The sequence below is a fragment of the Pristiophorus japonicus genome, chromosome 15 (assembly GCF_044704955.1).
Source record: "Pristiophorus japonicus isolate sPriJap1 chromosome 15, sPriJap1.hap1, whole genome shotgun sequence".
Lineage (NCBI taxonomy): Eukaryota > Metazoa > Chordata > Chondrichthyes > Pristiophoridae > Pristiophorus > Pristiophorus japonicus.
The window spans coordinates 136,610,853-136,682,941 of NC_091991.1; positions in this window are offsets into that span (position 1 = coordinate 136,610,853).

A 72,089-nucleotide genomic window follows, 5' to 3' on the forward strand; every position below is an offset into this window, starting at 1 on the left:
TGGGACTCGTTTTGTGACTTGCGCTTGCCCTCAACTATGTCGGTCAGGACTGGATGGATGAGGGCCAACCGAGTTTTGAGTGTCCGTTTCATGAGTAGCTCTGCAGGCAGGACCCCCTTGAGTGAGTGCGGGCAGGATCTATAGCCCAGCAGGAGGCGCGATATGCGAAATTGTAGGGAGAGTCCTTGAATCCTGAGCTACCTTGCTTAATGATTTGGACTGCCCGTTCCGCCAGGCCATTGGAGGCCAGCTTGAACGGCACAGTCCTGACGTGGTTGATGCCATTGCCCGACATAAACTCCTGGAATTCATAGCTCGTGAAACACGGGCCATTATCACTAACCAGGATGTCCGGCAAGCCATGGGTTGCAAAAATCGCACGTAGGCTTTCTACGGTGGTGGATGACATGCATGAATTCAGGATGATGCACTCGATCCATTTCGATCCATTTCGAGTACGCATCTACTACAATGAGGAACATCTTCCCCATGAACGGGCCCGCATAGTCAACGTGAATGTGTGACCATGGCTTGGTGGGCCAGGGCCACGGGCTGAGCGGGGCCTCCCTGGGGGCATTACCCAGCTGGGCACAGGTCGTGCACCTGCTAACACAGTGTTCCAGGTCTAATCAATTCCAGGCCACCAAACGTGTGACCGGGCAAGGGCCTTCATCATCACAATGCCTGGGTGCTCGCTGTGGAGTTCCCTGAAGAATGCCTCTCTGCCCTACTAGGGCATGACTGCCCGGCTGCCCCATAGTAGGCAGTCGGCTTGGATGGAGAGCTCATCCATCCGCCTGTGGAACGGTCTGACCTCCTCAGGGCATGCTCCATGTGCGGGCACCCAATCCCCAGTCGGGACACATTTCTTAATCAAGGATCAGAGGGGATCTCTGTTTGTCCAGATTTTGATCTGGCGGGCTGTGATGGGGGAGCCTGCACTGTCAAAGGCATCGACAGCCATGACCATCTCAGCGCTTTGCTCAGCTGCCCCCTCGGTGGTGGCCAGTGGGAGCCTGCTGAGTGCGTCACCGCAGTTTTCAGTGCCGGGCCGGTGCTGGATGGAGTAGTCATAAGCAGCTAGCGTGAGAGCCCACCGCTGTATGCGAGCTGATGCGTTGGCATTGACAGCCTTGCTGTCTGACAACAGGCATGTGAATGGCCTGTGGTCCGTCTCTAATTCAAACTTCCTACCGAAGAGGTACTGATGCATTTTTTTTTACACCATAGACACATGCAAGCGCTTCCTTCTCAACCATCCCATATCCCCATTCTGCTTGAGAGAGCGACCTGGAGGCATAAGCCACAGGTTGTAGCTGCCCCTCAGCATTACCCTGCTGCAACACGCACCCAACCCCATAGGGCGATGCATCACATGTCAGAACTAAACGTTTACAGGGGTCGTACAGTAGACTGGCGAATGATACTTAAAGGGTTGACGGTGGATAGACAATGACAAACATTTAAAGATCACATGGATGAACTTCAACAATTGTACATCCCTCTCTGGAGTAAAAAATAAAACGGGGAAGGTGGCTCAACCGTGGCTAGCAAGGCAAATTAAGGATAGTGTTAAATCCAAGGAAGAGATATATAAATTGGCCAGAAAAAGCAACAAACCTGAGGACTGGGAGACATTTAGAATTCAGCAGAGGAGGACAAAGGGTTTAATTAAAAGGGGGAAAATGGAGTATGAGAAGAAGCTTGCCGGGAACATAAAAACTGACTGCTAAAGCTTCTATAGATATGTGAAGAGAAAAAGATTAGTGAAGACAAACGTAGGTCCCTTACAGTCGGATTCAGGTGAATTTATAATGGGGAACAAAGAAATGGCAGACCAATTGAACAAATACTTTGGTTCTATCTTCACGAAGGAAGACACAAATAACCTTCCGGAAATACTAGGGGACCGAGGGTCTAGTGAGAAGGAGGAACTGAAGGATATCCTTATTAGGCGGGAAATTGTGTTAGGGAAATTGATGGGATTGTAGGCCGATAAATCCCCGGGGCCTGATAGCCTGCATCCTAGAGTACGTAAGGAAGTGGCCCTAGAAATAACGGATGCATTGGTGATCATTTTCCAACAGTCTATCGACTCTGGATCAGTTCCTAAGGACTGGTGGGTAGCTGGTGTAACACCACTTTTTAAAAGCGAGGGAGAGAGAAAGCGGATAATTATAGACCGGTTAGCCTGACATCAGTAGTGGGGGAAATGTTGGAATCAATTATTAAGGATGAAATAGCAGCGCATTTGGAAAGCAGTGATAGGATCGGTCCAAATCAGCATGGATTTATGAAGGGGAAATCATGCTTGACAAATCTTCTGGAATTCTTTGAGGATGTAACGTGTAGAGTGGACAGGGAGAACTAGTGGATGTGGTGTATTTGGACTTTCAAAAGGCTTTTGTCAAGGTCCCACACAAGAGATTGGTGTGCAAAATCAAAGCACATGGTATTGGAGGTAATATACTGGCATGGATAGAGAATTGGTTGGCAAACAGGAAGCAGAGAGTTGGGATAGACTGGTCCTATTCAGAATGGCAGGCAGTGACTAGTGGAGTGCCGCAGGGCTCAGTGCTGGGACCCCAGCTCTTTACAATATACATCAATTATTTGGATGAAGGAATTGAGTGTAATATTTCCATGTTTGCGGATGACACTAAACTGGGTGGCGGTGTGAGCTGTGAGGGGGGCGCTAGGAGGCTGCAGGGTGACTTGGACAGGTTAGGTGAGTGGGAAAATGCATGGCAGATGCAGTATAATGTGGATAAATGTGAGGTTATTCACTTTGGGGGCAAAAACGCGAAGACAGAATATTATCTGAATGGCGGCAGATTAGGAAAAGGGGAGGTGCAACGAGACCTGGGTGTCATGGTTCATCAGTCATTGAAAGTTGGCATACAGGTACAGCAGGCGGTGAAGAAGGAAAATGGTATGTTGGCCTTCATAGCTAGGGGATTTGAGTATGGGAGCAGGGAGGTCTTACTGCAGTTGTACAGGGCCTTGGTGAGGCCTCACCTGGAATATTGTGTTCAGTTTTGGTCTCTTAATCTGAGGAAGGATGTTCTTACTATTGAGGGAGTGCAGCAAAGGTTCGCCAGACTGATTCTTGGGATGGCAGGACTGACATAAGAGGAGAGACTGGATCAACTGGGCCTTTATACATTGGAGTTTGGAAGGATGAGAGGGGATCTCATAGAAACATATAAAATTCTGATGGGACGGGACAGGTTAGATGCGGGTACAATGTTCCCGATGTTGAGGAAGTCCAGAACCAGGGGACACAGTCTTAGCATAAGGGGTAGGCCATTTAGGACTGAGATGAGGAGAAACTTCTTCACTCAGAGAGTTGTTAACCTGTGGAATTCTCTACCGCAGAGAGTTGTTGATGCCAGTTCATTGGATATATTCAAGAGGGAGTTAGATATGGCCCTTACGGCAAGGGGATCAAGGGATATTGAACATAAGAACATAAGAACATAAGAATTAGGAACAGGAGTAGGCCATCTAGCCCCTCGAGCCTGCTCCGCCATTCAACAAGATCATGGCTGATCTGGCCATGGACTCAGCTCCACTTACCCGCCCGCTCCCCGTAATCCTTAATTCCCTTATTGGTTAAAAATCTATCTATCTGTGATTTGAATACATTCAATGAGCTAGCCTCAACTGCTTCCTTGGGCAGAGAATTTCACAGATTCACAACCCTCTGGGAGAAGAAATTCCTTCTCAACTCGGTTTTAAATTGGCTCCCCCGTATTTTGAGGCTGTGTCCCCTAGTTCTAGTCTCCCCGACCAGTGGAAACAACCACTCTGCCTCGATCTTGTCTATCCCTTTCATTATTTTAAATGTTTCTATAAGATCACCCCTCATCCTTCTGAACTCCAAGGAGTAAAGACCCAGTCTGCTCAATCTATCATCATAAGGTAACCCTCTCATCTCCGGAATCAGCCGAGTGAATCATCTCTGTACCCCCTCCAAAGCTAGTATATCTTTCCTTAAGTAAGGTGACCAAAACTGCACGCAGTACTCCAGGTGCGGCCTCACTAATACCCTGTACAGTTGCAGTAGGACCTCCCTGCTTTTATACTCCATCCCTCTCGCAATGAAGACCAACATTCCATTCGCCTTCCTGATTACCTGCTGCACCTGCAAACTAACTTTTTGGGATTCATGCACAAGGACCCCCAGGTCCCTCAGCACCGCAGCATGTTGTAATTTCTCCCCATTCAAATAATATTCCCTTTTACTGTTTTTTTTCCAAGGTGGATGACCTCACACTTTCCGACATTGTATTCCATCTGCCAAATCTTAGCCCATTCGCTTAACCTATCTAAATCTCTTTGCAGCCTCTCTGTGTCCTCTACACAACCCGCTTTCCCACTAATCTTTGTGTCATCTGCAAATTTTGTTACACTACACTCCGTCCCCTCTTCCAGGTCATCTCTGTATATTGTAAACAGTTGTGGTTCCAGCACCGATCCCTGTGGCACACCACTAACCACCGATTTCCAACCCGAAAAGGACCCATTTATCCCGACTCGCAGCTTTCTGTTAGCCAGCCAATTCTCGATCCATGCTAATACATTTCCTCTGACTCCGCGTACCTTTATCTTCTGCAGTAACCTTTTGTGTGGCACCTTATCGAATGCCTTTTGGAAATCTAAATACACCACATCCATCAGTACACCTCTATCCACCATGCTCGTTATATCCTCAAAGAATTTCAGTAAATTAGTTAAAGAATGATTTCCCCTTCATGAATCCATGTTGCGTCTGCTTGATTGCACTATTCCTATCTAGATGTCCCACTATTTCTTTCTTACTGATAGCTTCAAGCATTTTCCCCACTACAGATGTTAAACTAACCGGCCTATAGTTACCTGCCTTTTGTCTGCCCCCTTTTTTAAACAGAGGCATTACATTAGCTGCTTTCCAATCTGATGGTACCTCCCCAGAGTCCAGAGAATTTTGGTAGATTATAACGAATGCATCCGCTATAAATTCCGCCATCTCTTTTAATACCCTGGGATGCATTTCATCCAGACCAGGGGACTTGTCTACCTTGAGTCCCATTAGCCTATCCAGCACTACCCGACTAGTAATAATGATTATCTCAAGGTCCTCCCTTCCCACATTCCCATGACCAGCAATTTTTGGCATGGTTTTTGTGTCTTCCACTGTGAAGACCGAAGCAAAATAATTGTTTAAGGTCTCAGCCATTTCCACATTTCCCATTATTAAATCCCCCTTCTCATCTTCTAAGGGACCAACATTTACTTTAGTCACTCTTTTCTATTTTATATATCGGTAAAAGCTTTTACTATCTGTTTTTATGTTTTGCGCAAGTTTACTTTCGTAATCTATCTTTCCTTTCTTTATTGCTTTCTTAGTCATTCTTTGCTGTCGTTTAAAATTTTCCCAATCTTCTAGTTTCCCACTAACCTTGGCCACCTTATACGCATTGGTTTTTAATTTGATACTCTCCCTTATTTCCTTGGTTATCCACAGCTGGTTATCCCTTCTCTTACCGCCCTTCTTTTTCACTGGAATATATTTTTGTTGAGCACTATGAAAGAGCTCCTTAAAAGTCCTCCACTGTTCCTCAATTGTGCCACCGTTTAGTCTGTGTTCCCAGTCTACTTTAGCCAACTCTGCCCTCATCCAACTGTAGTCCCCTTTGTTTAAGCATAGTACGCTCATTTGAGACACTACTTCCTCACCCTCAATCTGTATTACAAATTCAACCATACTGTGATCACTCATTCTGAGAGGATCTTTTACTCAGAGATCGTTTATTATTCCTGTCTCATTACACAGGACCAGATCTAAGATAGCTTTCTCCGTTGTAGGTTCTGTAACATACTGTTCTAAGAAATAATCCCGTATGCATTCTATGAATTCCTCCTCAAGGCTACCCCGTGCGATTTGATTTGACCAATCGATATGTAGGTTAAAATCCCCCATGATTACTGCCGTTCCTTTTTCACATGCCTCCATTATTCCCTTGATTATTGCCTGCCCCATCATGAAGTTATTATTTGGGGGCCTATAAACTACGCCCACCAGTGATTTTTTTCCCCTTACTATCTCTAATCTCCACCCACAATGTTTCAACATTTTGTTCATTAGAACCAATATCTTCTCTCACAACTGCACTGATACCATCCTTTATTAACAGAGCTACCCCACCTCCTTTCCCTTCTTGTCTATCTTTCCGAATTGTCAGATACCCCTGTATGTTTAATTCCCAGTCTTGGCTCCCCTGCAACCACGTTTCTGTAATGGCCACCAAATCATACCCATTTGTAATGATTTGTACCATCAACTCATTTACTTTATTTCGAATGCTGCGTGCGTTTAGGTAGAGTGTTTTAATACTAGTTTTTAAACCATGATGTTTAGTTTTGACCCCTCCTGCAGCCCCTTTATATTCATACATATTGTCCCTTCCTGTCACCGTGTGGTTTACACTTACACCAGTGCTACTCTGCTCTGTTGCCTCCTGCCTTTTGCATTCTTTCTTGGGGTCTTGTTCATCTGAATTCTCACCCTCTCTAACCAGCTCAGAGCCCTCTCCTGGGTTCCAAATACTCCTTGCATTGAGGCACCGAGCTTTCATGCTTGCCTTTTTATTGCACTTTGACCCTTTAGAATTTTGCTGTTCAGTGGCCCTTTTTGTTTTTTGCCTTGGGTTTCTCTGCCCTCCATTTTTACTCATCTCCTTTCTGTCTTTTGCTTTTGTCTCCATTTTGTTTCCCTCTGTCTCCCTGCATTGGTTCCCATCCCCCTGCCATATTAGTTTAACTCCTCCCTAACAGCACTAGCAAACACTCCCCCTTGGACATTGGTTCCGGTGGAGAGAAAGCAGGAAAGGGGTACTGAGGGAATGATTAGCCATGATCTTATTGAATGGTGGTGCAGGCTCGAAGCGCCGAATGGCCTACTCCTGCACCTGTTTTCTATGTTTCTATGTCTATAGTGCACTGCCAGCAGTGTGATTGCCCCTTTTTGTTCTTCAGTTCAACCTATAAGGCTTCATTTGATGAACCTTCCAACATATCATCCCTCCTCACAGCTGTAATTGTTTCCTTCGCCAATATTGCGACCCCCACCCGCCACTTTCTGGATGTTTGGGCACCTATTTCCAGAAGGCATTCGATAAGGTGCTACATAAGGGGTTACTGCACAAGATAACAGCTCAGAGGGTTGGGGGTAATATATTAGCATGGATAGAGGATTGGCTAACTAACAGAAAACAGAGAGTCGGCATAATTGGGTCATTTTCCGGTTGGCAAACAGTAACTAGTCGGGTGCCGCAGGGATCAGTGCTGGCTCCTCAACTATTTACAATCTATATTAATGACTTGGATGAAGGGACCAAGTGTAATGTAGCCAAGTTTGCTGATGATACAAAGATGGGTGGGAAAGCAAATTGTGAGGAGGACACAAAAAATCTGAAAAGGGATATAGACAGGCTAATTGAGTGGGCAAAAATTTGGCAGATGGAGTATAATGTGGGGAAATGTGAGGTTATGCACTTTGGCAGAAATAATAGAAAAGCAAAGTATAATTTAAACGGAGAAAAATTGCAAAGTGCTGCAGTACAGAGAGACCTGGGAGTCCTTGTGCATGAAATACAAAAAGTTAGTATGCAGGTACAGCAAGTAATCAGGAAGGCAAATGGAATGTTGGCCTTTATTGCAAGGGGGATAGAGTATAAAAGCAGAGAACTGCTACAATTGTACAGGGTATTGGTGAGGCCACACCTAGAGTACTGCGTACAGTTTTGGTCTCCGTATTTAAGGAAGGATATATTTGCATTGGAGGCTGTTCAGAGAAGGTTCACTAGGTTGATTCCGGAGATGAGGGGTTTGACTTATGATGATAGGTTGCGTAGTTTGGGCCTCTACACATTGGAGTTCAGAAGAATGAGAGGGGATCTTATTGAAACTTATAAGAAAATGAGGGGGCTCGACAAGGTGGATGCAGAGAGGATACTTCCACTCATGGGGGAAACTAACACTAGAGGATGTAGTTTTAGAATAAGGGGCTGCCCATTTAAAACTGAGATGAGGAGAAATTTCTTTTCTCAGAGGGTTGTAAATTTATGGAATTCTCTGCCCCAGAGAGCTGTGGAGGCTGGGTCATTGAATATATTTAAGGCCGAGATAGACAGATTTGTGAGCGACAAGGGATTAAAGGGTTATGGGGAGCGGGCAGGGAAGTGGAGCGGAGTCCGTGATCAGATCAGCCAAGATCTTATTGAAGGCTCGAGGGGCCAAGTGGCCTACTGCTGCCCCTATTTCTTAGGTTCTATGATGGCCTTGAGTGATCACTTCATGGTTATCAGTTTACCATTGGTTTGCTGGTGTTTAATGTCCATGGATCTGCAGCTACAGTGCCAGTGGGTCTGCTTTGCTCCAGTGATTGCATTGTAAGCTGTTGTGATCTCTTTCCACGCAGCAGGTGCCTCCACAGCCGCTAGAGTTTTGGTTTTGGAACAAAACATTTGCCAACAACTGTTTGCAGCCTCTGCCTTTTTCAATTCCACCTCTACATCGGAGATGCTTTCTTCTCTCTCAACTGCCCTTTGACTCTTTTTCTCTCCGTCCTTCACACAGGTTTGCAGATAGTGCTGCTCTTTTATATTGTCCTGCTCACTCATTTGCAACTTGATTCTAAGATGCGTGTGCAAAATATGTGTGCAACCTTCACACATTCACAAGGGAAAACAGCAGGTGTACACGCATTTATGAGATTTTCAGCATTTTGGATGTGATTGAGTATACTGGGCTCTGGAGTTTAGAAAAATGAGAGGTGATCTCATTGAAATGTATAAAATCCTTAGAGGGCTTGGCAGGGCAGATATTGAGAAGTTGTTTCCCCTGGCTGGAGAGTCCAGAACTAGGGATCATAGTCTCAGGATAAGGGGTCAGCCATTTAAGGCTGAGATGAGGAGAAACTCAGAGGGTTGTGAATCTTTGGCATTCTCTACCCCAGATGGGTGTGGATGTTCAGTCGTCGGTATATTCAAGACAGAGATCGATAGATTTTTGGATATTAAGGGAATCAAGGGAAACGGGGATAGTTCAGGAAGGTGGAGTTGAGGTCGAAGATCAGCCATGATTATATTGAATGGCGGAGTAGGCTCGAGGGACCGTTTAGCCTACTGCTCCTATTTCTTATGTTCTTATGATAAGGGGAAAATGCGGTCTGTAATTTGCACTGTCTGACTTGTAACTTGGTGTCAATCAGACTTACATCATTAAAATTCAGCGTAGTGCAGCATACAGGCTCACTGATATGATGCTTCACAGTTATCAGGTGTTGGTTATCTCCTACAATTCCTGCTTGCTGCTGGGGAAGAGGGGAAAATTGTAGGTTGTTCTTTTGCATCTCCCAGTGGCCAGTTCAAGAATTACACAATGTTTTGATAGGGGAAGCTAAATGCATGAAAATATAAATGTGTACAGAAATTACATGTAGATTTTTGTCTTTACGAAACAAACTAGGCAAAGTTAACCCCAGGAACAAAGTTTTGAAATTCAAGTGATCTGAGTAAACTGCCTGAGCTTTCTCACAGTGCACGGTGCTAAGTGAACACCTAAATTGTGTTACTACCTTCTAACTAACACTTGTGTAGTCCTCTTTATGTACTACATGCAAGTAGAATATCACTCTCATTTCTTTATGAATAAACCCAAATTAACATCATTTTTTTCAGGAAAACTTTTCAGAATATTACAGCAGGACTTCTAAAGGTCACTTTGTTTTAAAGGGAAAAAAAATGGTTTTATTGAGGCGGTGAACACAGGTCACTGTTACTCTGGCACTTGTGTGTTTTCTTTCTTGTCCTCTGTGTTTGTGTCTGTCTCTCACGCCTTGTGTGTACGTAGCTGTATCTCTTGCACCTGCTTTGTGTGGCTCTCATGCTCTGCGTATGATTGTCTTATGTTTTATGTGTTTGTCTCTTTCTTGAACCCTCCATGTGGCTCTTGTGCTCTGTGTGTGAGTTTTGCACATACGTGTGCTGTGTGTGTGCATTCTGTCTGCGTGTGTCTTTTGCACATATATGTGTGTGTCTCTCTAGTACTCGTTTGTGTGCCTTTTTCTCTACCATAAGCTCCATGTCAGTGTCTGTGTGTCTACCTCTCTTTGGAGTAGAAATTGGACCTGGTTGTGCATATTTTATGAGCATAATACAGTCATAACGAGGCCCAATTTCAAGCATCAAGGCCGTGTGCCCCAAGGACACCTGAAAAACGTCCATCCCGAAACGTGTCTTGTGCTTTTGTGCTCTATTTGAGTCTGTTTCCCATGCTTCATTTGGGCGTTCCTCTCGTTTGCACACTTTGGCCGGAATGTTACCGGCACTGCGAGTTTGGAGGCAGGTCCGCTGTCAAAATGGCCGTGATTGACAGTGAGGCGGAAATCCGCTCTGAACCCGCCTCCTTGTGAGTTTCCCCAGTGCCAGCTCTGCCTGCATTTTGCAGACCCGCCACTAAGCGATGTGTTAGGCAATTGAGACGGTTAAGAAGCTGCTTAAAGCTATTTAAGCAGCATTTTACTAGGGCCCAATGATTTTTCCAGGTTTTTTTTTTACAAGGTTCCCATCTCTCACTGATCATGTCAGGTAAGTGTGTCGGGTTTTCAACAACTCTGGAATGGCTTGAATAGTTGACAGCTGTAAAAGTGGTATAAATGCTACCACAGGACAGCTGTTCAATTTCCAATCTTAAAAGCTGGCACCTTTAGGATTTGGAATATACTTTTCAGCTTTATGGAGGTTTGAAGTGTTTGCAGTGAACTCTCTATCCAGTGTCACCTCCTTGGAGCAACCTCTCTCACCATTGACAGATCACTTCTGTCATCTCAACTTCAGCTGCCATCTATTCCATCAGCATTGGTGCCCTTGAAAAAATCTCACCTTGGTCCTCAAAGTCCCACCACGATCAGCCCCAACACCAACATCACTAGACACACCAGCATCACCAACAACAACAACAAACTTCTCCGTAATCACCTGATGCTGCACAGGACACAGAGCATCAGCACCCGACCACATTGCTATCTGGAATACCAAGGATGGCCTCATCATGGCCACATTTACTTCACTTGACGCTGCACATCCTGGCTGCCATACGACGTGCCATTCCTTTCACACTCATCACCATTAAAGAGAGTAGGGGGACACCGTTATGTCTCACCATGCACTGCAACTCACTAAGCCACATGTGCACACAGATCTGTCCAAGAAGACAATGTTTCAAACATAAATTTCAATGTTTAACAACACATTAACAGAAATTTTACATCAGCATTGGCGATAACACCCAAGTGTCTACCCTTGTGTGTTGGTAGTTGGTATGATTGCACTCGGATGACAGTGAGTGTGAGGGGTGGCGCGTGAGATGGGGATGTGATAATGTAGATAGAGAGGGATGGGTGGAGGTGTAAGGTCAGTTGGTGTGAGTATGGATGTGCAGGAGTAGGGTAGGGAAGACAGAGTGATGGGGATTTGATGAGAGGCACAGATGAGGTTGAGTGTGGCTTTGTAATAACATGCGAACATTGAAAGGTTTGCGCCACTGCAGCCAGGTCCTCCTGACGACAACCCAGCTTGTGCCCTCCTGTGAAATGTGCAACCAGGATGCATTGGTGTCCTGGGGAGGTCTCTTCATCGCATTGGAAGGGAAGAGAACCTCCCTGCAAGTTGTGACTCCCTCCATAAGCATCAGGAGGGAGTAATGGAAGGGCCTCGGTGCAGCCGTGCACCTCTGTGCAGTGCTTGTTAGTGTTTGCAGCACCTCAATGCTGCATAACACTGACAGCACAACTGTCAAAATGGATGTGGGCGTGGCCCTTTTAAGGAAACCGGCAGGTGCCACGTCATCAAATGATATCACCAGACCCGCTTCCTTTTAATTGGCTGGGAGCCTCGCAGGGCGGGCTTAACAAGCCCAATCCATGTAAAATCACTTGGACACTGCAGGCTACAACCGGGAGCGAGGTTCCAACATGCACCCGAAGTCATCGCCTCGCTCCCGACCCAGTGTGAAAAATCGCGGCCTTTATGTGTGCTCTCTCTCTCTCTCTCACGTTCTGTCGTTCCTCTCTGTCTATGCTCTTGTTCTGTGTGTGTTTCACTTTCTATGCATGTGTCTGTGTGCCTTCTCTCATTTTCTGGTTTGAGGTCGCACACATCATTCTGCCTCATTTGAGCACACCCTCCTTCTGCATTTGCCACTGACTTGTTTGCTCTCCTGTTCTGTGTGTGGATCTTGCTCTCACCCTCTCATTCTGTGTCTGAGTGCTTTCTGTCGCACAGTTCCTCCCTATGAGAGGGCGCGTGCAACTCCACCTCTTTCAAGCACGTGCTCACACATTGTCTTCCTCAGTGTTTACAATACAATATGGAGAATGTTGGGGCAGAACCTCTTTGCTGCAAGAGGAAAACATCTCTTCGAGCCAATATTGATTTATTGCTAAAATAGCAAACAGAGAAAATCATATTCCTCGATGTTACTGCAATGAATATTTAATGAATTGTGGTAAATGGGTATTAATGTCTCTAACTGCAGTAAATAGCTGCGTCTGTAAATATGGTTAACTGTAGAGCTGCGTTGTGAGAATACACAGAAAGGTACCCTACATATTGAGAGCTCCTTGTCAAGACTCCCTCCTGTGTTGTAAGCAGAAGTGCAATGCACCTGCCTCACCATGTGCTGTTTGTAAATATTTCATAAATCTATATTCAGCACTCGATATAGCAATCACAGATGGGGTACATTATGGTTATCACAGGTCATAAATGGATAAACAAAATTGCCACTGGTTACTATAAAATAGCGTTATAGTTAAAATAAAGATTCATTGCTGAATACTTACTAGGTAGTAAGAGTTGCCATAGAAACGCAATACACTTTGAGAGCCCACGACCCAGGCATTTCTTTACTGGTTAAAATGTCTTCTGACTTTGAAAAATGGTTCCCCAGGCTGATACAATGACAGATTAATTTATAATAGCCCACATCAACATACAAAAGATAACATTGGTGTTGAGGTAAATATCTAATTTTATCTGTAAAGTACTTACCCATGTATGTGTCCCACAAGGATAAGTTTAAACCAGTCCTGCTATTTCCAAATTATTCTGTGCAATGGCTTTTCTCCAGAGAAAGAGTCACTTGTTTTCTGCCATTAACTGGTATTGAGTTGTGTAGCCTCCTCATTCTCTACACGATTGGGAGCAATAATATGATTTTAACCCTGTCCCTGTTGAGATTTACTATTGGTTAAAAGAACATGAGAGAGGCTTAAAAATAAAACAGACTCTCAATCCCATGGAGATCCTTTTTGTTTATCGATTTGATTAAAAGATGATTGAAGTATGGGAGAGTGACAAGGGCTAAAACACCGAGATTTGATCTTCACAATGATGTTTTGCATTGTATTGAATAGAAGTTTTTTTTAAATAATTAACTAAATGTCAATAACATTAACTGATAGAGATGAACACAAAAACAATTCAACCCCAAGGTCAAAGCACAGTTCAGACTACATCTTTCTGATTTGTATTTTTCAATTCTGGAACCAGTGGGCTGGATTTTCACCTTGCGATGTGCTGCGAGTTCCGCACACCAACTTACTTTGCAGACGTGCCATTCCTTCTCTGTCTCTGCACTTCCTCACACCCCATCTGTCCATCCACCACTGACACTCACCCTCATCCTTATGCAATGTCACGCCTCTCCCTCATAGTCACCCTCAACAAATGCTCTCCATCCATCCGTTCAACACATGCCATCACTCGCACTCATAGGTCTCTTCATTCCCTCCTTGCAGGAGAAGAGAGAACAGAGCATCAGGGAGAGGCAGAGGACCAGAGGTGGCCCTCCAGCCATCTTGCAACTGACAGCTGCAGAGGAGGCGGCCTTGGAAATACGTGGCGTCTTGACCTACCTGGCCATCAGAGGTGGGGAGATGGGGGCCTCCCAGCTAGCTGGTGACAGAATTAACTATCACACAGCCATACGGCATACAAGACTCACTCGTGTTGACTTGTTGTCAGCAGTGAGTGAACTATCATCAAGTGCATAATGATCACTTAAAACATTCTTAGCTTGTTCTAATTTATGACTTTTATCTCCCACAGGCTCTTCAAGCATCTCCCAGGATGTGATCCAGGAAGGCGATGACGATTCCTCAGAGGAGGTCACAGTCACAGGATTCACACAGACCATGCACCAGCTCAGACCATGCACCAGCTCAGACCATGCACCAGCTCACACTTCGGTGGGACCAGTAAAGCAACAACACCAACTTTCTCCACAATCACCTGATGCTGCACAGGACACAGGACATCAGCACCCGACGTCAATGCTGCCCGAGAGGCCAGGGATGGCCTCACCATGGTCACATTTACTGCACTTGACGCTGTGATGAGCCACATGATGCGCCAGGTCGGCACCACCCCACACCAGCACCATAAAGCATCCCAGCAGTGCCAAACCATTCCTTTCACACTCATCACCAATGTGTGTGTGGGGGGGAGGGGGGGGGGGGTGGGGTGGCGGGGGGAGTACATGTCTGAGCATTCACTCCAACTCACTCAGCCACTTCCAAAGGTGCACACAAATCCGTCCACGAACACAAAGGGCGAGAAATTCAATTGAATAGTGCCAGCCGTTAGCGCCTGAGAGGGGGCGCTAACAGGCCGCTAAGTGCTTCCCGGCCGAGCGCTGTACTGTCAGCACCAGGAACTTGAGTGCAGGTATAGCGGCAACGCAAGCACTTGGTGCTGCACCCTCTAGTGCCACCCACTTGATGATGTCAATGAGCGTGCAACGACCCGTTAGCGCCCCGGACGCAAATTACGGTGGGTTCGCCTGCCTTACTGACTGGCGCTAATCGCAGCAGGAAAAGCAGGTATTCACAGTTGTCAGAGAAGCTCCAGGGATACAAACAAAAGGGATGAGCAGTTGGGCCGTTATCAGTTAAGAATCTGAGATGTGATTGCTCTTTATTTCCATTGATTTCACTTTCTTTGCTGTCTAACACTCTTCCTGATGTTCAACTGAGCTTCCTTGCATTTTTGCTAAGTGTTCAAGTGCTCCAGCTAACCTCCCCTTTAAGCGCTAGGATGCCGGTATTACAGCGGCAGAACTTGAAAAGCGCTCCCGTGATTCCAGTTTGGCGCCCACACTTCCCTTCGTGCTCCACTACACTTTTAGGGTGCTAAAAATCAATATGTTGGAGGCGGTAAACATCACCCAGCGCTAAAGTTACACCTCACATGAGGTCTAAAGTAACACCTGTCCTGTGCCGTGTCACCCATCTGATAGGCCAAAGTTCCATAGTGCAGATCAGACATTCAAACCTGCAACGTGTAGATGACAACTCCAAAGTTGTAAAAGTAACCTCCAAAATGTGTAAAATCACCTCTCAGCACAAATACTTTGAACAAAGCCTTTCACACAAGCAGTCAAGAAAGCAGTTGTGAGGGGTCGGTATTTATTGTCATATTTCCTTGTCATGTCTCAGCTCCCTCAATTGCTGCTGTATTTTCAACTTGCTTTCACTGGCCAGTTCCAGGAAGCCCAAGAAACCTGTGGACCCACAGCTAAAGTGCAAAAGTCATGTTAGTTACATAGAAACATAGAAACATAGAAAATAGGTGCAGGAGCAGGCCATTCAGCCCTTCTAGCCTGCACCGCCATTCAATGAGTTCATGGCTGAACATGAAACTTCAGTACCCCATTCCTGCTTTCTCGCCATAACCCTTGATCCCCCGAGTAGTAAGGACTTCATCTAACTCCCTTTTGAATATATTTAGTGAATTGGCCTCAACTACTTTCTGTGGTAGAGAATTCCACAGGTTCACCACTCTCTGGGTGAAGAAGTTTCTCCTCATCTCGGTCCTAAATGGCTTACCCCTTATCCTCAGACTGTGACCCCTGGTTCTGGACTTCCCCAACATTGGGAACATTCTTTCTGCATCTAACCTGTCTAAACCCGTCAGAATTTTACTGTAATTGAGAGATTAACATATTGAAATTGCTGTCCCCCATCTCCTGAGGGAGCTGTGTGCTCACAGCCTAACGCGCTGGAGTTAAATGCGGACATTGGCAGGTTGGAGCCATATTTCCGACATGCTTGCATTTTTCCAGGATTTAACTCCCTACCTGCACCCAAACCCATGCCCTCAACCACGTTAAAATTCCCCCCAGTGCGTTTTTTTGGAACAAGTTGGAGTTTGGTGGGAAAGGTACAAGAGGACAAGAGCCATTCCAAATGGCTTCTGTATCCCTTGGAGCTGTGCAAGAGATGGATGAAATAGGATCTGAATGAATGAGGGGATGGTCTCTGCCACATAGACTTGGCAAGTTCTCCACCACTGCTCCCCCACTCGAACCGACTTCTCATGTGCCTTGCCAAAGGCTTCTTTTACAAATCCAGACATTCCTATTCAATGAGCCTGCTCTCTGATTGTGCTGCATTGGTATCTCATGAGGCGAATAACATGGCTTGTCTTTCAACTCTTAAATAGCCTGCTACGTTAAGCGCATAAGAACACATGGAACAAGAAAAGAGCATTGGGCCCTCCTTCCACAGAACATGTGCAATCAGCTGTATTGTTACCGAAACTTCTACTTGAACTGATTGTCAAGTGGTCTGAAGCAGCGTCCCAAGTTGCAGTCTCTCTTTACGTTGTTGTGGCACACCAGAATGCAATTTGTAATGCCGATGCCACTGCCACTTACAATAGGATTGTGGCCTCCGATTTTTAAAAAAAATACGTTTTACATCTGAAGTAGAAAACTTTATTACTTGGCCTTTAATTACGAGCATACTGAGAGACTTCACCTGACTATTATAGAATTTACAGTTTCTGTACCTTCCCGAAGCTAAATCATATTGGAAATGTAATTCAATAATTCTTTACTACGTCAAAACAACCCTGTTAGTTTTGTGATAAGTATATTATGTTTAAATTAATCATCACTAAGCTAACTTCAAATTGCTAGAAATACAGAATACATTAACATTTAAGCTGAAAATTATACAGTAAGTTATGAAGCGCTGTTTTATTTTAGCTAATCACTAGTTAGCCGATGTAATATCCTTTTCTGTCATGTTGGAAGATCTGTGTCATCCATCTGCAGGCTATGTGGAGATTGTGAGCCCAGAGCCAAAAGGTGGTCAGAAAATATACAGAACGCTAACAATATTGACACTGGCAGTAGCTCTGGGGCTCATATCAGTGTGCACTAGATCAGAAATATACAGCAGATAAATATCCCTAAGATGCCAACATCTGTTCCAGTTCTAATAGATGCCTGTGGGAAGTTTCCCGGACAATCTATCAAAAGCTGCTGAAGATGTATTGGTAATTCATCTGCATCACTCCGACAGTTTACTTCAGATCTCGGTGCTTAGCTCCTTCATCATAATCAAATGTCAGTTCTTAAACAAACACAGCTGATGGATTGAGATTTCACATTAAATTTGCAAAATTCTTCACTTAAAGCTTCATTCTTCATCAACTGGCCTCCTTCTGTGCTGTAGGTTTCTAGGAGAGCAGTTTTTTGTGCCTTATGTTGAGGCACAAGATACAAATACCTGGCTAGTGCTCTATTCTGGAATCTTGCTTCAGATGCGGCCTTCTTTGCCTTGGAGAAATCTGAAGCCTGTAATTGAGGCGTTTAAAAAATCATGAAAAAACCACATATGGGGAAAGTGATGTGGAATGAATATACCTACAGTGATCTTTAATAAACAATACCATGGGAACTGAAGAGGTTTAGCATCTAGCGAAAATGTCTTGCGTGCCATTTTGACGTGTCAGAAGATTACCACAAATTTGTATTTTTTTCAAGTGTTCATCAAAATCAATTTTGTTATGGTCTTGCAGATACAGTATCTGTCGTCGATGGGTGTATTCTCTATAGTTGGGCATGACTAACGTTTGACTATTGTACAAAACCGCTGACTGTGTGTAGCCACAAAAATTCCCGGGATAGCAATGCCCCTTTCACAGAACTCTGCTCCAACACCTTTCTCAGACTGGTTGTACCGGATGTATTACAAAAGAAATACTGTGGATGCTGGAAATCTGAAATTAAAAACAGAAAATGCTGGAAATACTCTGCAGGTCAGGCAGCACCTTGGGAGAGAGATACAGAGTTAAGGTTACAGGTCGATGACTTTTTGTCAGAACTGAAAGAAGTTAGAGATGTGCCAGGTTTTAAGCAGGTGCAGAGGCAGGGAAATGGGATGGGGAGGAAAGAACAAAAGGGAAGCTCTGTGATAAGGTGGGAGGCAGGAGTGATTAAAGGACAAAAGTGATGATGGTGCGAGACAAAAGGGTGGTAATGGGATAAGTAAAGAAACAAAAGATGGATGTAGAGGAGGTGTAAATGGCAGCAGCAGAAACATTACTCGCACCTGCTGTCTGAAAAAATGGGAGCAGTGGTTATGATCTGAAATTGTTGAACTCAGTGTTAAGTCCAGGAGGTTGTAAAGTGCCCAATTGAAAAATGAGGTGCTGTTCCTCGAGCTTCTGTTGAGCTTCATTGGAACCATGTAGGAGGCCGAGGTCAGAGTGGGAGTGGGACAGAGAATTAAAAGGGCAAACGACCAGAAGCTCAGGGTCACACTTGCAGACTGAACGGAGGTGTTCAGCAAAGGATTTCCCAATCTGCATTTGGTCTCCCCAATGTAGAGGGGACCGCATCGTGAGCAGTGAATACAGTATACTATATTGAAAAAAGTGCAAGTAAATTGCTGATTCACCTGGAAGGAGTGTTTGGAGCCCTGGATTGTGGGAAGGGAGGAAGTGAAATGGCAGGTGTTGCATCTCCTATGCATGCCTGGGAAGGTGCTGTGGAAAGTGGAGTGGGTGTTGGGGTGATTTAAGAGTGGGCAAGGGTGTCCCAGAGGGAACAATCCCTTTGGAATGCTGAAAGGGGAGGGGAAGATGTGACATTGCCTTAGAAATGGCAGAAATGGCAGAGGATGATCCACTGAATGTGCAGGCTGGTGGGATTGAAGGTGAAGACCAGAGGAACCATATTGTTGTTCTGGAAGGGAAGGGAAGGGGTGAGAGCAGAACTGCAGGAAATGGACTAGACTAGTGCTCCCGCTGTAAACCCGTCGCGGCTTGTCGGGTTTGCTCAGCACTGACAGACCCTGTCAACCACAGTGGAAGGGAATCGTCGGTTGAGGAAAAAGAAAGGTGTATCGGAAGCACTGGTGTGGAAGGAAGTGTCGTCAGAACAGATGCGACGGAGACAGAGAAACTGAGGGCTGGATTTTCCGGGGTATCAGCGGGCAAGATTGATGGCTGTTCATGTGGGAAAGTGTTTTTTTCCCCCAGCAGGTCGGGACCCCGCTGTGAACCCACCACTATGCCCCTATCCCCGATGTCCAGTCTGTCAGCGCTGAGCAAACCCGACAAGCCGCAACGGGTTCACAGCAGGAGCACTAGTTCAGGTAATTAGTAGCTTGTTTAGAGACACTTAAGAATGAATTTCAGGTCACCTTCCACATTTGACTGCTCGCTCACAGGGTCCACGCTGTTCATGGACCACGTCTGTCAAGCTGAGGCGGGAGGTCAGTTGCCATTGAATCAGCTGTTGAGTTGACAGCTTCATCTTACAGAGATATCTTCCCTCAGCCATAATCTCTTCCTTACCGCAATTCCACAACAGATTCACCATGCTACAAGTCTCCATCCAGTCTGATCTCATTACCTCTCTCACCATTGACAGATCGCATCTGCCAGCTCTACTTCAATTGCCATCTATTCCATCAGCATGGGTGCCCTTTATACTCCCTCACCTGGGTCCTCGGAATCCCACTACAATCAGCCCCAGTGCAAGCACCAACAATAGCACCACCAACCTTCTCTGCAGTCACCTAATGCTGCACAGAACACAGGGCATCAACACCAGACCACATTGCTGCCTGGAAGTCCAGGGATGGCCTCACCATGGCCAGGTTTACTTCATTTGACGCTGTAACCCTGGCTGCCACATGATGCACCAGGTTGTCATCACGCCACAGCAACACTATAAAGCATCCCTGCAATGCCCAAGCCATTCCTTTCACACTCATCATCAACATCATAGGCGGTCCCTCATATCGAGGATGACTTGCTTCCACGCTGAAAAGGGTTGAGTTCACAGGTGTTTCAATGAAGGACCTAATATTCCGGATCCCGAACTACATGTTGAAGGGTGGAAGATGCCTGTGCGTGGATTTTTTTAACGTGTGGTGGCCGTTGCTCCCCAGCCACCACACGGGCTTGACAGAGCTAGGTCTTGGTCCAGTGGCAAGGATTAACCAAGATGACTGGGGACCAGCTCTGCTGCACGGATCTAGTGTGCACACATATCACAGTGTGGACTGGCCCATGCTGCCCCGAGCCCTCGGCTCTTCTAGGCACTTATCACCATTATGGTGGGTACCCTTATTTCTCATCATTCACTGCAACTCACTTAGCCACTTCCAAAGGTGCACATAAATCTGTCCAAAAACACAAATCTTTATGTTGAAAATAAAGATTTCAATGTTAGACAGTACATTAACAGAAATTATACATAAGCATTGAATAAAACACCCAAATGCCTAACCTTGTATGTTGTTAGTTGGTATGATTGGGCAAGGATGAGGGTGAGTGCGAGGGGTGGCTAGTGAGATGAGGATGTGATAATGTAGATAGAGAGGGATAGGTGGAGGTGCAAGATAAGTTGGTGTAAGAATGTGCAGGAGTAGGGTAGGGAAGACAGAGTGATGGGGATGTGATGAGAGGCACAGCAGGATGAATTTGCGTGTGGCTTTGTATGAATGTTTCGTGATCTACTGAGATCATTGAAAGGTTTGTGCCACTGCACCCAAGTCCCTCTGACCACATCCCAGCTGTTTCCCTCCTGTGCAATGTGCAACCAGGCTATGTTGATGTCCTGGGGAGGTCTCATCGCCCATGGGAAAGGAAGAGGACCTCCCTGCGTAACGTAACTCCCTTCATAAGCATATGTCATGGTAGAGTCTGGGTGCAGCCGTGCACTTCTGTGCAGTGCTTGTCAGTGTTTGCAGCACCTCAATGCCGTAGAACACCGGCAGCACAAGTGTCAAAATAATGTTGGCCATGGTCCCTTTAAGGAAACCCGCTGATGACACGTCATCAAATGACATCACCAAACCCGCTTCCTCTAATTGGCTGGCAAACATACTGGGCGGGCTTAACAAGCCCAATCAGGGAAAATTCATTTCAGAGGCCGGGATGGAATCAGCAGCGGGGTCGGGACCCGCCACTGACATCGTCCGCCATGAACCCGCCGAGATCAGCAAAATTCCGGCCTGAGAGAATGGAGTAGAGTCCTTACAGGAAGCGGGAGCGAGGAAGTGTAATTAAGGTAGCTGTGGGCGTCAGTGGGCTTATGGTAGACATTGGTTGACAACCTATCCCCAGAAATGGAGACAGAGAAGTTGAGGAAGGAGATGGGCCATGTGAAGGTGAGGGAGCGGTGGAAATTGGAAGCAAAGTTGATGACATTTTCCAGTTCGGGGCGAGAACAGGAAGCGGCACCGATACAATGTACCGGTAAGATGGAGGGGACCTGAGGACGGCTGAAATAAAGAATGTCCCATGTATCCCATGAAAAGGCAGACATAGCCTGTATAGTACTTGATGAATTCTTCACCTAAAATACAGTTCATGGAATACAAGTAATCTACCGTATGGTGATCTTAAATATAAGACTTTGCTCCTGTTACCCTCTCCGTCATTTACACCCACAAAATGCGAGTCACCCCTTCAAATATTATGGATAGGTCAGCTAATGTTAAATAAAACATGTCCAGAGTAATGTGTGTAATATGATTCGAATATCTTGTTACATTTCTGTGCACTTTTCTACTTTTGGTTTGTTCTTTCATGCGCACTGAATTTTGCATTGCTTAATTAGGATATTTCCACTGATGCACATAATTAAAGTCTGGTGTCCCATTCCTTTTCAAGCTGCGGCAAACTACTGCCTCCGCTTCCACTGCCGATAGTTCTCGGGAGAATACTAACACCACCCACTACAAGTGTGATTTGTTGGTCCCTGCAAGATTCTGCTTCACTTGACCTACTTATTACACCATTTCAATAACTTATTTGTAAATACTCTGCAGTCTAGGAGACTTTGGTATTTGTGTTAGCATCCCTTTTTCATCACTCCGGCTAGTTTAGATAATGAGGATGTATATTCGCAGGCCTTTGCTGGTCTGGGTGGATAAGCTTTAGCCCTCGCTGCTGGTTCATAGAAACATAGAAACATAGAAAATAGGTGCAGGAGTAGGCCATTCGGCCCTTCGAGCCTGCACCGCCATTCAATGAGTTCATGGCTGAACATGCAACCTCTGTATCCCATTCCTGCTTTCTCGCCATACCCCTTGATCCCCCTCGTAGTAAGGACTGGACACCAGATTTTAATTATGTGCATCAGTGGAAATATCCTAATTAAGCAATGCAAAATTCAGTGCGCATGAAAGAACAAACCAAAAGTAGAAAAGTGCACAGAAATGTAACAAGATATTCGAATTATATTCAAATTATATATTTCAGTTTAGTATTCCTGATTTATCAATCCCGAATCAGTTCACAGTCTGGAATTATGTGCTCATCTCTAAAGGTTTGATTATGGTTTATATGAAGATGCTTTATGTTACAGTAAAGGACCTTAGAGCTCATTTAAGCAAAAGGCTCAGCCGAGTGCTCTAATCAGCTTCAGTGTAATATGGTCATTTACCTCACCAGTTAGAACACAGCTCAAAACCAAATGTGTGCTTTTCTTCTGCACAAGCACTTGCATCATTGTGCATGTCCTTTCACTGACATCGTAAAAATAGAAAGGTCGTCCTTTAGCTTTAAACAAACCAGGACCTAACTGTGTCCACTGCGCTGTCGGGAGGTAGGGGGAGGAGGAAGGCTTTTAACGTTGATTCTAGTTTTTCTCTCTACTTTTAGGCGGGCTCAGTCAGACATTAGGGCAGCGATCAGGAGGAGGAAGGTCGGGTCTGGCATCTTGATGGACGATCGGAGACTGGGAGCGGCTGGGGCTGGGGTGGCCCATGGACTCCTGGTGGGAGCCGCGGAAATGGGGGGTGGTGGCACACACCTGCTCCTCCTGGCCCACGAGGGGTTCTAAAAGGAACAGATCCTAAAATCCTAAAATCTTACCTTAAACAGTCGCTGCCTCCCGCTGTTGCCGGACCTCCGTCAGCGCGGGCCTCCCCCGAGGATATGGTTCACGTCGCGGCGCAGATGATGTCATCGGGTCACAACTTTTGATTGTTCTCTAGGCCCTTGCCTGCCTTTGGTGGAAACCTGGTCGATGGCCAGATTTGGGGCAGTAAAAATGTAAACAGGTTGGGATCGGGTTGCTCGCTCCCGATATTTAACCCCCGACCCTCTCCTTCCCGGTCGTGACTTAAAGTCGGCTCCCATCTGTTTTTAAGCAAGAACAGACCCAGGGAAATTGGGTGGGGCGGGGGGGGGGGGAGGGAAGGAAAGAATATAGAGGCGGTCTGTGATGGGGTGGAGGGCACAAGTGATTAACTGACAAAAGGGATGATGGTGAAAGAGAAAGACAAAAGGATGGGGGCTGGAAACCTTCTGGTTGCTGTTTGTGGGCATCAGCCTGTACACCCAGCAGCCATTAGCGGGCAGTAGTCGATCTCCAGCCTGATTCTGGGGCAGTGCTGTGCCAGGGGGCATAACTTCATCCTGGGGAAAATTCAACTGATGCCGATGACATGAACTTGGAAATCCAGGCAGATTCTGCTCATGCCAGGTAGAGCATACTCCAGATGCACTCTGCTTGACCTGCATCCAGGTGGAGTGTAAATTAAGGCCATATACGTTAATATTTCTTTGTGGGATTTCAGAGCTCAGCAGTATTATGAAAAATGTAAAATGTCTCTTTTACTTTCTGGAAGGACCGTCTGTTCTCTGCATTGAAGGAGTAATACATGTCTTGACTAATCTGTTATAGCATTACAGTCTGGCTCTGATGAGATAGATTTCTTAATGATGGTTATCTGTGATAATCGTTATCAGTGCTGGCCGGCCCACTATTTCACATTATAACAGGATAACTTGTCAGGCAGCCTCTGAGCTTTTGGGTAGTTCCTTGATTGGCCGGGTTGTTTAATTGGGAAGGATATGATTTGTGTCATCTTCCTTTTTCCCCAGTTCAGACTTCCATGAACAGGAAGGAATAATTGGGCACACAAGTAAATGTCTGCTCTGTCAGGCAGTTAAAGAGCTTGTGAAGCATTCTATGAATATCTGATTTTATTTTGTGTATAACCCACATCACAGATGTTGATGCAAACTAAGAGTTACTTCCAAGTTGTATCATAGCATGGAGATATTTGTTGTTTTAGAACGAATCTATAGAGGGGATTTTAACTCCTTTCACCTGACGGAAACCGTGCTTTTTGAAAGAGCAGTCGTGCTTAGTCCCAACCGCCCCACCTTTTGTCAGTAACCATGTAAAAAATCCTCATCCTCCAGTATCCGTCCAACTCCCTTTTAAAATTGTACATGGAATCAGCTTCCACCGCCTTTTCAGGTAGAACATTCCATATCCCGATAACTCCCTGAGTGATAGTTGTCTGTTATAACAGCCTCTCGTGAGAGAATACTCCTGCCTCTCGTTGCCCCATCCTAAAATTAAAGAGGCAAAAAGTGATTTAACGGGAGTTAAAATCAGAGCGGCCTACTTACTGCTCTTTTTCTGCCCTGCAGCTATCTTGCAGCTGGGGCGCTTCCCTGACTCAGGGAGGGTGAGGGCAGGGGGTGGTCGGGGGGTGAGAGCGAGGGGTGGTGGGGGGGTGTGTGGTGTGGGTGGTGAGGATGAGGGCGGGGGTGTGGTGGGGGGTGTAGGGTGAGGGCGGGGGTGTGGTGGGGGGTGTGGGGTGGGGTGTGAGTGGGCGGGAGGTGGTGGGGGGGTGGCGGGGGAGTGTGGGGTGTGGTTGGGAGGGGGGTGAGGGTGGGGTGTGATGGGGGGTGTGGGGTATGGTTGGGAGGGGGAGGTGGGGGTGAGGGTGAGCGGGGGGTGTTGAGGGTTGTGGGGTGTGGGTGGGTGGGGGGGTGAGGGCGGGGGTGCGGTGGGGGGTGTGGGGTGTGGTTGGGAGGGGGGTGGTGGGGGTGAGGGCAGGGTGTGATGGGGTTGTGGGGTGTGGGTGGGAGGGGGGCGAGGGTGAGGGCGGGGTGTGATGGGGGGTGTGGGGTATGGTTGGGAGGGGGAGGTGGGGGTGTGGGTGAGCGGGGGGTGGTGAGGGGTGTGGGGTGTGGGTGGGTGAGGGCGGGGGTGCGGTGGGGGGTGTGGGGTGTGGTTGGGAGGGGGAGGTGGGGGTGTGGGTGAGCGGGGGCTGGTGAGGGGTGTGGGGTGTGGGTGGGTGGGGGGGGTGAGGGCGGGGGTGCGGTGGGGGGTGTGGGGTGTGGTTGGGAGGGGAGTGGTGGGGGTGAGGGTGAGGGCGGGGTGTGATGGGGGGGCGGGGTGTGATGGGGTGTGGGGTATGGTTGGGAGGGGGAGGGGGAGGTGGGGGTGTGGGTGAGCGGGGGGTGGTGAAGGGTGTGGGTGGGGGGGTGAGGGCGGGGGTGCGGTGGGGGGTGTGGGGTGTGGTTGGGAGGGGAGTGGTGGGGGTGTGGGGTGAGGGCGGGCGGGGGGCGAGGGTGAGGGCGGGGTGTGATGGGGGGTGTGGGTTATGGTTGGGAGGGGGAGGTGGGGGTGTGGGTGAGCGGGGGGTGGTGAGGGGTGTGGGGTGTGGGTGGGTGAGGGCGGGGGTGCGGTGGGGGGTGTGGGGTGTGGTTTGGAGGGGGAGGTGGGGGTGTGGGTGAGCGGGGGGTGGTGAGGGGTGTGGGGTGTGGGTGGGTGAGGGCGGGGGTGCGGTGGGGGGTGTGGGGTGTGGTTGGGAGGGGAGTGGTGGGGGTGAGGGTGAGGGCGGGGTGTGATGGGGGTGTGGGTTATGGTTGGGAGGGGGAGGTGGGGGTGTGGGTGAGCGGGGGGTGGTGAGGGGTGTGGGTGAGCGGGGGGTGGTGAGGGGTGTGGGTGGGGGGGTGAGTGCGGGGGTGCGGTGGGGGGTGTGGGGTGTGGTTGGGAGGGGAGTGGTGGGGGTGAGGGTGAGGGCGGGGTGTGATGGGGGTGTGGGGTGTGGGAGGGCGGGGTGTGATGGGGGTGTGGGTGGGGTGTGATGGGGGTGTGGGTGGGCGTGGGACGAGGGTGAGGGCGGGGGGGAATGGTGGGGGTGTGGGTGAGGGAGGAGCCTCATGAATTTATGCCAGTCGGGGCCCCTGACATACCTACAACCCCGAAGGTCATTATTTTGGCCTACTGCACGGAAGCTGGCCCAAACCCGGCGAGCTGCCTCTCGAGGGGCAGGCAGCTCGCTGGCTCCATTTAAATGAGGCCTGGCCATTAAAATGGACCCGTCCTCCCGCTGCACCACCCGTGTGTTCCGCTGACTGGCCGCAAGTCAAAACTCCTCCTAATAATCAAGAAACATTGGGAGCCATTTTAACCCAACCCACCCGGCGGCAAACTGGTGGGCTCGTTTTACGCCCTGCCTGATTTTACTCGCCATTTACTTCAATGGACTGTAAAATAGGGAAGGATAGAAAACAAGTAGCCAATCCAACCCATCAGTTTCATCTTAAAACTACCTCCATCGTGATTGCCCTATCTGCAGTTGTTTTTAAATGCTAATGTAACACCACTGTTTAAAAAAAGAGGGAGAGAGAAAACGGGTAATTATAGACCGGTTAGCCTGACATCAGTAGTGGGGAAAATGCTGGAATCAATTTATTAAAGATGAAATAGCAGAGCATTTGGAAAGCAGTGACAGGATCGGTCCAAGTCAGCATGGATTTATGAAAGGGAAATCATGCTTGGCAAACCCACTTGCCGCAACTGTCCCTCAACAGTACAGAAACAAAAATTGTGACACCACTGACCCGTCCAGAAAATGCTAGAAACAAAAAGCAAGCCTCACCACCAAAGCATGGTGTCGGTGAGCAGTTCAAGCATGTGCTCCAGCTCGTGTGCAGAAGACTGCGCCAAAATATAATGGGACACCACACACAACGACGGTTGCCAACTCTAGATGGACGTCTACCTGGAGATTTCATCACATGACCTCCTTGCTCTAACTGCCCTGCCCAGTCAAACAGCATTTTTTTCCCATATTTCCAATAACCAATAAACGGGAAGTGTACAAAGATAATGAAACAAACTCAATTTGTTTTTAATGCCCCCTATGATTTTTCTGTTGAGTTTCTCACAGCAGTGTCCAGGAGATTAATTTTTCATTTCTGGCAACTCCAGGACAATCCTGGAGGGTTGGCAACAAAAAAAATCAGCACACAGGGCAAGCACTTAATCTGTAACATGTAAATCTTTAACACTATACTACATGTGTGCACGTGTTGTATGAATATGTACAGTGTGTGCGTGTGAAGTTGTTGAATACTCAATTCATATTGCCTGTAAAAGAGACCTGTATAACTCGGTTGTACCTTGGAATAAATATGACATCCACCCATTTTGTGTGCAGCAACATTTGAAACTCTTTTGAGTTTACCTGCAAAACATAAAAACATTAAACGGTGCCACCCGACCTGGGTGACACTCCAGACATTTACAAGGCCCTTTTTCTCCCCCCCTTTTTTTTTTGTTTTTTTTTGTGTTTTTCTTTTTTGTTTTTTTTTTTGGGCACTAAATTCACAATTTTTTCCCCAGTGCCCCCTATAAAAGGGAAGGAGAACAACATTTGAATTAGGAGCAATTCTCCAAGCACTGGTCATTCATTAAGCTGTTTTTTTTCTTTCTGCCCGCCCCTTTTTTAATTAGTAATTAGGCAAAGTGTTTCCAGATGTTTCCTAGTCTTGATTGAGGACATATATATTTCCAAGCATTGCCTTACCTCATCCAAATGATGCTAATACAATTATACCATTACCTCTGCAGTTAACAGTGGCTTTCTCCACAATGAGAAATTCTTTTATGATGATTCTTAACTATGGTGGCTGAAGGAGGAACATTCCAGGCTGACTTAATTTGTATGTAATTGTGTAGAGTTCACTCATCCAAATATATTTCAGGAATAAAATTACCTATCCCCCAAGCATTAAGTGTCAAGATTTTATGACAATTCATTGGCTTGTTAACCCTTTTGATAGTGTGAAAAAGTCTCCTAACTTTTACATTATTAACCACCAGAACTGCTTTTAAATATTAATAAAAATATAATAACTTTTATTTATATAGCACCTTTAACGTGGTAAAATGTCCCAAGGTGCTTCACAGCAGTGTTACAAGACAAACAAATAAATTTGACACCGAGCCACAGAAGAAATTAAGGCAGATGATTAAAAGCTTCTTTAAAGAGGTAGGTTTTAAGGAGCATCTTAAAAGGAGGAAAGAGGTAGCGAGGCGGAGAGGTTTATGGAGGGAGTTCCAGAGCTTAGGGCCCAGGGAGCTGAAGACATGTCCACTGATGGTTGAGCAGTTATAATGAGGGATGTTCAAGAGGCCAGAATTTGAGGACCACAGGCATCTTGTGGGATTGTGAAGCTGAAAAAGATTCCCTCCCTCCCTCCTCTCTCCTTCCCTCCCCTCTCCTTCCCTCCCTCCTCTCTCCTTCACTCCCTCCTTCCTCTCTCCTTCCCTCCCTCCCTCCATCCTCTCTCCCTTCTCCCCCTCTCCCCCCTTCTCCTCCCACCCCCTTCTCCCCTCCCCCTTCTCCCCCTCCCCTCACTGTCAGAAACACAGACACTGACAGAGAGTGAGAGACACACACACAGACAGACAGAGAGATAGAGACACTGACAGAGACACACTGGGGGGGCCGTCCCAGCACACTGTTGGAGGACTCCCGGTGCTGCAGTCGGTAAGTAGAAAATGTTTTCTTTATTGATTTTTTTTTTAAATTATTTTTTATTAATTTTTTTTGATTGATTTATTGGTTGATTTATTGATGTATTTATCATTTATTATTGATGATGGCTCTTTATTTGTAAAACTGAAGTGTTTAATGTTTGTAAACTTCCCTTTAAACCCCCCTCCCCCCCCCATTCCCTACGCCTAATTTGTAAACTATGCCTGATTTTCTAAAGTGTAGACAAGGTTTTTTCGAACATACAAAAATCTTCACTTACTCCATTCTAAGTTAGTTTGGAGTAAGTTTTCACTGCCTAAACTTTGAAAACATGCGTAAGTGGCCGGACACGACCTCTTTTGAAAAAAAAATTCTGTTCCAAAGTGAAACTGTTCTAACTAACTAGAACTGGAGCAAATTAAATGCCGAGAATTCAAATTTCTAAGATATTCCATTCTAAACCAGTTGCTCCAAAAAAACAGGAGCAACTCAGGCCGAAACTTGGCCCCGTAGTGTGGAATGTGGAAGGCCGGCCAGGAGTGAGTTGGAGTTGTCAAGTCTAGAGGCTCATTGATAACAAGAATTTGGGAGAATCAGTCTGTGCCCCATTGGATCTCATATTTCATATCTTACACCAAACCAAAGCCTTTTAGTCTGTAAAACAGCAAACTTGCTGGTTTCCCAATGATTCACCCATTTTCAGTCAAGTAACCAGGTTATTATCCTGGTGTGAATAACTCCCTGTGTCACCTGATCAGGACTGGTTTATTTACATTCTCAGTGATCAGCCAACCACATGACTATGATTTAACATTTGAAATCTAGGTTGAAATCAGACTGTGGCCTTTATCATGACTCTATGGTCAACGGGCAGTTCAACATTCTTTATAGAGCCATCTCTCTAATCTATTGAAGTGAAGGGAGATTGTTTCGTTATTTTATACTAAAATATTTAAATTAAAATAAACTGTGGGATATTCCGCTTTGATGTGACCATTTGTTTGAAAGTGCATTGCAAAGAATAGATTTGAGAATTTAGAGAAAAATAATTGTATCGAGATCTGTACTGGATTGGGAGGATTAAGCTTATTTCTAGGCTAAAATTCATATATGTTAGAAATAGTCACTTTATGACAGATTGGCGGTAATGGAGAGACCACCTGCTGTGCTCATAATTAACTTCTTTCCGTATCTTTTTTGTTATAGAGAATGCACAGAACCAAATGTCAATGAGGGAAGTCAAAAGCTTATTTATAAATATTCCTCAACCCTGCTCAAAGATTCCACCACAGTTAACAGGACGAGTTATCTGTCAGTGGAAAAAGAGAATGATTGATGTCTTTCAAGAAGTTATATTACAGAAAGCTAGATGTGTGAGCAGATGTACTAAATGGAGCAGAACATTTTGTCTGCTGCAGGCTGACCTTCATATGTTTGTTTGGCTTTCCGCTGTACAGGACTATTGCCAAGAAACTTCTCATCCACACCGTGCACCTCTGGACAATTACAAAAAAACAAAATAGTATCATTTATGTTCTCCCAGGAATTGGAAACCTAGAAAGAGTCACCTTTAGTCATTTTTGACCTTTGTGCTGGTTAGTCACTATATTAATTAGCTTTATTTAAGCTCGTTCCTGATTGTAGCACACTTTAGCGTTCCACAACCTTTCTCCCATCCTGTTGCTAAGCTGAACCGAGGCCTGATATCGTGTACGATATTCCATGTACTTTACCCACCCTTACTTTGCAGCCTTGCCTCCCACTGTGTAAAGCTTTTGGAGCTGTGGACGCTGCCCGTTACCGCAGGCGGCAAACGGGCAGCAAAGGCCTACCTTCGACGATAAGCAGCGTCCACGCCCCGGCTGAAATTCAATCGGCTCTTTGGAAGAGGCGCCAAGAGGCAACGCTGCGCCGGCTAATGCCACCCGCGTGGTGATGTCATCCAGCGTGTAACACCATCTTGGCGCCTCTATCGTGATATTTAGTTTGAATCTCGGCCTTCCTGGCAGGCATTCTTACAGCCTGGAAAAAATGGTGAGTAAGCAGCGGAACTCGGGCAGAATCGCCAGAGAACAAGGTAAGTTTTTTTCTTTCTTTATTTCTTCATTTTTTTCATGAGTTGCAACAGTGGGGAAGTTTGTGTGTGGGTCGGAGAAGTTTGAGGTTTTTTTTCTTTCTTCCCGTTTCCCAGCCAGCATGACGACAGCCTCCCGATGTGAAATTCAGTCGGCCCCCTGAGCTCCCGCCCGAGGATGAGTGTGCAACGCCACTTTTTAGCGCTGCTCTCTCACCTTTGGGCGTAAAAACTGAACTTAGCAGTTTGAGCCTGCACCCAATGCCCGGCGGCAAAATCAGCACTCAGGCGGTGACACGGTGGGACCGAGTTTCAACCCCTTTGCTTTCAAATGAGAATAATGAATTTAAGAAAAATAGAGGTTTTAGGGGTACAGATAAAATAAACTGTTTCTGTTGCTGACAGAAAAATAGATCAATGAATGATAATGGATCCTGCAACCCAAGAGAATAACCACTGCTCCAAATCATTTAGTCATGAGTTGAGTGATCTCTTGTGCATTCCAGAACTAGCTCACCTCTGTTCATTTTTAAATAATTGGATTGAGAATTATTATTAGCACCTGAGGCATTTTAATATTTCTGCAAAATGGAGGTAGAAATTAAACTCAGTGGGCTTTATGATTCTGTGTTGGAGGTGGTGCTGTTATAGAAATGAGGAATCTGGTACTGGCAGTGGGGATGGGAAAGCAATACCAAGGGAGGGGGAGGGGGCCTGAATGGACTGACTGAGTTTTTTTAGGGGGTGGGGTGCAGGAAGAGCAGCAGTGCTCCTGCTGAGCTCATCAGAAAACAAAGTTGAAAGCTTCCTGGGCCATTTTCTCAGTGGTCCCTTTAGGAATCTCTGGTTAGGCCACTCAGTGCCTGGGACAAATGCGCCCAGTGGATGCATTACCCAGTTGTAGGCGATCAGTCATCACAGCCCCAGGACATGACCGTGTGAACTTCTTTGGCACAAATATCTTCAACTGCTTCATCAATGACCTTCCTTCCATCATCAAGTGAGGAGTGGAGCTATTAATGTTTCCACAGCATTCAGCTCCTTTCAAGAGCTCCTCCCATCATGAAGCAGCCCCTGTCAGTCTACGGGAGGACCTGGATCAGATCCAAGCTTGGGGTGACAGGTGGCAGGTAACATTCATGTCACGTGCCAGATGGTGATCATTTTGAACAAGACAAAACCACGCTGTCTCTCCTTGACCTCCAATGGCACCACCATCGGTGTATTCCCGGATGGTATGTTGCCTCCCTGGTGCAAGGGTCAAGGATGTCTCGGAGCGGCTGCAGCGCATTCTGGAGGGGGAGGGTGAACAACCAGTTGTGGTAATGCATATAGGTACCAACGATATACGTAAAAAACGGGATGAGGTCCTACGAGCTGAATTAGGGAGCTAGGAGTTAAATTAAAAAGCAGGACCTCAAAGGTAGTAATCTCAGGATTGCTACCAGTGCAACGTGCTAGTCAGAGTAGAAATTGCAGGATAGCTAAGATGAATACGTGGCTTGAGGAAATACTAGGGGACCGAGGGTCTAGCGAGAAGGAGGAACTGAAGGAAACCCTTATTAGTCAGGAAATTGTGTTAGGGAAATTGATGGGATTGAAGGCCGATAAATCCTCAGGGACTGATAGTCTGCATCATAGAGTACTTAAGGAAGTGGCCCTAGAAATAGTGGATGCATTGGTGATCATTTTCCAACAGTGGATCAGTTCCTATGGACTGGAGGGTAGCTAATGTAACAACACTTTTTAAAAAAGGAGGGAGAAAGAAAACGGAGAATTATAGACCAGTTAGCCTGACATCGGTAGTGGGGAAAATGTTGGAATCAATTATTAAAGATGAAATAGCAGCGCATTTGGAAACCAGTGACAGGATCGGTCCAAGTCAGCATGGATTTATGAAAGTGCTTGACAAATCTTCTAGAATTTTTTGAGGATGTAACTAGTAGATTGGACAAGGGCGAACCAGTGGATGTGGTGTATTTGGACTTTCAAAAGGCTTTTGACAAGGTCCCACACAAAAGATTTGTGTGCAAAATTAAAGCACATGGTGTTGGGGGTAATGTATTGATGTGGATAGAGAACTGTTTGGCAGACAGGAAGCAGAGAGTCGGGATAAACGGGTCCTTTTCAGAATGGCAGGCAGTGACTAGTGGAGTGCCTCAGGGCTCAGTGCTAGGACCCCAGCTATTTACAATATACATCAATGATTTAGATGAAGGAATTGAGTGCAATATCTCCAAGTTTACAGAAGGCACTAAGCTGGGTGGTGGTGTGAGCTGTGAGGAGGATGCTAATAGGCTGCAGGGTGACTTAGACAGGTTAGGTGAGTGGGCAAATGCATTGCAGATGCAGTATAATGTGGATAAATGTGAGGTTATCCACTTTTGTGGCAAAAACATGAAGGCAGAATATTATCTGAATGGTGACAGATTAGGAAAAGGGGAGGTGCAACGAGACCTGGGTGTCATGGTTCATCAGTCATTGAACGTTGGCATGCAGGTACAGCAGGTGGTGAAGAAGGCAAATGATATGTTGGCCTTCATAGCTAGGGGATTTGAGTATAGGAGCAGAGAGGTCTTACTGCAGTTGTACAGGGCTTGGTGAGGCCTCACCTGGAATATTGTGTTCAGTTTTGGTCTCCTAATCTGAGGAAGGACATTCTTGCTATTGAGGGAGTGCAGCAAAGGTTCGCCAGAATGATTCCCAGGATGGCAGGACTGACAAAAGAGGAGAGACTGGATCGACTGGGCCTGTATTCACTGGAGTTTAGAAGAATGAGAGGGGTTCTCATAGAAACATATAAAATCTGACGGGACTGGACAGGTTAGATGCAGGAAGAATGTTCCCAATGTTGGGGAAGTCCAGAACCAGGGGTCACAGTCTAAGGATAAGGGGTAGGCCATTTAGGAGAAACTTCTTCACTCAAAGAATTGTTAACCTGTGGAATTCCCTGCCGCAGAGAGATGTTGATGCCAGTTCATTAGATATATTCAAGAGGGAGTTAGATATGGCCCTTACTGCTAAAGGGATCAAGGGGTATGGAGAGAAAGCAGGAAAGGGGTACTGAGGTGAATGATCAGCCATGATCTTATTGAATGGCGGTGCAGGCTCGAAGGGCGGAATGGCCTACTCCTGCACCTATTTTCTATGTTTCTATGTTTCCCCACCATCAGCATCTTGGGCATCACCATTGCCCAGAAGCTGAGCTGGACCAGCATATTAACATCATGGCTATCAGAGCAGGGCAGCACTAGATACTCTGAGAAGAATGACTCACCTTCTGACCCCCCTCATAGCCTCTCCACCATTTACAAAGCTTAAGTCAGGAATGCGATGGATTATTGATCACTCACCTGGATGAGTACAGCCACAACAACACTCAAGAAGCTCAACACCATCCAGCTCTGAGCAGTTCAGCTGAACGGTGCCCGAGCTCTGGACTCCGAATTCGCTCCCCCCACCACTGTTGCACTGTGGCTGCAGTATATACAATCTGCGGAATACACGGCAGACTCACCAAAGTAACTCCCTCCCCTGCAACCTTTACCACCAAGAAGAACAGCAGCAGCAGCAATGTTGTGGGAATGTCATCGCCTCCAAATTTCCGCCCGAGTCGCACATCATCCGGTTCCTCAATCGTCACCAGATCGTTATCCTGGAATTTACTACACAACACCATTGTGGGAGTACCATCACCAGGAACTGCAGCAGTTCAAGGAGAAACCCCACCACCACCTTCTCAGGACAAGTCGGGGTGGCCAGTCCTGCCAGCATCACCCACATCCCAAGAACAAATAAACAAATAAATGATGCTGCCTAGTCTTTGCAGGCTTTGATTTTATGTTTACTGTTGGACATTATACAATCATATAACACTTTGTTCCAGCACTGTGGGAGCACCTTCGCCCCCATCTGCAGCAGTTCAAGAAGGCGGCTCACCACCACCTTATCAAGGGCAATCAGGGATGGGCAATAAATGCCGGCCTTGCCCTCGACGCCCACATCCCAGGAATTAATTTTAAAAATGTTGTTCTCAGAGTAAACCAGTTCTAAAGCTGATATTTATATTTTTGTTGTAACTTACATTTGATTAAACAAATCACATTGCTGTTGCGCTTATAAACATTTTCTTCCACCAATTACTTTTTCTTCAGCTTTCACCACTGTAAATATAATTCACATTTAATGACCTGTTTTAATACCTCTGACAGCAGGAAAGTCATTCTTATATCACTGTTTTGAACCGCTGTGAAGATATTACCCCTGAGAAGTACAGAACCAAGCAACAGAAATTATTCCAGTTTTCAGGAGTATAAGTTATGAGGAAATGTTAAGCATTCGTTTTTTTTATGAGGAGAATTTGAGGTGACCTCATTGTGGTTTTCGAGGTTCTCAAAGGGTTTAGCAAATCAGAGACGGCAAATTTTCCACTGTGGTTTTGGGTTCAAATTTCCGAGAACAACAGTTCCTTTTGAATCTATTGAGCAAGAAATTCATAGGGATGTTGGGAGTTAAAAAGGAATGTTACGGCCATTGAAGAGGATGGTATAAAACAGGCGCAGAGTCAGCAAAGCAACTGCTCTATGTGCCTGTCTGTGGCAGACTGAGATCTAAACCAAATTTGGCTTTGGGTCTAATTCAAATGCTGGTGGCAAGCTGCGGGCACCAAACGGGTAGCTTGCCGGTCGGGGAGGGTGGGAGCTGGCCGATTGGTTCATCAGATCTGGGGGGAGGTGGGTTGTGGCGATCCTGGGGGGAAGGGGAGAAAGCCTCAAATGCCTAGGCCCACATAAATAAAAATGGTTTCTTCACATCCTTTCTAGACTCATCTTTTGTTTCCTAACTTGTGCCATTACCACCTAATTTCTGCCCATCATCCCTTTTATCTCTTAAATCTCTCCTGCCTTCCGCCCTATCACAGACCTTCCCTTTTGTTCTTTCCTCCCCTCCCCCCTTTCAGTGCCCCTGTACTTCCTTAAGAATCTGTTATATCTTGAACTTTTCCAGTTCTGACGAAGGGTCACAGACCCGAAACGCTAACTCTGTTTCTCTCCACCGAAGCTGCCTGACCTGCTGAGATTTCCAGTATTTTCTGTTTTTAGTGCCATATTTATACTGGCCAGTTTATAGCAACCCATACTGATAACACTCCACATGCAGTGTTGCATACCATACCTGCATGATTACAGTAACACAGTTTTGGAGGCGTTTGGAGCACAGATTCATGAGCTCTGCTTACCCTCGCTGGACATATGAAATTTGTTTAGCTGGCACATGTCTATCGGCCTGTTGGTCAGAGTCCCACCAGTAAAGAAGTAAACCAGTTAATATGGTCCCGTGACATGCTGTGTTAGCTTCAGCTGTTAGACTGGAACTGGCACAATGTGACACTGTGATCAGACTGGTATTTCCCATGGGTCTGTTGAACAGCAATCTTGGATGCCAATTTGCAGTTTGGTAGTCTTATACTAGGGATGTATCCTAAGCTGAACTTAATGCCAAATTCAAAGCACAGCAGCATAAGTTTGCAGTCAACTCTGGGACTTTCACACATTTTCAAGGTGTAGAACTCAGCCTCATTAACTTTATCTTCCCTAGACAGCTTTTCATTTGATAATATTCTTATACAGTTTGGTGATGTTGCTGGAGCTCTTCAGTTAAATAATCATGACCTTCTGTGGAGTTGATTGTGCAGTTTATGAAGGAGTGGGAGTGCAACAAGAAAAGGTGTGAAATTAATTGAGTAAATAAAATCATTATGCGTGGTAAAAAACAAAATATGTTTAGCGGATAAATCTTAAGAATTAGTCTAAGTATAGATCTGCCGAATTAAAACTCACAGTAAATAAAATAAAGAGAAGCTTCACATTTGACACAAGTGAACAGCCCCAAATCTTCAAATAATAAAATCAGATCAAATAAACTGTCACCAACTGGAATAGGCTACCAGTGTTTAAAGTCAATGTTGAAGATGTGTAGTGCCTGGTTACTGCTGCTTTACTGACGTCTGACGCCTGAATATCATAGAATCATACAGCACAGAAAGAGGCCATTCGACCCATCATGCCTGTGCCGGCTCTACAAAGACCTATTCAATTAGGCTCATGCCCCTGCTCTTTCGCACAGCCCTTCATATCTTTTCCTTTTCAAATATTTATCCAATTCCCTTTTGAAAGTTACTACTGAATCTGCTGCCACCGCTCTTTCAGGCAGTGCATTGCAGATCATAAAAACTTGATGCGTAAAAAAAAATTTCCATCCCCTTCCCCCCTGGTCCTTTTGGCAATTATCTTAAAATATATCAGCTTTAGATCAGATCCCTGCATCACATCTTAGAAATTCACTAGCTGGTACTGTCTGACTTTAGGTGTGTGAAGAATCATATCCATGAAGATATCCCTCATCTACTTGTGCTCGCCCCCAAGCTCTCTTTAAAAAAAAATAGATGTCTATTTATGAGATATCATAAAACTATTTGCCTCCCAATCTTGCCTGCTCATCACAGCCTGTAAAAGACACTCCCTCCAGAGCTGTCGCTACAAACAAGCCAGTATTTGCAAACAAGGTGATTTTTTTAAAAGGTAATTGGCAAAACAGTTCTTGCGTTTATTTGTTACTGCTATTCAATCACATCTTCAACAAACATGCAGACCTCTTCAAGGCAAAATGAAATAGCTGTGAGTTCCTGGTTGCTTACATCAGCCTATTGAGTCTATTTCTAGTACACAAATGCAGATACTTTTGCATTAAGGAGACTTTATCATCATGAAAAGAAACATTGCAAGACAGAATTTCAAGAGGCCAGTTAACAGTATGCAGCTTGCTTGAAATTGCATCATTTACACAACAATTTTTGGATGGCTCTAAAGATGTGATCTAACTCAATTGCAAACTAGAAATGTTTCAAAGCATAAGTTAAGATATTGCTACATCTGGATTATTCTAAACTTGCCTCCTCTAAGATTCTTATTTTGTTTACAGTTTATTTGGAGGAGTTATTTTTTTTAATAGAGCAGTAAATTGCCTGTGGTGTTGCTCACAGTCATTTGATGAATACAAGTTGTTTTTATATACAAAATGGTAATGGAGTTGAGAGACTTCAGAAATTCCCTCCACAGAGCCATCTCGTGGCCAGACCTGTGACTGACTCGGGACTACTGATACAATAAAACTGAATGGGAAATGCTGCCATAGCAATTTACAATGGTAACGGTGACATCAAAGCATGACCTAATATCACGACAAGAAGTAAGCTTTGTGGACAGGACGTATGAGTGTAATGCAAGATTTTTAATCATATTTAAATATCATATTTTAATCATATTTAATCTTGTTTCTGTGATTTCTGAATACACATTGCAGCTCACTGTATCACAATTAGTAGGACTTTTATGTTCTGTTGAAGTTTTGTTTACAATAGTCTCCCAATTGAACTTGCACATAATTCTTGCCTTAAAATATAAAATAGCCTTTGATAATTACAAGAACATCAAGGAATAACAAAAGTTGTACAGTAACTTTGAATAGAAACATCACTGACCATTGTAGTCCATTTTAGCTGGTGGGCACTTGACAATATTGCTAATATTTGTACCCAAAACAGCACTTGTATCTTTTTGAAAACCAGCCTGTTGTCATAGTGATATGTGAAGTTGTGATGTGGCTGGGTATAGAAAGGTCTGAAAGCATTCACTGTAGTATGCAATCAGCTTTTAACCATTTGCTGGAGATTTGATTTCAGATTTCTCACAGATCTCCATGGTATTTCTGACAGGCAGTCCAGAACCCGGAGTGTAGGTTCTGAGGCATACTGCAGTCCTGCAACAGCCCAAACATGACAGTGTTCCACCCCTTACTGCAAATCAGCAAATCTACTGAATCAATCATTTAACTGATATGAACTAAAAACATCCTGAAAGATACAGGCTTTGCAGATATATTTGTAATAATATTTACCTCACACTTTTAAAATGATTTAAGGTACAAGTGATCTTTTGTTCTTCACTGCTCAAAATCCTCCTTTTCCTAATTATTTACGTTTTCTCTTCTTCAGGGGATTAGAGTAGATGGGCAGCACTTTCCCAGGTCCCATGACACTGTCAGCACCTCACGCACAGCAGGACATTGATTGGAAATCTGTTAGTGTTTAACACATTCTTTCCCGTTATTAGACAGGGAATTACTGATGATGCTCGCACAGTTTTCCAATAAGCCATTGGCCTTGGAAAGTGTTATGTATGTAACTATGTAATACTTGCCACCAGAGGGCGCGACTGTTGGAGTCCTAATGGTCACCTGCACACACTTGCAGCACCAGTATAAAAGGTTGGCTGCCATGTTGTTTAGGCACTCTGGAGTTGTAATAAAGAAGACTAAGGTCACACTAAGTTTAGCTCACAGTACACAGCATCGTGGAGTTCTTCTATACACAACAATTGGCGACAAGTAACAGAATACGAACCTTCACGCAACCATAGCTGCCGTTGGAATATTAGAGAGATTCGTAGATTGGGAAGCATTCATCGAGCGTCTCGACCAGTACTTCGTGGCCAACGAGCTGGGAGGAGCCACTAACACGGTCAAGCGCAGGACGGTTCTCCTCACCGTCTGTGGGCCTAAACTATACGGCCTGATCAAGAATCTGCTCGCACCAACAAAACCAACGAAGAAGGAATATACAGAGTTGTGCACGCTGGTTCTGGACCACCTCAAGCCAAAGGAGAGTATCCTCATGGCCAGGTATCATTTTTACATGCACCTTCGCTCTGGGGGCCAGGACGTGGCGGACTATGTCGCCGACCTGAGACACCTCGCAAGACCTTGTGATTTTGAAGCTGCGTTGGGGGAAATGCTGCGGGACTTTTTCGTGCTTGACATCAGCCACGAGGTCATTCTTCGAAAGCTGCTGGCTGCCGAAACCCTAGACCTGAGCAGGGCCATCGCGATCGCTCAGGCTTGCATGGCCACGGACGATAACACCAAACAGATATCTTCTCAACATCAAAGCTCACCGGCAAGTACTGTGTATAAAATGACATCGCTAGCAGGCCGAACTGCATATGGCAGGGCCTATACGTCTGTGATGACTCAGAGTCCGCCATTGGGGGTGAATGTGAATCCATTAGCACCGTGTTGGCACTGCGGGGGTAATCGTCATACCCAGCAATGTCGATTCAAGCACCACGTGCGCAAAGGCTGCGCAACAATGGGGCACCTCCAGTGAATGTGCAAACGTGCTGCGACACACCACGTGGCAGAGGATGATCGATCCGGCGTGGATCATGCAGCACAGGCAACTCAGCCCGAGGAAGAAGTGTATGGGGTACATACCTTCACCACCAAGAGCCCTCCTATAATGCTGAAAGTCAAATTAAATGGAGTTCCCAGTATCCATGGAGTTGGACACGGGTGTAAGTCAGTCAATAATGAGCCAGAAGGCTTTCGAGAAACTGTGGGGCAATAAGGCACAAAGGCCCAAACTGAGCCCGATTAATGCAAAGCTGCATACCTACACGAAAAGAGCTCATACCAGTCATTAGAAGTGCGGCAGTGAAGGTATTGTATGATGGAGCTGTGCATGACCTACCATTGTGGATTGTTCCAACGCTGTTCCGAGAAGCTGGCTTAGAGAGGGAGCAGCATCCGAGAGGAGGTCGGCGGGTGAGCGGGACTACAAGGGCGGTGGCTGAGAGCAAGCAGCGGCACACAGGGAGCAGCGAGCTGCAGCTGCAGCAGAGGTGGGAAGTAAACAAAGAAGTAAAAAGTAATCGAGGTGTGACGTCACAGCCAAGAGTGATTGGCTGGCTGACTGGTGAGTCGTTTTTCTTTTTTCTTTATTTTTTATCTTTTTCTTATCAGTAGGAAACCTTTGTCATTGTTGCCAAATTAAGTAAATTAAATAATTTAAGGGTTAAGTCATGCCAGTTGAGCACAGCGCCATGCCATGCTCCTCCTGTGCTATGTGGGAAATCAGGGACACTACCAGTGTCTCTGACAACTACATGTGCAGAAAGTGTGTCCAGTTGCAGCTCCTGACAGACCGCATTGCGGCACTGGAGCTGCGCATGGATTCACTCTGGAGCATCCGCGATGCTGAAGATTTCGTGACTAGCACATTTAGTGAGTTGGTCACACCGCAGGCAAAGGTTACTCAGCCAGACAGGGAATGGGTGACCATCAGGCAGAGCAGTGGAAGGAAGGTAGTGCAGGGGTCCCCTGCGGTTATCCCCCTCCAAAACAAATACACCACCTTGGGTGCTGCTGGAGGGGATAACTCATCAGGGGAGGGCAGCAGCAGCCAAGTTCATGGCACCATGGGTGGCTCTGCTGCACAGGAGGGCAGGAAAAAGAGTGGGAGAGCTATAGTGGTAGGGGATTCTATTCTAAGGGGAATAGACAAATGTTTCTGTGACCGCAATCGAGACTCCAGGATGATATGTTGCCTCCCTGGTGCAAGGGTCAAGGATGTCGCGGAGCAGCTGCAAGGCATTTTGGAGGGGTAGGGTGAACAGCCAGTTGTCGTGGTGTATATAGGTACCAACGATATAGGTAAAAAAATGGGGTGAGGTCCTACAAGCTGAATTTAGGGAGCTAAAAGTTAAATTAAAAAGCAGGACCTTAAAGGTAGTAATCTCAGGATTGCTACCAGTGCCACGTGCTAGTCAGAGTCGAGATAGCAGGATAGCTAAGATGAATATGTGGCTTGAGGAATGGTGCAGGAGGAAGAGATTCAAATTCCGGGACATTGGAACCGGTTCTGGGGGAGGTGGGACCAGTACAAACCGGACGGTCTGCACCTGGGCAGGGCCGGAACCAATGTCCTAGGGGGAGTGTTTGCTAGTGCCGTTGGGGAGGGGTTAAACTAATATGGCAGGAGGATGGGAACCTATGCAGGGAGACAGAGGGAAGTAAAATTGGGACAGAAGCAAAAGATGGAAAGAAGAAAAGTAAAAGTGAAGGGCAGAGAAACCCAAGGCAAAAATCAAAAAGGGCCATATTACAGCAAAATTCTAAAGGGACAAAATGTATTAAAAAGACAAGCCTGAAGGCTCTGTGCCTCAATGCGAGGAATATTCGTAATAAGGTGGACGAATTAACTGCGCAGGCAGCTATTAACGAATATGATATGATTGGGGTTACGGAGACATGGCTCCAAGGTGACCAAGGCTGAGAACTCAACATCCAGGGGTATTAAACGTTCAGGAAGGATAGACAGAAAGGAAAAGGAGGTGGGTTGCAAGTTAATGAGGAAATGAACTCAATAGTAAGGAAGGACATTAGCTTGGATGATGTAGAATCTGTATGGGTAGAGCTGCGGAATACCAAAGGGCAGAAAACGCTAATGGGAGTTGTGTACAGACCACCAAACTGTAGTACTGAGGTTGGGGACAGCATCAAACAAGAAATTAGGGATGCGTGCAATAAAGGTACAGCAGTTATCATGGGCAACTTTAATCTACATACAGATTGGGCTAACCAAACTGGTAGCAATACGGTGGAGGAGAATTTCCTGGAGTGTATTAGGGATGGTTTTCTAGACTAATATGTCAAGGAACAAACTAGAGGGCTGGCCATCATAGACGGGGTGATGTGTAATGAGAAAGGACTAATTAGCAATCTTGTTGTGCGAGGCCCCTTGGTGAAGAGTGACCATAACATGGTAGAATTCTTCATTAAGGTGGAGAGCGACACAGTTAATTCAGAGACTAGGGTCCTCAACTTAAAGAAAGGAAACTTGGATGGTATGAGACGTGATTTGGCTAGGATAGACTGGCGAATGATACTTAAAGGGTTGACGGTGGATAGGCAATGGCAGACATTTAAACATCACATGGATGAATTACAACAATTGGACAGCCCTGACTGGAGTAAAAATAAAACAGGGAAGGTGGCTCAATCGTGGCTAACAAGGGAAATTAGGGATAGTGTTAAATCCAAGGAAGAGGCATATAAATTGTCCAGAAATAGCAGCAAACCTGAGGACTGGGAGAAATTTAGAATTCAACAGAGGAGGACAAAGGGTTTAATTAGGAGGGGGGAAATAGAGTATGAGAGGAAGCTTGCTGGGAACATAAAAACTGGCTGCAAAAGCTTCCATAGATATGTGAAGAGAAAAATTTTAGTAAAGACAAATGTAGGTCCCTTGCAGTCAGAATCAGGTGAATTTATAATGGGGAACAAAGAAATGGCAGGCCAACTGAACAAATACTTTGGTTCTGTCTTCACGAAGGAAGACACAAATAATCTTTCGGAAATACTAGGGGACCGAGGATCTAGCGAGAAGGAGGAACTGAAGGAAATCTTTATTAGTCGGATAATTGTTTTAGGGAAATTGATGGGATTGAAGGCCGATAAATCCTCAGGGCCTGATAGGCTGCAGCCCAGAGTACTTAAGGAATTGGCCCTAGAAATAGTGGTGATCATTTTCCAATAGTCGATCGACTCTGGATCAGTTCCTGTGGACTGGAGGATAGCTAATGTAACACCACTTTTTAAAAAAGGAGGGAGAGAGAAAACGGGTAATTATAGACCAGTTAGCCTGACATCAGTAGTGAGGAAAATGTTGGAATCAATTATTAAAGATGAAATAGCAGCGCATTTGGAAAGCAGTGACAGAATCAGTTCAAGTCAGCATGGATTTATGAAAGGGAAATCATGCTTGACAAATCTTCGAGAATTTTTTGAGGATGTAACTAGTAGAGTGGACAAGGGTGAACCAGTGGATGTGATGTATTTGAACTTTCAAAAGGATTTTGACATGATCCCGCACAAGAGATTAGTGTGCAAAATTAAAGCACATGGTATTGGGGGTAATGTATTGATGTGGATAGAGAATTGGTTGGCAGACAGGAAGCAGAGAGTTGGGATAAACAGGTCCTTTTCAGAATGGCAGGCAGTGACTAGTGGGGTGCCGCAGGGCTCAGTGCTGGGATCCCAGCTATTTACAATATACATCAATTATTTAGATGAAGGAATTGAGTGTAATATCTCCAAGTTTACAGATGACACTGGGTGGCGGTGTGAGCTGTGAGGAGGATGCTAAGTGGCTGCAGGGTGACTTGGACAGGTTAGATGAGTGGGCAAATGCATAGCAGATGCAGTATAATGTGGATAAATGTGAGGTTATCCAGTTTGGTGGCAAAAACATGAAGGCAGAATACTATATGAATGGCGGCAGCTTAGGAAAAGGGGAAGTTTCAACGAGACCTGGGTGTCATGGTACATCAGTCATTGAAAGTTGGCATGCAGGTACAGCAAGCGGTGAAGAAGATAAATGGCATGTTGGCCTTCATAGCTAGGGGATTTGAGTATAGGAGCAGAGAGGTCTTACTGCAGTTGTACAGGGCCTTGGTGAGGCCTCACCTGGAATATTGTGTTCAGTTTTGGTCTCCTAATCTGAGGAAGGACGTTCTTGCTATTGAGGGAGTGCAGCGAAGGTTCACCAGACTGATTCCTGGGATGGTTGGACTGACATATGAGGAGAGACTGGGTCGACTGGGCTTTATTCACTGTAATTTAGAAGGATGAGAGGGGATCTCATAGAAACATATAAAATTCTGACGGGACTGGACAGGTTAGATGCAGGAAGAATGTTCCCGATGTTGGGTAAGTGCAGAACCTGGGGTCGCAGTCTAAGGATAAGGGGTAAGCTATTTAGGACCGAGATGAGGAGAAACCTCTTCACTCAGAGAATTGTGAACCTATGGAATTCTCTACCACAGAGAGTTGTTGATGCCAGTTCGTTAGATATATTCAAGTGGGAGTTAGATATGGCCCTTCCGGCTAAAGGAATCAAGGGGTATGGAGAGAAAGCAGGAAAGGGGTACTGCGGTGAATGATCAGCCATGATCTTATTGAATGGTGGTGCAGGCTCGAAGGGCCAAATGGCCTACTCCTGCACCTATTTTCTATGTTTCTATGTTTCTAAAAGATTCGATGGAATTGGAACGACATCAAAGCACTATCTTCAGTGGATGACGCCTCATGTGCTCAAGTGCTGAGCAAGTTTCCCTCGCTATTCGAACCAGGCATCGGCAACTTCACAGGTGCCAAGGTACAGATCCATCTAGGCCCCGATGCACAGCCCGTCCATCACATGGCTCGGGCAGTTCCGTACATGATTGGGAGAAAGTCGAGATCGAACTGGACAGACTCCAACGCGAAGGAATCATATCGCCAGTCGAGTTCAACGAGTGGGCCAGTCCAATTACTCCGCTGTTCAAAAACGATGGCACGGTCAGAATCTGCGGAGACTACAAGGTAACAATTAACCGAGTCTCACTACAGGACCAGTACCCGCTGCCCAAGGCAGATGACCTGTTCACAACGTTAGCAGGGGCGAAGTCGTTCACCAAGTTAGACATAACCTCCGCCTACATGACACATCAGCTAGCTGAATCTTCGAAAAGACTGATGTGCATCAACACACACAAAGGGCTGTTTATATACCACAGGTGCCCTTTCAGGATTCGCTCGGTTGCAGCCATTTTCCAGAGAAACATGGAGAGTTTGCTGAAATCTGTCCCGCGTGTTTCAAGACCACATCCTGATTCCCAGTCGTGACACCATCGAACACCTACACAACCTATAAGAGTTTCTAAGTCGCCTAGACAGAGTGGGACTCAGGCTGAAACACGCCAAGTGTGTTTTCCTGGCACCAGAAGTCGAATTTTGGGGGAGAAAGATTGCAGCAGACGGCATCAGGCCCACGGACTCAAAGACAGAGGCCATCAAGAATGCACCCAGACCACAGAATGTGACAGCGCTGCGTTCGTTCCTGGGACTCCTCAACTATTTCGGTAACTTTCTACCCGGGTTGAGCATGCTGTTAGAGCCTTTGTACATGTTGCTACGTAAGGGTAATGACTCAGCCTTTGAGAAGGCCAGGAACCTGCTATGTTCAACTTAGTTACTTGTACACTATGACCCACGTAAACGTTTAGTGCTAGCTTGTGACGCCTCATCGTACGGGGTCGGCTGTGTGTAAGCCAATGTATCGGGCAACCTCCAACCGGTTGTATATGCGTCTAGAAATCTGTCTAAGGCTGAGAGGGCCTATAATATGGTCGAGAAAGAGGCGTTAGCATGTGTATATGGGGTTAAGAAAATGCACCAATACCTATTTGGACTTCAGTTTGAGCTTCAAACTGACCACAAGCCTCTTATTTCGCTGTTTTCAGAAAGCAAAGGTATAAACACCAATGCTTCGTCCCGCATCCAAAGATGGGCACTAACATTATCCACTTATGAAAACTGTGCCGATGCTCTCAGCCGGCTACCATTACCCTCCACTGAGGTTGAAATGGTGCAGCCCGCAGACTTGCTACTGGTCATGGATGCTTTTGAGAGCGAGGGGTTCCCCGTCACGGCTCGGCAGATCAGGACCTGGACCAGCCAGGATCCACCAACACACACCCAACCAGCAATCGACCTCTCTGTCAATCACGAGGATGAACCCACTGTTCCTGACAGTCCGGTCAGACCAGCCACGGTGCAGTGCAGCAAAGGTCTGACCAACTCACACACGCCAGGGTTTGAACTTAGACAATCAACCAGGGAGCGAAGGGCTCCAGGTCACCTCAACTGGTTGTCAGACAGGAAGCAAAGAGTAGGAGTAGGAGTAAACGGGTACTTTTCAGAATGGCAGGCAGTGACTAGTGGGGTGCCGCAAGGTTCTGTGCTGGGGCCCCAGCTGTTTACATTGTACATTAATGATTTAGACGAGGGGATTAAATGCAGTATCTCCAAATTTGCGGATGACACTAAGTTGGGTGGCAGTGTGAGCTGCGAGGAGGATGCTATTAGGCTGCAGAGTGACTTGGATAGGTTAGGTGAGTGGGCAAATGCATGGCAGATGAAGTATAATGTGGATAAATGTGAGGTTATCCACTTTGGTGGTAAAAACAGAGAGACAGACTATTATCTGAATGGTGACAGATTAGGAAAAGGGAAGGTGCAACGAGACCTGGGTGTCATGGTACATCAGTCATTGAAGGTTAGCATGCAGGTACAGCAGGCGGTTAAGAAAGCAAATGGCATGTTGGCCTTCATAGCGAGGGGATTTGAATACAGGGGCAGGGAGGTGTTGCTACAGTTGTACAGGGCCTTGGTGAGGCCACACCTGGAGTATTGTGTACAGTTTTAGTCTCCTAACTTGAGGAAGGACATTCTTGCTATTGAGGGAGTGCAGCGAAGATTCACCAGACTGATTCCCGGGATGGCGGGACTGACCTATCAAGAAAGACTGGATCAACTGGGCTTGTATTCACTGGAGTTCAGAAGAATGAGAGGGGACCTCATAGAAACGTTTAAAATTCTGACGGGTTTAGACAGGTTAGATGCAGGAAGAATGTTCCCAATGTTGGGGAAGTCCAGAACCAGGGGTCACAGTCTGAGGATAAGGGGTAAGCCATTTAGGACCGAGATGAGGAGAAACTTCTTCACCCAGAGAGTGGTGAACCTGTGGAATTCTCTACCACAGAAAGTAGTTGAGGCCAATTCACTAAATATATTCAAAAGGGAGTTAGATGAAGTCCTTACTACTCGGGGGATCAAGGGTTATGGCGAGAAAGCAGGAAGGGGGGTACTGAAGTTTCATGTTCAGCCATGAACTCATTGAATGGCGGTGCAGGCTAGAAGGGCTGAATGGCCTGCTCCTGCACCTATTTTCTATGTTTCTATGTTTCTATAACTTGTACCGAAGACTGGGGGGCGGGGGGAGTGATGTTATGTATGTAACTATGTAATACTTGCCAGCAGAGGGCATGAGTGTTGGAGTCCTAATGGTCACCTGCACACTCGTGCAGGGCCGGTATAAAAGCTTGGCTGCCATGTTGTTTAGTCGCTCTGGAGTTGTAATAAAGAAGACTAAGGTCACACTAAGTTTAGCTCACAGTACTCAGCCTCGTGGAGTTCTTCTATACACAACAGAAAGTTTCCCCCGATAGCTCCAGTTAACAAAGTAGCATCGACACAGCGGTGGAAGACCAGCACCTGCCACAGTCCAGGCCTGACTAACTTCAGCCTGATTAACTCAGCATCAAAGTGCTTCATAAACATCCCCCCTCCTTCCTGCACAAACATCTGTCCCCTCAGTAACACAAAATAAATCTCCTCTCAAATATCTTTATTCAGAAGTTTTATTTAACAGTTTAATCTGTAGAAATGCTAATATTTGAAACCAAACGTTTCTATGACAGGCAGCTGGTCTGTAGCATCATCATTTACCCCGGTGAGACAATCACCATTTTATTGCTTTGCAGACATTTAATATGGTGAAGAATATGATGCAATGATTGCACTCGATGAAACGCTTCTAATTAGATATATTTAATTAATCAACTGTACTCTTTTGGATGTGTTGTTTCATTAGAACAGTGTCCGGTCTTTCACAGGTCAATAATCAGCATTTGCGTCTCCGATATAAATGGCAGTTCAGTGCAGAGGAGCACAAATACTTCAAATGGCCTGGCCAACAATATCCACATAGAATTGCCATCAGTGAGAATACTCATACAAGGCATGAAATTCTCTCTGAATTTGTGAAAATAAACTGAGATTCATCCTCCTCCCCATTCCAGATCTTGTCCTCATTCCTGAATTCACCTTTCACTGAACCTCTGTCTTGCCTGCTGCCCAGGTCTTCCGATTCTATATCAAAACTTGGCCATTGCTTTGTCATTGTGCTGTTTGTAAAGTCCTGTCCCCTCAGTACAGATTCACACGAGGCATGTAGTGAAATCAAGGTCATTCTGGACCTGCACCTTTATTTCACAGCTCTGGAATGCTGCACTTGCCTGAGACCTGTCCTTATATACCTGTCTCTTGCAAGTGCACCCCTGGTGGTAAGGTATGCTGGTGGTTACAGGTCATATCTTATTACAGTCATGTATAGCATGTTAGGATACAGTTATATATAATGTAAGATACATGACATCACCCTCCCCCAAGGTGTTATTGTCTTTTTAGGTTCAGTCTCTCAGGTGGTCTACGCTCTCGCGTGGAGCGTCTGAGTTGTGGTTCAGTTGTTTGCCTTGGTGTCTGTTTTTCTTTGGGTGTGGTTGCTGGTATCTCGCCTGGGCTGTTTGTTTCGATTGGTGTGATTGTTGTTGACTCGCCTGGGCTGTCTGTTGGGATTGCCCTTTCCTCAGGTTGTTCCCTCTGTCTGTCCACCAGGTGTGGTGCGAGTTCCACATTGTAGTCTGCCTCTGGTTCCGCAATGTTGTTGGAAAATCTGCTTTTGACTTGGTCTACATGCCTCTGGCAGGTTTTGCCATTGTCCATTTGTACTACCAGTAGCTTGTTTCCTTCCTTGCCCGTTACTGTCTCTGCAAGCCATTTGGGATCCCTGCCATAGTTTAGTACAAACACTTTGTCCCCTATATCATTCCATCTCCCCCTCGAATTTCTGTCACGGTACTCAGTCAGCTTATGGCACTTTGCCTCAACGATTTCGTGCATGTCTGGGAGGATTAATGAGAGCCTTGTTTTTAAAGTCCTTTTCATCAATAGTTGCGCAGGGGGGATCCCAGTCAATGAGTGCGGACGAGATCTGTATGCCAGCAGCAGTCGCGACAGGCGACCCTGCAGCGTGGGACCTTGGATTTTAAGCATGCCTTGTTTAATGATTTGCAATGCTCTCTCCGCCTGGCCGTTGGAGGCCGGCTTGAACGGTGCCGTCTTGACGTGATTTATGCCGTGGTCAATTATAAAGTCTTGGAATTCTGCGCTGGTGAAGCACGGACCATTGTCACTGACCAATATGTCAGGGATTCCGTGCGTTGCAAACATGGTTGTGAGGCTCTCCACAGTGGTGGAGGTTGTGCTCGAGTTTAAAATGGTGCATTCGATCCACTTTGAAAATGCATCTACAACTACGAGGAACATTTTGCCCATGAATGGGCCCGCATAGTCTACGTGCACCCGCGACCACGGTTTGGTAGGTCAGGGCCAGGGGCTCAGTGGAGCCTCCCCTGGGGGCATTGCTGAGTTGGGCACAAATGGTGCATCTTCAGACGCAGAGCTCCAAGTCCGCCTCAACACCAGGCCACCAGACGTGGGATCTGGCTATGGCCTTCATGAGAACGATCCCCGGGTGCTCGCGGTGGAGCTCCCGGACAAATGCCTCTCTGCCTCGCAGAGGCATGACTACTCGGCTGCCCCACATCAGGCAGTCTGCTTGTAGTGATAGCTCATGCATGCGCCTATGAAAGGATTTTAATTCCTCGGGGCAGGCATCGCGAGCCTCTGCCCAGTCACCGGTTAGGACACATCTTTTTACTAAGTATAACGTGGGGTCGCTGGCTGTCCAGGCTGTGATTTGGCGAGCCATCATGGGCGAACCTGTGGACTCAAAGGCATTGATTACCATGATTATCTCACAGTCCTGTTCGTCAGACCCTTTCGTGGTCGCCAGGGGTAGCCTGCTGAGCGCGTCAGCACAGTTGTCTGTGCCTGGTCTGTGCCTTATGGTATAGTTGTAGGACGCCAGCATGAGTGCCCACCGTTGAATTCGCGCCGAGGCGTTGGCGTTTATTGCCTTGCTCTCGGATAGGAGGGACGTGAGGGGCTTGTGGTCGGTTTCTAACGCGAACTTGGCCCCGAAAAGGTATTGGTGCATCTTTTTGACACCGTACACGCACGCGAGCGCCTCCTTCTCTACCATTCCGTACCCGCGCTCCGCCCGCAAAAGTGACCTGGAGGCATAAGCTATGGGTTGTAATTTGCCCGCACTATTGACATGTTGCAAAATGCACCCGACCCCATACGCTGACGCATCGCATGTGAGAACTAGCTTTTTATCTGGATCAAAGAAAGTCAAAACACTGTTGGAACACAGAAGGTTGCGTGCCTTATTGAAGGCGCGTTCCTGGGCGTCCCCCCAAAACCAATCGCACCCCTTCCTGAGTAGCACGTGGAGAGGCTCCAGCAGCGTGCTTAAGTTCTGCATAAAGTTCCCAAAGTAATTGAGTGGTCCGAGAAAGGCGCACAGTTCTGAGACATTCCGGGGCCTGGGTGCCAGGCGAATTGCTTCTGTTTTGGACTCTGTTGGGCAGATTCCATCAGCGGCAATCCTTCTGCCCAAAAATTCAACCTCGGGTGTGAGAAACAGGCACTTGGATTTCTTGACTCGTAGGCCTACCTGATCCAACCGCTTTAGTACTTCCTCCAAATTGGGAGTCGGTGTCCCTGCCCGTGATAAGTATGTCGTCTTGAAATACAACCATCCCCGGGGTGGACTTGAGCAGACTCTCCATGTTGCGCTGGAATATGGCAGCTGCCGACCTGATGCCGAATGGGCATCGATTGTACATGAAAAGGCCTCGATGTGTATTGATGGTGGTGAGTAGCTTGGATTCCTCGGTCATATACGCAGATGTGAGGTCTAGTTTTGAGAAAAGTTTACCTCCAGCCAATGTGGCAAATAAGTCCTCCGCTCTGGGTAGCGGGTACTGGTCCTGTAGGGAGACTCTGTTTATGGTAGATTTGTAGTTCCCAACAGATTCGTACGGATCCAACAAGCTTCATGACTGGGACGATGGGACTTGCCCAGTCGCTAAATTCCACAGGTGATATAATGCCTTCCCGCAGAAGCCTGTCTAGTTCGTGTTCAATCTTTTCCCTCATCACATAGGTTACAGCTCTGGCCTTGTGATGGTCCGGTCTAGCATCCTTTGTGATGTAGATTTTGACTTTGGCCCCTTTGAAAGTGCCCACACCTGGCTGAAAGAGATGTTCAAATCACTTTATAACTGTTGAGCAAGAGGTCCGTTCCTCTAATGACATGGCATGGACATCATCCCATTTCCAGTTTAGTTTTGCCAGCCAGCTTCTCCCCAGCAGTGCTGGGGGGTCTCCGGGGACAATCCACAGGGGAAGTCGGTTCACTGTTCCTTTGTGTGTGACAGAGAGCATGGCGCTGCTGAGGACTGGTACGATTTCTTTGGTATAGGTCCTTAGTTTGGTGTCGACCATTGTGAGTTTTGGTCTGTCTCTTTTATGCGGCCACAGTTGTTCAAATTGTTGAGCACCCATGAGAGATTGACTCGCTCCCGTATCCAGCTCCATGTTGACAGATATCCCATTGAGTAGGACCCTCATCATTATAGGAGGCATCCTGTCGTAGGAGCAGCAGCCATTGATCGTGTTGACCCGCTGTACATCGGTGTCCCGGGTACTGTCCCCACCGTCTTCTGGGCCGCTTTCTGACCTATCCGATTCGTAAAGCAGCCGAGCTGCCATTTTTTTGCACATGCGATCCAAATGCCCTGTATATTCACAGTTCCTGCAAACAGCCTGCTGAAATCGACATCCCCTTCACGAGTGCCCACCCCCACACCTCCAGCATAGACAGCTTGCAAAGAATGAGCTGCGTCTGGCTGATCTCTCTTGAGCTTCTCTCAGTTTGTAGTTGATTGCTCGCATTGTGGGTTGATGAGGTCTGAACCGCCGTTCCTGTGGCCCTTGATGGCTTCTGTTGCCATTGCTTGCTGTCGAAAGCCTGTTCTCCCGGTTTTATCTGTGTGTGGGGGTAGCAGCTTGTCTAATGCTATGAACTCCTTGTTCCATTATTTTGTTAGTTGTCGTACCTGCATTGTAAATCAATTCTTCTTTTCTTCTTCCCCTTACCAAGAATGTCTGTGCAACCAGTGCTGCTGCCTCTAAGGTCAGGTTTTTGGCCTCTATGAGCTTTCGGAATATGCCTGCGTGGCCTATTCCTTCAATGAAAAAGTCTCTCAGCATTTCTCTCCTCAGTTCATCGGAGAACTCACATAAACTAGCCAACCTCCGAAGTTCCGCCACGAAGTCGGGTATGCCCTGGCCCACGCAGCGTCTGTAGTTGTAGAACCTGTGTCTGGCCATGTGTAGGCTGCTCGCTGGCTTCAGGTGGTCTCTTACCAGTGTGCTCAATTCTTCAAACGACTTGCTTGCTGGTTTCTCAGGTGCCAACAGATCCTTCATTAAAGCGTATGTTTTCAAGCTACAGCTGGTAAAGAGATGGGCTCTTCTCTTGTCTGCCTTATCGTCGCCTAACCATTCTTTGGTTACAAAGCTTTGCTGGAGCCTTTCTATAAAGTCCTCCCAATTGTCTCCCGCTTTTCATCTGACCCGTTGTTCGCCATTCTGTGGATTCTGTAATCCCGTAACCCGTCGCCACTGTAAAGTCCTGTCCCCTCAGTACAGATTCACACGAAACATGTAGTGAAGTCAAGGTCACTCTGGACCTGTACCTTTATTTCACAGCTCTGGAATGCTGCACTTGCCTGAGACCTGTCCTTATATACCTGTTTCTTGCAAGTGCACCCCTGGTGGTAAGGTATGCTGGTGGTTACAGGTCATATCTTATTACAGTCATGTATAGCATGTTAGGATACAGTTATATATAATAATGTAAGATACATGACACTGTTTCTGCTCTAATCAACCCTTTACTCCTTGATATCCAGAGCCTATGCACCACTCCCGGGCATACACTTCCCCCACTCACCCTGCTCCACACCTCAGAAGGTCCAAGTCCTCTGCTCTCTGCATCTTTCATCCTAAATAGCATCGCCAGAACCACAAAAGCCTGCTAGGTAATGAACAGTAGCAAACAAGAAACCTTTTCAAACAATTTGTTCATGATATTAACACCAAATACACATTTAATGGGTGTTTAGCAGCACTTTGCTTTATATTCTCCCCATGCTATAATAACAACAGAAACTTGTATTTATATAGCGCTTTTAATGTAGTAAAACACCCCGAGGCACTTCACAGGAATGTTATCAAACAAAATCCAACATCGAGCCAGATAAGGAGATATTAGGAAAGGTGACCAAAAGCTTGGTCAAAGAGGTAGGTTTTAAGGAGTGACTTAAAAGAAGACAGAGAGGTGGAGAGGCTTAGAGAGGGAATTCCAGAGCCTAGGGCCCAGACAGCTGAAGGCGTGGCCACCAATGGTAGAGCAATTAAAAGCAGGAGGTTGGAATTGGAGGAGCGCAGAGATCTCGGAGGGTTGTAGGGCTGTAGGAGGGTGCAGAGATAGGGAGGGTCAAGATCATGGAGGGATTTGAAAACAAGGATGAGAATTTTAAAATTGAGGTGTTGCCTGACCGGGAGCCAATGTAAGTCAGCGAACACATGGGGTGATGGGTGAACGGGATCTGGGTAACAGTACAAAGTACCTAATGAGCAGGAATGCCTGTGCATAGCTGTGGATATTTTCATTATTTTTAATGCTATAAAATGATTGAACCAATTTATAAATATTTTAACTAATTTTACATTGTCAAGGTTGCATTTACTACCCATCCTGAGTGTCCTGTTCACGACGGAATTGTTCACTAGGCTACTTCAGAGGGCACTCGGAGTTAACCATGTAGAGTGGGATTGGACTCGCGGAAAAGCCAGACGAATAGGTATTCCCTCAGCTGCAGGGCATTAGTGAACCAGTTGAGTTTGCGTAACCATTTTTCTCCCGATACGATCCAACAAATTACCCCATTTATTGATTGGTGGCTCTCAAGCAGAAGTTTGTGCATCCCCCGTACTAAAAGCACATTAACAATAACAAAGAAAACAATTAATGAGCTCAACTTGTATAGCATTCATCATCCAATGACCACGTGAGCACTGTCAGATTGGTAAGTCGTGCCACATTCAGATCCATAACTGTTGCCGTGTCCTCACCAACTCCATCCTGGCATCTCACCTCCTCCAGCAGCTGTCCACATACACCCACTCAGGAGGAAATCGTTGGTGAGCCAGAAGGGATTTCACTGAATGAAGCACCAAGCACACAGGAGCACGAGGAGTTGGGAATGGGAAACGGGAAGAGTATCTTTCCTCCACAGAGGGTGAGAAAATGGCTGCCCTTGACTGAAGGGCATAGAGACCCACATATCAGGGGTCCAGACTTCAAAGCTGCAATGATTTGGTTGCATAGATCACATGTGCCGGCAGTGGAGACAGTTTCTGTCCATATGGTTGAGAGCATGGAGAAGTGGGAGGAGTCCACCACACATACCTTCAACACATTGCAGGAAGTTTCGCATGAATTAGTGAACACCCTGGAGGGAGTGATAGTACAGGGCTTTTCTGTTGTAACAAGGGCCCAGAAAGAGCTTCTAAAGACATGGGGGCTTCTGAAGTGGCAGTTAATAGATGCTTTTTAGGTCAGCCCGAACAAAACCCTTTCACATGGCTTCCGAGACTTGATTGACTCTACTGCTCACCACTGCCACTAAAATGGTGACAATATTGGGCCAGAATTTGCGGTGGGTATGATGGCATACTCTCAGAGCGTGCTGTCATATCACCGTTGAAATGGCCTGCGCTAAACCCCGAACTTGCGATCTGTCAAGTTACGCCTTGACAGATGATCCGCACCACCTTGGAAGTCTTAATTGAGTTGAGTTGGACTAATTGCCCACCAACTGCCCAGCAATGACCTCCTAAAATGTCCCGGTTGACGCGAACAGATGCAGCAGGGCCTGTTTGCATCAGCATAAGGCGATTAGAAAGAGACAGTTATGCATTCTATTAACTCCGGAATGTGATGCAATGAATTGTAAAACCTTGCAAAACAGCCCAGTTCCGGCTCTGTTATAGATGTATTTTATATGAAACTTCACAGAGCTTGAACGATTTATCAGATCCCTCTTTCCTAAATTAGATTCAAGAATTAATTCCAAAATAATTTTTTCCAATGGGTCTGTGTGTGAGAGAGAGGGCGGTTCATTTATTTTCCTAGTCCTTATAATTATTTTGAAAATACATCCAATTGCAGATAATTCTGTAAAGTGAAACGCAATATAAAGAACGTTACCAGTATTGGAGGTAGACACTTTCTCTTCGGGGCACTGATTGGAGCACCATCATTCCCATCTGCCTGCAAAAGGGAATGCAGTGTTTTAAAAGGCAATTCGAGTGCAGTTTTTTAGTGGCAAATTTGAGGTGGTAGGTCACAACTCCATTTTATTCACTTCACTGTCCCAAGTCTGCCCCACAACAGGCATTGATTCAAAGGAAGATCCAGCCCCATGTGTCTTTTATTTCTTTTTAGGATAATTTTGGTAGCATAACTTGAAGCAAACTCAGCAGCCCATGTCCTAACTCGCACCAAGTCCTGTTTACCCATCACCCCTGTGCTCACTGACCTACATTGGCTCCTGGTTAAGCAATGCCTTGATTTGAAAATTCTCATCCTTGTTTTCAATTTCCCTCCATGGCCTCGCCCCTCCCTATCTCTGAAATCTCCTTCAGTCTCACAACCCCTGAGATATCTGCACTCATCTAATTCTGCCCTCTTGAGCATCCCTGATTATAGTCGCTCAACCATTGGTGGCCGTGCTTTCTGTTGCCTAGGCCCTAAGCTCTGGATTCCACAGGCACAGTTTTTTGGAAAGCCTCAGATGGCCAGGCATTTTAGCCAATGGACTTTCCCCCTTGGCTGGGCAAGATGTGTGTAGGCCACTTTGGAGGCAACGTTGCCAATCTGAACAAAGTGGGCTGATCGCCCTGCCTCCCGCAGTCAATACAAAAAGTGACAGCCATGAACTTTTTACTTCGTGCTGCTGGGGCCTATAATAATCATTGCCTGAGTTGGTTCGAAGCCTATCCTCATCTACACTGCAGCACTGTCACAGATTTTGGGCTGCTTCCGGGACCGAGCTATAGCATTATACAATTGTGCTTTATTACTTGAATAGGTATTTGAAACTACTGTGATAGTTTTCTGAAACACAATGCCTTGATTTAAGAATACAGAGAGTGGATACTTTGACATGTGACACATTGAGGGTACCTATTTTGATGGACCAATAAGAGTGACATTGATTGCTCCAATCAAACAAGAATCGGCACAACATGTACCCCTTTTGGGGCAAAACTAATATCGGAAAGAATCATATGGTCCAATCAAACTCAAAGCACAACATAAGGGTAATAGTTGTTCGGTGTTTTTGTGACTGGAAGGCTATTTCCAGTGGGGTTCCGCACTGAATTGAATTAGAATTAGACTTGAATGTTGGGGGTATGATACTAAAATTGGCTGTGTGACTGATAATGAAGAAGAAAGCTGCGGACTGCAGCAAGATATCAATCAACTGGTCAGGTGGGCAGAACAGTGGCAAATGGAATTCAATCCGAAGAAGTGTGAGGTAATGCATTTGTGGAGGGCTAACAAGGTAGGGAATCATCATCATCATCATCATTAAGTGGCAGGACACTTAGAAGTGTAGAGGAACAAAGGGACCTTGGATTGCATGTCCACAGATCCTTGAAGGTAGCAGGTCAGGTAGATAAGGTGGTTAGGGAGGCATACAAAATACTTGCCTTTATTAGCCGAGGCATAGAATACAAGAACAGGGAGGTTATGCTTGACCTGTATAAAACACTGGTTAGGCCACAGCGAGAGGATTGTGTGCAGTTCTGGTCATCATATTATAGGAAAGATGTGATTGCACGAGAGAGGGTACAGAGGAGATTTACATATCCACATCAATACATTACCTCCAATACCATGTGCTTTAATTTTGCACACTAATCACTTGTGTGGGACCTTGTCAAAAGCCTTTTGAAAGTCCAAATACACCACATCCACTGGTCCTCCCTTGTCCACTCTACTAGTTACATCCTCAAAAAATTCTAGAAGATTTGTCAAGCATGATTTCCCTTTCATAAATCCATGCTGACTTGGACCAATCCTGTCACTGCTTTCCTTACGAGGATATTGCCTGGACTGGAGAATATTAGCTATGAAGAAAGATTGGATAGATTGTGTTTGTTTTCTTTGGAACAGAGGAGGCTGAGTGGAGACCTTATTGAGATGTATAAAATTATGAGGGGCTTAGATAGAGTGGATAGGACATACTTTTTTCCCTTAGCAGAGGGGTCAAGAATAGCGGGCATAGATTTAAAGTAATGGTAGAAGGTTTAGAGGGGATTTGAGGGGAAATTTCTTCACCCAGATGGTGGTGGGAGTCTGGAACTCACTGCCTGAAAGGGTGGTAGAGGCAGAAAGCCTCACCACATTTAAAAAGTACTTGGATGTGCACTTGAAGTGCTGTAATCTACAGGGCTACGGACCAAGAGCTGGAAAGTGGGATTAAGCTGGATAGCTCTTTGTTGGCCGGCGTGGGTACAATGGGCCGAAATAGGCTCCGTCCATGCTGTAAATTTCTATGGTTCTATGATAAGCAACAAAGTGACAACAAAAGCAAAGGGGACCTTCCCAATTAAACCACAATGTTGTTATCAGCGTCTATAAGATGCCCTATAATCAGTGGAGTATTTTCGTACTGCTAACACCAAATCAATGTGCATTATAGGCTGGTAACCACATTTCAAGGCTCAGATATAGAATGACAGGAAACATAAGTAGTTAATTTATCTGTTGCTGAAAGTGAGTCACCAATTTCAAAATGCAAATCTTCTGGGGGGTGGTGGGGTGGGGGGGGGGGGGAAATTCAGCTTTGTTTTGCCCGTTTTGGGTGAAACGTGACGATTGGGGGCTGGATTCTGACCAAGGAACAATGAGCATCAGAAAAGACAAGGCTGGCGGCTTACCTGAGCAGCAAGTTTGCATATTACTTGTAACCCTTCATTCACCTCAGCAAAAGTGCAGCAAGCTTCAATAATTCAACCTGCATTTGCAAGATGACCACCTGCAAATATCCAGCCTCTATCTGCCTTCCTCTTATCTCTTTTCTCTTACCTCCAGGTCCTTCACAGCAGCAAAAAGAATCTTCCACTGGAAACCCTGGAGGAGGAACATCCTCCTGAAGCTGCACCATCAAGCGCCCAATCCTATCCTCAGGCACCAGCTGAGATACTGGCAGTCTGGGTGTGTTAGATATTCAGACAGAGGGTTCTGCACGCGGGGAGACACCAAGCAAGAGTGGGCAGCAACTTTACTGGTGGAAGGGACAGCCCCAGAGAGAGCTCACCACAAACCAAGGCCCTTCCCAGCTCTGCTGAAGACACAGTTGTGGAGTTCAGTGGCCCAGTCCTGCTAAGAAAACTGCTGGAATCACACAAGGAGTATTGGTTAGCCTGCCAAGGAGTTTCAGCACCATGGCTGAGAGTATTGAGGAGTCCGTCTCCAACTTGTGTGGTGTCTCACATGGCATCAACACTCTGCAGTCTACCGTTGAGAGTGTGGCGAGCTCAACAGATGCTTCAGCCGGACCCTCACAGCACACCCTGCATGCTCTGCTGGTAACTCAAATGGTTGCCATGCAGTCTTTGGGCTCCAGGTTTGGAGAGACAGGCATCCACCCTGGGCAGATTGGTGGGCTGCACAGAAAGGGGCTTCGAAGGAGCCGTCTATCTCCGACAGTCTGCCCTTCTGGCAGATGATCTGAAGTGATCAGCCCCAGCCCCATAGGAATGGCCGTGGTGCGATGGGATCAGAAGCATGTCAGTACATCTGCTCCTTCCCCCACCCCTTCAACCAATTCCAGCCACGGTGCCAGCAAGACGGCTGGGCCAGAATGCTGCCGGCAGCCGCTGAGGTGCAGCAGTCCGCAGCCAGGCCCTCACAGGCTCCAGCACCCAGAACTCACCGGCCACAAGCCTCTGAAGGGTCCCTACGTGAGCTTCAGCAGCCTTCCAGCAGCCTCCTTGCTCAGCCCACTGTGGTGCACTTAATCAGAGTATTAGAGTTAGCTAACCTAAGAATAGCACAATAGATGGGCACTTGGGTGAGAAATCAATGGGTGGCAATTCCTGTGATGGGAATTAAATTTATGACTCTGCACTTCCAATTATTTAAAATATGGTTCCCATTGTAGAAAATAAATTGCGTTCACCCTTTCACTGATGAAAGTAGAAGAAGAGGATTTATGAACTTTATAACTGATATTTGGACCAAGTATGAGCCTAATAAATACTCATTCCTAACTGTGCACTGGATCACCTTCCAGCCACGGACCACTGGGCACTCTGCTGATAAATATCATGGCTCTGTAGTATTTTAGGCATCTGTGATACTGGCTCACCCTTGTTGGATAAATGGATCCAACCCGTTCAATAAACAGTCAAGACATTTGTTACAGACAAGAGACTTAATATGTTGAAGGTTCCACAGAAAAGTGGTTAAAATGATAGATCTTGCTTTGCACAAACACTAAATCTTGTATATAATACTGTGGAGAATCAGTAACCAGGACATTAAGCATCACTTGATGAAAGTCACAGCACAGCAGAAATGGATTCACTCAGAACTCGAGCCACAGAACCCTCTAGTGATAATATAGGACATTAACATGAGGTCAAATCCACTAAACTTCACCCTAAAACAGTTTGTAAAGTGCAAAGAAAAGTATCTTCTCTTGCAATGGAATAGAGGATGGCCACTCGACATGTTCATTCTGGACTGTCGTTGAGGAGTTGGTTAGTCTTTGAGAGCCAATCTAACTTCTTGAGAGAGAACCAAACATTCGAATGTTTTGTCTGTAGCAAAGTCACTTACCCTCTCTGCAAGAGTTAAATTTAATGTCAGGTGTAAAATTAGTGATGCTCCATAATTTTAAAATTTTAATATTAATAGGAAAAATCCACGATGTCTTTTAATTCTATGTAGATTTAAAATCCTGTGTTATACACTGAATTCTATTGCCGTAATGCAGTCACTAAATGGCTCAAAGGTTCCTTTAAAAATCATACCGCCGTCCTTGATTACAGCTGAAGACAGTTCAAGTGCGCCACTCTTGGCCTCATCCTGGCCCCCTCAATGTTGGTGCTTGTACGCACCGGGCACTGATCTCAATGGAAACGGTTTAAAATGGCATTGGGGTCTCAATGACATCATCAGACTTCACCAATTAGAAACTCGGCCTAAAACATTGCCTGAAACGTACCAGTTAAAATTGTGAGTGGTGCAAAATCAACTCAGACATGGTGAGTATCAAGCCACTGCGATTTAACAACGCCCGCCCTCACACATTGCAGTCCTCATTCTCCTCAGTCGCCGGGGGTTAGCATCGGAACTTAAAAGTTTTCATTTTATACTGAGCATAGGGCATTATTGTGATACAGGTGTAGCGTCGAGAATCCAGAGTTCCGGAATCCAGAACGTTCCGGAATCCGGACTCCGCGACGATTGGTGGCAGGGTTGTCCGGAATCCGTAAAATGTTCCGGAATCCGGACCCACCGACCCTGCCGCCCTCGGGGCTCCGTCGCTGCCTGAGCTCGGGCCTCGCCTTGCCGCCGCTCGCCTCGCCCCGCTCACCTCACCGCCGCTGCCCTAACCTCAGGTCCTCCTCACCGGCCCGCCCGACAACCTCCTCGGTGGGGCCCCGCCCAACAACCCCCTCCTCGATGGGGCCCCGCCCAACGACCTCCTCGGCAGACCGAACGGCCCAAATAGCTCCTCCCTACTTTCTGATGTTCCAAAATCCGGAAATACCTGAACCTGGGCTTGAGTGTTCCCGGATTCATGACGTCAGAAAGCAAATCGAAAGTCCAGAAAAATCCGGAATGGCCTCGGTCCCAAGGGTTCCGGATTTTAGGTGCTGCACCTGTACATTCTTTACAACATCACTAAGCACACTACACACAAGATGGCTCTACAGCTAACTTGACCTTGTCACATGATCCTTTTATTATATACATCGTTAGTTGCATTACCACGGTAGTCCATTGGGTGGAGCAGTAGTCCACTAGGGGGAACTCTACATTACATTTCTCCCTCCTTAATGAAGAAATAATCATAACAAAATAATCATCATACATAACTTGTATGATTATACACAACAAAAGATATGGATTTATTTTTCCATATTTACAAATCAAACTTAAGCACATGTTTTCTGCTTCAAAGAGGATACCTTCACTCTCAAACAGAACTTTCCAAACTTGGTGTTGAACTTAGACTCATTCTCGGCTGAGCCTTAGGAGAGTTTTTCTCCAAGGGCAACTCTTGATCTACATTTTGACTCTCTACAACTTCAGACTATTTGAGTGCCTGACTCAGACTCAGACTTAAATTCTGACTTTCTCTTGGATTTGTTTCTAGAACATCTGATGTAGGATTTGTTACTGGTACTCTACTTCTAACAAGACTATCTGACTCATCAGAAATAATTGAATCATTCCAACTTTCAACTCCTTCCACATCTGTAGGTAAAATATGATCAATGTGAACAAACCTAACCTTTCCATGATCAAACATCTTCACCAAATATGTGTGAGGACCACATATCTTCACTATTCTTCCTGATAACCACTGTAACCATTTATGGTGCTGGTTCTTCACTCTCACCTTCTGATTTAATGTTATATTTCTCTCTCTTACTCTACCTCTATCATGATTCTCTTTCTGTCTTAATTGTTTCTCTTCTACTGATGGTGCCAAGTTGGCTTTAACCTGGTTCATGGCTGTTGTTTGAGAAACAACTCTGCTGGTGTTCTATCAGTAGTTGTATGTGGAGTATTATGATATGAAATTAGAAAATTTGCCAATTTGTGGTCCAACGACAACTGGTGTTTCTTTGGGTTTGGATCCAACATTTGCTTGATGAGAGCACATTTTACAATGTATACTCTGCTGCACCATTTGAAGCAGGGTGGTATGGTGGAACTTTAGTATGTTTCTGCTCATGAACTGTGCAAATTCTTCTGAACAAAATTGCGGCCCATTATTAGCAACAATTTCTTCTGGGAGGCCATATGAAGAAAGCAATCTTGGCAAATTATCTGGTGTTTTACTTGTTGTTATTTTCCAAATCGGAAATACCTCTACACACTTTGAATGGCTGTCAATCACAATTAACAATTGTTGTCCTTCTAGCTCAGCAAAATCTATATGTAACCTTTGCCACAACCTTGTCACATACCCTTTTATTATTTACATCATTAGTTGCATTACCACAGTAATGGAGCAGTAATCCACTAGGGGGAGCTCTATATTACATACATGAGTGCAAAAGTCAAGGCTGAAGCGCTTGCAACCATCTTCAGCCAGAAGTGTCGAGTGATGATCCATAATCAGCCTCCTCTTGATGCCCCCAGCATCACAGAAGCCAGTCTTCAGTCAATTCGATTCACTCCATGTGATATCAAGAAATGGCTGAGCGCACGGGGTATGGTAAAGGTTATGGGCCCTGACAACATCCCAGCTGTCGTACTAAAGACTTGTGCTCCAGAGCTAGCCAAGCTGTTCCAGTACAGCTACAACACTGGCATCTATCCGACAAAGTGGAAAACTGTCCAGATATGTCCTGTCCACAAAAAGCAGGATAAATCCAATCCATCCAGTTACCGCCCCATCAGTCTACTCTCAATCATTAGCAAAATGATGGAAGGTGTCATCAACAGTGCTCTCAAGTGGTACTTACTCACCAATAACCTGCTCACTAATGCCCAGTTTGGGTTCCACCAGGACCACTCAGCTCCAGACCTCATTACAGCCTTGGGCCAAACATGGACAAAAGAGCTGAATTCCAAGAGTGAGGTGGGAGTGACTGCCCTAGACACCATCTACATGCACATGTCAGGAGTGTGATGGAATACTCTCCACTTGCCTGGATAAGTGCAGCTCCAACACTCAAGCAGCTCGACACAATCCAGGATAAAGCAGCCCGCTTGATTGGCACCCCATCCACCACCTTAAATATTCGCTCCCTCCATCACCAGCACACCGTGGTTGCAGTGTGTACCATCTACAAGATGCACTGAAGCAACTCACCAAGGTTTCTTCAGCAGCATCTCCCAAACCCGTGACCTCCACCACCTAGAAGGACAAGGGCAGCAGATGCATTGGAACACCTTCACCTGCAAGTTGCCCTCCAAGTTACGCACCATCCTGACTTGGAAGTATATCGCTATTCCTTCATCATCGCTGGGTCAAAATCCTGGAACTCCTTTCCTAACAGCACTGTGGGAGACCCTTCACCACGCGGACTGCAGCAGTTCAAGAAGACGGCTCACCACCACCTTCTCAAGGGCAATTAGGGATGGGCAATAAATGCTGGCCTTGTCAGTGACGCCCACATTCCATGAACACATTTTTTTTAAAGTCTTACAAATCTTGATCAAATCCCCCTACATCTACACATCTCTAAAGTGTAGAGACGCAGATCTTTGAGCCTATCTTGGTAACTAAGATGCTTTATATTGGGTAGTCCTGCTCTGCACCCAGTCCAAAACTTCAATATCACCCAACATGTAAGGAGACCAAACTGGACACGGTATTCTAACTGAAACCTAACCAGGCGTTGTACAAGGACAAAATAGTATGGTTTGTTTTATAGTGCACTGTCCTGTAAGTACACACTAGCACTCCAGCTATTGCCTCACAGCATTGGTCATGAACTTTTAGAGATCAAGGTACTAGAATGCTTGGATCTCTTTTGAGAAGTACAAAAGCATGGAAATTATGATAAACCTGTATAAAGCACTGGTTCAGCCTCAACTGGAATATTGTGTCCAATTCTGGGCACTGCACTTTAAGAAGGATGTGACGGCCTTAGAGAGGGTGCAGAAAAGATTTCTGAGAATGATTCGAGGGATGAGGGACTTCAGTTACGTGGATAGACTAGGATTGTTCTCCTTAGAGCAGAGAAGATAGAGAGGAGATTTGATAGAGGTGTTCAAAATCATGGACAGAGTAGATAGAGAGAAACTATTCCCATTGGCTGAAAGGCCGAGAACCAGAGGACACAGATTTAAGGTGACTGGCAAAAGAATACGCAGCTGGTGGTTAGCATCTGGAATGCACTGCCTGAAAGGGTCGTGGAGGGAGACTCAATCACGGCTTTCAAAAGGGAGTTGGATAAGTACCTGAAAGAAATAAATTGGCAGAGCCACAGGGAAAAGGGCGGGGGAGTGGCCTAGCTGAGGTGCTTTTGCAGAGAACCAGCACTAGCTTGACGGGTCGAACAAACTCTTTCTGTGCTGTAACCTTTCTATGATTCTATGATTCTATGATTCTCCACTTTTGAGATTCTATGATTGTTTTCCCTGAAGGGTATATGTATATTCAGTATGCGCCCTGCCCACGTGCATAATCTGCACTTTTCTAAGTTAAACATCATTTGCCAGTCAGGAGCCCAATCCCCAGCGCATCTAGATCTACTTGTAGTCGTCAACAGTTCTGACACTCGCACGTACCTTAGTATCACCTGTAAACTTGCAGTACATTCCCCCAACACCTACATCTAGATTATTAATAAAAATAGTAAACAGCAATGGTTCCAACACCGATCCCTGCAGGACACCATGGCGACGGATGGGTATTTATCCAAATTCATCTTTAACAACTTTCTGCCTATGGCCTTTCAGCCAATACTCAATCCAGCGCAGTAGATTGCCAATAATTCCCGAGGCTTCAGTCTTGCACTACTTCATCAAAAGCTTTTGTAAGTCTAGGGAAACAATGTCTATTGGGTTTCGCTCATCCAGTGACAACACTTCAAAAGTACTTACTTGGCTACAAAGCATTTTGGGATGTCCTACGGTTGTGAAAGAAGCTATATAAATGCAAGTCCTTTCCTCCGTTACCTCTTCCTGACTCCCCTTGACATTGGGTTTTGGGGTGGGGATTAGAAAATATGCTGGCACTCCGACGCTGTGAGAAGCAGTCACAAGCAAGTGCAGGTGTCTGTAGGCAGAATGAAAAGAATCATTTAAGAAATGTTTCCTACAAATCAGAAATCTTCAATAATAGACCTGCTAGTTCTCCTCTGTCAGGAACTCCTCACTTCTGACTTTAACAGTTGATGCTGACAGCCACTGTGCCAACTGCAGACAGGTGTAAGTTGCCTCAAGTGCAACAGCGGTGTAGGGCTAGGAAAGCCTGGTCCACATTGGCACCGGGTGGCATGTAAACTGTTATGTTTGGAATAACTCCACAAGACTGAGTACTGTAAGCTTAAACTGATGTGACCTTAGTCTCTTTAACAAAACTCCAGAGTGCCAAAGCAGCATAGCAGACAACCATTCATACTTGCTTGCATGAGGTGTGCAGGTGACCCTTGGGCCTCCAACAGGTGCGTCCTCTGGTGGCAAGTCTTACACAGTTATAATGTTTACCTACATAACATAAACGACGCCAATGGCGATTCGGCAGGCGCACCATGGAACAGCGCAAGAAACGCGAGGATACTTGGGGGAATAACAAGAGACAATGCCAGAACCACTCAGCAGGTCAGGCAGCATCTGTGGAGAGGGAAAAACAGAGTTAACGGGGAGACATTTTACTTACCGACACGCTGGAAGTAGGAGTGGGGGTGGAGTGCCCGATCCCAAGAAGGGTCCGATTCCCGACAGGCAGTGGGGTGGGGGTCCGATCCGTGGCCTGGTTAGGGAGGGGGGGTTTCTGATTGTTTGCCAGTTGGGGGGGGGGGGGCTGATGGTGGGGGAGCTTGGGGGATCTTTCCTGCTCCTCCCAACCCACAAGAAGAGCTCACCAAGGCTGTCCTCGTCTTGCTGCAGCTGCCGGGTTTCCCGAGGCCCAGGAAACTGTCCGGCCTCGTAAACCCTGCACAGCAGGTTAACGCCGAGGCTTTTAGTCTCATTAACATATTTAAATACAAACCCGCCTCCTGGGAGCGGTCTGGCTTCCCACCCATTATCCCACCTCAGGTAAAACCCGGAAGTCGGCCGGTTGGAGCCAGTTTCCTGACATGCGTCGAATTCTTGCCCATTTAACCCCCCCCCCCCGGCCCCGGCACCCAATCCCGCCCATTCACCCATGTTAAAATTCCTCCCAACGCGTCAGGCCGATGACCTTTAAACAGAGCCTTTCCAAACTTCAGGACCTCCCAAAGCGCTTTACAGCCAACGAACTGCTTTTTGAAGTGTTGTCACTGTTGTAATATAGGAAACATGGCAAAACATTTTGCACACAGCAAGATCCCACAATCAGCAATGTGATAACGACCAGATTATCTGTTGTACTTCATCAGAACTGGAAGATGTTCGAGGTTTTAAGCAAGTATAGAGCCAGGAAAAAAGGGGTGGGAGGAAACAACAAAGGGAAAAGCCTGTGATAGGATGGAGGAGTAAATTAAATTCAAGGTCTGTGATAGGGAGGAGTGAACTAACTGACAAAAGGGATGATGGTGCAAGGCAAGAGGAACAAGTAAAGAAACAAAAGATGGGTCCAGAGGAGGTGTAAATGGACAGAATAGAATAGCAGTGGGGAGGGAAGCCTGGAAAATCTGGCAAGGAGGAGAAGACTTCCATGGCCCGGGAATGTGGTGGGGAAAGGTGGTTGGTATTAATTTTTGATATTATGCAAAGTTCTGGCATTGCACAGAGCAGCTCGATAACAGTGAGCTTCCTTAAAGTAGACCAAGAGCTGGGTTATTCGCTTCTCATTTCAGATACTGTGGGGCTGGGCTGTAAGCAAAGCCTGATAGTTCTGTTCCACAATCATCCAATCACACTCAGTCAGCCAGTGACTGAAAATGATGTTCGGGACCCCACAGGTGCAGACCTTGGGGGAAGCTGTTTAAAGGCGCGCAAATGCCGGAAATGGCTTCCCTGTAAGTTTCCTCGCTTGAAAAATTTCCCTCACTGTTCCAGTGCCGCTAACAACGAGGACATTCATCCCTGCCTGGCCCCACCCCCCGCCCCTCCAGTTGTAAGATCTGTTAAATCTGAAATAGATCCTGTAAGGAATGAGCATCAATCTCTCAGCATGATGTAACATTTATGACAAATAGATGCTTGACGATAATCAGCTGTAATTAGGACTCGAAAGATTGTGTGGTTCCAATTACTTGTTCGTTTCTCACTGCCTATGTTGGTAATTGTCATGTATTTAACCATCTTGCAATGACATAGTCATGTAACTGTAACTCATGTATACTGTACCTGTACCCTGGAAATGCACACCCTGACCACAGGGGGTGAACTTGCGGGAGACACTCCTCATCTGGGTTTCCAGGTATAAAAGCGGAGGTCCCACCCAGGGTCAGCACTCCTTGGTCCTGGAAATAAAGGTGAAGGTCACAGAGTGACCGTGTCTGATATATCTATGCCTCGTGTGAGTTTGTAGTAAGGTGCAGGGACACAACAGTAAGGCAGTGATGACACAAAGGAATTACAATGATAATTATACAGAGAACTGTGCTGGTGAGTGACAAGTGCTGTTCATATGAGACCCTCTGCATTTCTTAGAGAGAAGGGAGAGCAAAAAAATCAGCCTTAAGCTTTGTGCGACGTGGCTGGAGAGGGGGATGATAAATGAGAGCTCGGAGGTAAGCAGTTCAGAAAAGCCAGCAGAGCCTGATCCAGAACCACAGCTAATATCCTTGACTTTACAATCACCTTGCCTTTTTCTAATCTGCCCTTTCATTGAAGAGTGGCTGACAACATTATCCCGAAGATCATTTTCAGTCACTGGCTGACTGAGTGTGATTGGATGATTGTGGAACAGAACTATCAGGCTTTGCTTACAGCCCAGCCCCACAGCATCTGAAATGAGAAGTTAATAACTCAGCTCTCGGTCTTTCAGGAAGCTCACTGTTATCGAGCTGCTCCGTGCAATGCCAGAACTTTGCATAATATCAAAAATTAATGCAGATCTTGGATAGATATGTTTCATAAACTATAAAAACAATCTTTGAAGGATTGGCTGATGCTGGAGATTTAAGACTGGACGAATAACCCAGTTGGCAAAGGTCTGATTTGCACAGCAAGATCCTCAAGAAACATGCTGCAGAATTAGCCCTTAAACATTGGCGGAGGGGAGCAAAATTGCCCCTTTTTATAGCCCCGTTAGCACCTCCGGGGGCACTAACAGGGTGCAATGGCGTTTTCGCCTGGGGGAGGGGGTGCTGTCGCCCCGGAGGTTGAGGGGATGCTGTCCCAGCAGTGCCACGCCCCCTGTGGTTAGCGCCCCGGGCCGGCCCGACGATGACATCATCACCATGCACGCCGACCCCTCACCGACCTGCACTGACCCTTTTGAATCCCGCGGGGGACATTGCCCCGCGGGACGCGAGCCTGGCACGGGTGGATGTCAACGGCAGCTTCGCGGGTCGCGATGCTGGCGGATATCCTCTGCCGGAACGCCCCTTAAAGGGGAGGCCTTTAGCGGCCCGGGCAGCGATCTTTATTTGTCAGCCGACTCTTGGGCAGCCCCTCGCATCGACCTGGCCACCATCGTGCAGCGTGGCACTCCATTTTAGGTGCCGGGCTGATGGCCCCATCGATCGCCTGACTGGTGACCCAGTGACAGCCACCAAAGGGTCTGCAGAGTGTGCAGCGGCCCTCCCCTTTAATGGAAGGGGAGGGGGTGTTGAAGTGCATTAATGCTACGCGGAGCATCTGCGTAACGCTGACCTGCTCTGCACGGTGCTAGACTCAGTGTCACACTATCACCCTGGGAGCGCCCCTCAAAGGAAGCAGAGTGCTGGAGACAGGCAGCGTCCCACTTCCTTTGAGGGGCATACAGCCCAATTACGCATCATCCCCCCGGAAGGTCACCGCCCCCAATCGGGCGAAGGGCAATTCCGAGGCCTGAATAAATTAGAGGGGATGATGTGGCCCTTTTCATTATTCCTTTCTCCTTCCGAGTTCCTTTTTTTTGCTTTCCTCTTTTCTGATTTGTAGCTACTTTGTCATATTTTTAAAATGTAAGCAGGAATAATAAAATGGAACTTATTGGATAGCTCTTTCCAAGTGACAGCACAGGGCAGGATGGGCCAAATGGCCTCCTTCTGTGATGTAGGATTCTATGATTCGATGCTACAAATACAGAGCAGCTTCCAATTTAGCACACTATCTCCTTTGGGAAGATTAGTTTATAATGGTGCTTATTGCTCCTGGAGGGAGTTCAAGTGTTCTTTCAATTTTGAGATCAATAATTTAGACTTTGGACACATTGGGGTCAAATTCCGGCTGAGTTGCTCTTATTTCTTTGGAGCAACTAGTTTAGAATGGAGTATCTTAGAAATTGCAATTCTCGGCCTTTAGTTTGCTCCAGTTCTAGACAGTTAAAACAGTTTCATTTTAGAACAATTTTTTTTTTCAAAAGGGGGTGTGTCCGGCCACTTATGCCTGTTTTGCAAGTTTAGGCAGTGAAAACATACTCCAAACTAACTGAGAATGGAGTAAGTGTAGATTTTTGTACGCTCAGAAAAACCTTGTCTACACTTAGAAAATCAGGCGTAGGTTACAAATCAGGCGTAGGGAACGAGGGGTGGGGGGGGGGTTTGCAAACATTAAAAACTTCACTTTTACAAATAAAGAGCCATCATCAATAATAAATGATAAATAAATCAATAAATAAACCAATAAATCAATCCAAATAAATTTAAAAAAAAATTTTTAAAAATTAAAATTAAAAATCACTCAATAAATAAAAAATTATTTCTACTCACCTACTGCAGCACCAGGGAGAAGGGGGGGGGCAGGGCAGAGAGAAGATGACTAAGAAGCCCCGCACGCAGCTGATGCCGGGCTGCCACCGCCGCCGATTCTTCGGGCGGGGCCCCCCCCAGCGAGAGGCCGGGCGGGTGGGCCCCACCGCCGAGGTAAGATGCGCAGGCCACTCGGCCGGGGATAGGGGCGACGTCCCTTCGGCCGGGGATAGGGTCGTCGCCCCGGAGACAGGACGCCAGCAGCTACTGCGCACGCGTGCAGCTGCCGGCACTGTTTTCGGCGCAGAGCTGTAGCTCCGCCCCCAGCAGCTCCTGCTGCACCGTGCCGAGGTGGAAATGGGCCTACAGCTACCGGAGAATCGCGAGGTAAATATTCGGCGCAATTTTTGTTCTATAAATTAGGCGGGCCTCTCCGATGTGCGGCGTTCTAGTGGCCAGCCGAAACTTGACCCCTGAATGTTATCTAACGATTTCAATGCATCTCATAGTTCTGCTGGTCAGAAATATGGCTTGTTCTATTTTATATGACTGTCTGGTAATGAAAAAAAATCTCATTTCACATCTAAAGAATTTTAAATTTACTGGCCTTTCTTCAGCAGGGACTGTGGAAAAACTCTCAAATGTTCAGGCTGCGATAAGAGTTCACCTGCTCCTCCTAGCTCCACATTTAACCACCCTCCCAATCACCGCTGCTCTCCGCCCCGACCCCCAATCTCCCATCCCCCCAGTCCTGAACCCCAAACTTCTGCCCCCAACATCCCTGATCTCTCGACCCCCGATCTCCCTTCCCACCCCGCGCCCAGTTCCCGACCTCTGATCTCCCATCCCCGAGATTTCCAACCTCCTATCCCCCCTCAGTCCCAACTCTCAAACTCCCAAGCCCCTCGCTCCTTTGACCCCATGCCCAATCCCCAATCTCCGGACCCCCGATCTCCCTGCCCCCTCCCCCCCCCAGCTCCAACCTCCGATGTCCCTCCCCCTCGACTCTCGGCTTCCCAGCTCCCGGCCCTGGCCCTGGCCCTATTCCAGCGGGCCACCGATTGCTCCAGGTCATCAATCGCACACCCATGAGGCCTGTGATTATTCCCTCCCCCCGAAGCCTATGATCGCTCCCCCTCCGAGGTCAGCCAAGTACCTGCCCCCAAGCTCTCCTTCGTGATAACAACTCCCTATAGTCAACGATCCCTCCCGGCCTCCATGTCTACCCCCACCCCCCCGACCTTCACATACCTGAGGGCTATCCCGGCATTAACCCTTCCCCTCCCTCACCGAATCACGATGGGGTTCCCCTTCTCCTAACTTTTCACCTCACCAGCCTCCTCCAACCGAAGATCCTCTGCCATTTCCATCACCTCCAGCGTGATCCCACCACCAAACTCATCTTCTCCTCCCCTCCCCTCCCCTTTCAGCATTCCAAAGAGACTGCTCCCTCCGCGACACCCTGATCCACTCCTCAATCACCCCCAACACCCCCTCCCCTTCCCACATCACCTTCCCGTGCAAGTGCAGGACATGCAACACCTGCTCTTTTTCCTCCTCCCTTCCCACTGTCCAGGCCCCAAGCCACACCTTCCAGGTGAAACAGCGACTTACTTGTATTTCTTGCAATTTAGTATACTGTAATCACTGCTCACAATGCAGTCTCCAGTACACTGGGGAGACCAAAAGCTTAGCAAAACACCTCTGTTCAGTCCGTAATCTTGACCCCAAGCTTCCGGTTGCCTTTCACTTTAATTCTCTGCTCCACTCATACTCTGACCACTC